The sequence below is a fragment of the Phalangium opilio genome, unplaced genomic scaffold, assembly GCF_054372755.1.
Source record: "Phalangium opilio isolate 3A_F unplaced genomic scaffold, DU_Popi_V2 ptg000013l_1, whole genome shotgun sequence".
Classification (NCBI taxonomy): domain Eukaryota; kingdom Metazoa; phylum Arthropoda; class Arachnida; order Opiliones; family Phalangiidae; genus Phalangium; species Phalangium opilio.
Genome location: NW_028324148.1, coordinates 7693132 through 7765220, shown reverse-complemented (window position 1 = coordinate 7765220; position 72089 = coordinate 7693132). Strand labels below are relative to the sequence as shown.

The following is a 72089-nucleotide window of genomic DNA, read 5'->3' as shown; positions in this document are numbered from 1 at the left end:
AACCAGTAATCAGGTGTGCCAAATTTCGGCGAAAGACTAGCCCCATGGGTTAAACTCCGGAGAAATTTTGATGTCATTTCAGATTGTGTAGAAATAGAAAATTCTTTTATCTAAATACACGTTATTTTTACTTACCGGTATTTGAAGAAACTGGACTCCCTATATTCAAACTTTTTCACACTCATTTCTAATTTCATCAGTATGTGACCGTTAGCGGACAGTTAGCTCCAATGTTTTGCTAAAGATATTGAGTGGTCTGTTTGGTTTAAGTAATTGTAGTAGCGCGTCGTTTAATATTTTATTTCACGCTGTGTTAAAGTCGATAGGCAATTGGTTAAGTATAGATCGGAATGGTATGTTACTTTCAATGCGTGCAGTGAACTTGCCAGGGTTTTTGTAAAGTTAGCGCTGAAAACGTTATTATTATCCCTAGAGAGAATAAATGAAAAATGAAAGTGACTTAATTTCGAGTTTCGAAATGGTTTGTTTGCGAAAGATATAAATTTTAATAGGAGCCTTAGTTTCTCGAATGGTCCATAAACCATGGGGCGCAAACATTTGCGGCGATACCGACACGTGCCAAAAATCTCACGGGAAAATTACGGTTAGGGAGAAATTTGTTTTGGATAATGATATAAGTAGGCCTGTGCGAGAACAGGATAAGTTTTCCGAGAATCGAGACCAAGGTTTAAGATTATTGACCTTAAAAATGTGGGCGGTGAGATTCTAGATTAGGTTAAAGGACAGGAATTACCATCTAACTGAATGTTGAAGCGCTTCAGTAAATTATTAAGGATTTTTATTTATAAGATTCGTATCCTTTTTGTAAGCACACATTTGATTGGCTCTTAAAGATGTTTTAAATTTTACTTCCACATTTGGGTAAAAGAATAAAACGAAAAATCATTCTTGATGTTTTTTTTTAACTTTTACTTTTGGTTTGGTTTTATCAATGCGATTGCCAGTGTACTACCGCTCCCTTAGATTAGAAATTTCATTTTTTTGAAATTTTACAAATTTAATATTTTTGTAGAAGTATTACAATATATACACTGCACATAAATAAAATTATCAGGTACTGTACATTGGTCACAAATAGTATTAAATACAAACTCAACTTATATATTTGGTCCAATAATTTGGGAAATGGGCAGCAACTAATGATTAGGGAAAATATTTTGGAGAAGGTGAAAACTAATTATTAAGGATACTAGTTTTTGGAAAAGATGAAAACTAGTTCCCTTACAAAAATCTTCTTAAGAGTTCTAAAGGAATTTCTTTGGAACCCTACGGAGCCCTTGGGATCATTTTCTAAAGAAACTATTTCCAAAGACTTTCTTGGAATTTCCTAAAGAATTCTTGTGATAAATTTCCAAAGAATGTCTTGGGATTATTCTCTAAAGAAATTCTCTAGGAATTCTAGAGATAAATTTCCAAAGAATGTCTTGGGATTATTTTCTGAAGAAATTCTTTAGGAATTCTAGAGATAAATTTCCAAAGAATGTTTTGGGATTATTTTCTAAAGAAATTCTTTAGGAATTCTAGAGATAAATTTCCTAAGAATGTCTTGGGATTATTTTCCAAAGAAATTCTTTAGGAATTCTAGTCATAAATTTCTTAAGAATGTCTTGGGATTATTTTCTAAAGAAATTATTTAGGAACTCTAGAGATAAATTTCCAAAGAATGTCTTGGGGTTGTTTTCCTAAGAGATTCGTTTGGAATTCAAGATATATATTTCCAAAGAAGGTCTAGGGTTTATTTTCCAAAAAAATTAGTTAAGAATTTTAGAGATGAATTTCAAAGGGCCAGATATATTGCAATTATGCTTTACATATAATTATCTCAAAATATTTTTATCCAAATTGTTTAAGTAAAGTTTTCCTAGATAGACATTAACTTGATGGTTAAAAAAAATTAAAAACGTTTCACGAAGGCTTGTCCCGTAGCTAAGGCTCAGCAAGCGCTGAAATGGAATGTTATATTAACCTATTTGTTTATTTTTTTTTAATTTTTTTTTGCCTTTAATAATCCGTGAGGATAAAATAAATTAAAAGTAAAATAAGAGTAATTAAAATCGTTATGTTTAGATTTACAGGGAATCTAAGCTGGCAGTCGGAATTGTTGCTTTATTCTCTTATGGCATGTTTTATCTTTATTTCGAGCGTAAATAGAGTCCAAAATAAATATTTTTTCAAAAATATTGTAGAGAAAATTAGGTTAAACGCGTTTCTGATACTCGAACAACTCTCAATGAATATACATTATTAAATTTAACAACAACGTCTGTATCTACTGCTTGGCCATTAAAGCCTCCATAACCCACTTGGTACCCCCGTAAAATTGCACAAGGTTAAAACTTTCTGCCGTTTACGGATGTTTAAAGTCGATTTAATGTCTGACTTTATAAGCAATTTCACACTGCACGCGAGAACTTCCCTCGCTATTAGGGGTGTAGTTCAGAATATAAGAACTGCACTCCCAGTATTGGGATATGGTTCTGCATGTGAGAACTTTCCTCGTTTCTAGTGGCTAAATTAATTAACCCCATAACCTTCTCAAGAAAATTCCATAGATATTTCCCAAGTAAATTGCAAAGATATTTCCCAAGTAAATTGCAAAGATATTTCCCAAGTAAATTCTAAAGACATTTTCCAAGTAAATTCTAAAGACATTTTCCAAGTAAATTCTAAAGACATTTCCCAAGAAAATTTCGAAGATGTTATCCAAGAAAATTCCAAAGATATTTCCCAAGAAAATTCCAAAGATATTTCCCAAGAAAATTCCAAAGATATTTCCAAAGAAAAAGAGGCCAATATTCCCCAATTTCCTAAAGAACGCCTTAAGGATTTCCAAAGAAATTTCCCAAGGAATTTTCTTAAGAGTTCTTAAGAAGATTTTTGTAAGGGTTATTTGGGCATTTTTTCTTAGAAATGTGGCCACATATTATTAGTAAATAAGTTAAGCGAAGGCGTTTTGGCATATTTATTTTTCGTTCACTTTCCTATTCGATCATCTCCTGTCCTAATGCTAATTGAATCTTTAAAGTTATACATACTAAGTTAACCGATAAATATACAAACCTAAAAAACTAATAAAATTATAATATTCTAACTAAATGACTTTTGGAAATGAACATTCAATGACTCATCTTTGACATTTTTATTTGTCGTTTACAAACCAAACCTCACCTGTCTTAGTTAATTGAATCTTAATTATTGTTATATATGCTATATTAACTAACTTTTTACGACTCTTTGGGTTTCAACCAGTCTCTCAAATGGAATCCTTAACACTTACTCTAGCGATTTGAAATCCCAACACAAAAATTATTAACTAACATACCATTCCGATCTATACTTAACCAATTGCCTATCGACTTTAACACAGCGTGAAATAAAATATTAAACGACGCGCTACTACAATTACTTAAACCAATCAGACCACTCAATATCTTTAGCAAAACATTGGAGCTAACTGTCCGCTAACGGTCACATACTGATGAAATTAGAAATGAGTGTGAAAAAGTTTGAATATAGGGAGTCCAGTTTCTTCAAATACCGGTAAGTAAAAATAACGTGTATTTAGATAAAAGAATTTTCTATTTCTACACAATCTGAAATGACATCAAATTTTCTCCGGAGTTTAACCCATGGGGCTAGTCTTTCGCCGAAATTTGGCACACCTGATTACTGGTTTCGGAATTTTTATGTGAATTCGGATGATTACTGAACGAATTTCTATATTTAAGTGATTAGGATTATTTTCGGTGATTTCCATAATCATTACAATGATTTCCCGTTATTGCCGCAGATTATTTGTGATTCCTTTTTGAATTTCCAATGAATTCCGGTGATTTTTTGGTGAATGGCGCGATTACCCTTGGATTCTTCGTTAATTTCGATGAATGCAGTGATTATTCCTATTTCAACTGATTATGATATTTATTTTGAATTTTCGAAATCCTCAATTATGTGTGATTATTTTACGAAAGGTGTGATCACCGAGGTGATTACAAAAAATTACTAGTAAATCATTTGAGATTTCTGATTACCTTATATTACCCACAAGAATTATTTTGATTACTGATGATTTTTTAAGAATTTTAGAAATCAAGTAATCGATTTCTGCGGTTTTGTACACCTGATTATTCAAGTGACTAACCCCTCGGTTTAACCAAAACGGATTTATGTAAGAAGAACGTTGAACCTCTCAAATTCCCTACCCATCCTCGACTACTTTGTATGTTTTGATGGGAGTGGCTTATAATTTCAAAACACGCGCTCGCCATCTATCGGCCTTATTCTCGTATATTTTGGGCTTTAAATATAGATACTGCATAAGGCAAATAAATATTAATAATAACTTATAATTATATTATAATAGTAATTTTAGTACAAAGAAAGAAAAACCAGATACTTAAAGAAACTATTTAAATAAACATCAGTTAAACATATTGTTAACTTTTAATCCAAATTCCATCAAATCAGGAGTTATATCTTACATCGCATTGTTGTCCACTTTGCTATTTTACCACTGGCGCAATTTGGGAAAAAAATATTTAACCACGAAAATAGCGATAAGAATGACATTTTTGACCACTAGAAGCCGCTATATTAAAAATTTGTGGGTGGAGTCAAAAACATAAGCAGACGAAGTTACTCAATGAAGTATGCGAGGATGGTACCAAAGGTTAATCCGACGTTCGTAGTAAATAAATCTGTTTTTGGTTTAACACTAAGAGTTCATTATTTTTGCGCGAGTCAGCGCCTTAAGTGCGCATCAACCGCATTGGACAGTTTACTCTGATGATTAGTTCACCTGTTTTTTCTTAACTTTAGCATTATGGAGCGAAACTTAAACTGACTTCATCTCCTAGATTATTGACAAAGTCGTTTATTACAAACATAGATACTAACACACAGGGCAAAAGCTCCGCCAGAGACAGTGCAAGTTGGCTAGCCTCCCGCGCGTAATGAACTAGAACTCCGTTCGGCATTGCTTTGTAGCGTTCTGAAGAATACTCCAATGGTGATCTCGCCTCTATTTCCGAAAAACAATTTTGTATAACGAGATCTTCCAGCTATTTTTGCAACAAAACGATGCCGAAACCAGCCACGTACACTGCAGCCACATCTTATGACGCATATCTACGATGGGGTTTTTAGTTTTACACGCGATGGATCTGGTTTTGGTGGGGTGGGAGTGGCGGTGTCGGTGTCGGTGTTGGTGGTGGTGGTTTTTCCCAAATTTGTAATGTGGTCAGACTAAACCCTAGAAATGGTTATTATCACCAGAAGTAATATAAGAAACCTCCCTACGGGAGGGGTAGAGCTCGGCATTTTCGATCAATTATCCACTTTATTTTATCTTTATCCATACCCGAAAATTATCCATAGAACTTACATGTTAAATCGTATTATAATCCACAAATTTGTTTATAAATAATCGGTTATCCACCAATTTGTGGATAATTGATCGAAAATGCCGAGCTCTAGGGAGGGGAGGTTTCTCATATTACTTTTGTTATCACTTAAGGTAATTTAAGAATTTACCCTTACAAAAATGTGCTTAAGAATTCCAAAGGCCATTCTTTGGAACCCTATGGAGCCCTTGGGAACATTTTCTAAAGGAACAATTCCCAAAGTCTTTCTTTGGAATTTCCTAAAGAATTCTGGTAACAAATGTCCAAAGAATGTCTTGAGATTATTTTCTAAAGAATGTCTTTGGAAAACAGCCCCTAGACCTACTTTGGAAATTTATCTCTAGAATTCCTAAAGAATTTCTTTAGAAAACAATCCCAAGACATTCTTTGGAAATTTATCTCTAGAATTCCTAAAGAATTTCTTTAGAAAATAATCCCAAGACATTCTTTGGAAATTTATCTCTAGAATTCCAAAAGAATTTCTTTAGAAAATAATCCCAAGACATTATTTGGAAATTTATCTCAAGAATTCTTTAGGAAATTCCAAGGAAGTCTTTGGAAATAGTTTCTTTAGAAAATGATCCCAAGGGCTCCGTAGGGTTCCAAAGAAATTCCTTTAGAACTCTTAAGAAGATTTTTGTAAGGGATAACCAAGCCTAACCTTACCTAATACAATTACGGTTCTATAAAGCTAATTTAACTTGGCCTAATTAACCTTACCGGATCTAGTAATATTTTAGTTCCAATAACCCAAACTTCACCATCATAAACGACTATCGTAATTTTGTGTCAACGTGAAATTATTCGTATTTTAAAGATATACAACCTTTTATTGATAGAGACTACGGAACCGATTACGATTATGAAGGATTTTCACTCGTCTTAAGTTTATTTTTAGTTTTGTTTAGCTTTTAGTCCACACTATTGGGACTACTTTCAAAAGAACATGAAACGAATCTATCATTATAATTTTTTATATATTGCTACAGAATTTTAGGATGCTAACAGCAATTTTTTGGTAAGGTTTACGGATATTTTTGAAGAGGCTAAGTTTGGGGGGATATAGCCCCCCCCCCCCCAAAATAGGCCTAGCGACGCCACTGCCGTCGTGTACCTTACTTTTCAGTTTGTCCGTCATTATACCATGTATCATATTAAACAAATAATTGAAACCCAACAGTTAGTTAAAAATTTGATAAGAGATTTCAAATCATAATGCTTAATTTATTTCATACAATTATTAAATACTAAATTAATTCCAAGTTTTATTTAACAATCATTTAAATTTATCCCAGAAGTGTCGTATTTTTAATATCATATCAATTGTTATATAAAGTCGCAAATATAATATGCTTCGTTACAGTCTATTTAAAATCGTGAAAAATTGCCATATCCTTGGTGCAATGTGGAGCCCTTTTACTTGAATACTGACTACTCGTAACCTGTTTAAGAAACAAAATTAAATGCCCAATAGGCTAAATATTAATTCAAATTTTAAAATACAACCTTAACTTTTTCTTTGAAAAAAAAACCATTTTATATGCATTTTTCAATGTTAAAAAGTAAAAAAAAGAAAAAAAAACAAAAACAAAACACTTTCACAAACTATTCCATGAATTAGAGATCTTAACGTCGAGGTTTTAAAATATATATACAACCTAAACAATAATTTAATTAACAAATAATATAAAAAAGCAATAAATCTTACCGCCTCTGCATAACAAAATGTTTTGAAAAAATACAGAAAAATAAAAATTCGAATTAATCAATGAATTAATGATTTGAATAAATAAGCAGAGGACGCTTAATTTAATGCGCAACGAAATTTTCTATAAAAAATTTAATACATGCAATTTGTGAACTAATTTATTCAATGAATTATTAAATTCTCGAAAACATGAAAACAAAAAGCTTACCAGCTATGCATCTAACAAAATTTGAGTATTATTATATTGAAATATTAATTATTCGATAATTTCAGAGAAATCTTACTTCCTACATATAAAGCAATGTTTTAGAAAAAAAATAAAAACACGGGCATTACACTCAAATTATATTATTCACTGAATTATATAATAATAATCTAAATAAGTATAGGATTTCTTACCGTCCAAAGCTATTGAAGGTTTATGGATACAAAAAAAAACATTAATTGTAAAATCTTTCATAGAATTGACCGGGAAGTCATAACCCATCTTGAAAGGGATATTTCCAGGTTGGGTAATTTAATTGAGTAATTAAATCATGGACCAGGCAATACAAGTACAAGAACCAGTAAATATATTTCCAGTTTGGGGTAATTTAATTTAGTAGTTTAATCATCAACCAGGCAATACAAGTACAAGAGTAAGCACTTGAAATTATTTTTCCAAATTTCTGGAAATTTAATTGCGCAGTCAAATCATGAACCAGGCAATACAAGTGAGAGTACAAGTACAAGCACTTGTAAATATTTTTCCAATTTGTGGCAATTTAAAGGAGTAGTTGAACCAGGATATAAAAGTACAATTACAAACACTTGAAAATGTTTTTTCCCAATTTGTGGTAATTGAATCGAGAAATAAATTTATGAATAAACTATTTTCCATCAACGAGGCATACCCTGTTTGATTGCATATAATACCAGAAGTAAGAAGAGTCTAGAAGTACTGAGCTAACCAAATTCTTCAGTCTTCACTTGGCGAAAGTGAATATTCTTGATAACAGACCAACGGTTGGCCCTCTGGTAGCGGTTTCTGAATTTTACCTCCAAAACGTGAGACGCTCGTGGCGGTAGACGGCCGAACTAGATTCAAGCACCCGCGTCCGTCTTCCGCGGCTTTAGGTTGGAAATTTTTTTGGAACTCTAGTGTAGGCGCGATGGAAGCGGCATAAAATCCTCAATTTTGTTCACTAGTGCCAGGATCTACTACCAATGCTAGAGCTCTTTACTTCTAGTCTCATCTTACTTCTGGAGATAATTACAAGTTTCTCAAGCTATGAGAAAGGGTAAAAGGAGTTCAAGCGAAAAAACGTATTTATAACGTCAGTTATCGCGTCATGAGTTAATTATGGTCTAATCGTAAGAAAATATGCCATATCATAAAGCTCAAAAATAAAATTGAGAAAAAAAAAATATTCAAAAACAAACCTGCTATATGTAATGCAACGTTTTCGAATTAAATAACATCAAAAGCGCTAGTTTAGTCTGATAGTATTTATGATATAAATAAATTTAAGGAACTAGTAAAGAAATCTTACAGACTTCATGTAAAGAAATGTTTCCGAATAAAGTGAAATAGAACAATTTTTCTCAGACTGAATGATTGAATTAAGCGTAAAATGCTTACCTTCTATACATTACACAGTTTTCAAGAGTAGTTGAAAATAAAAGCGTTATTCTCATAATATTTAGAGAAACTATAGTTAATCAAAATAAGCAGGAAACTTACTACCTATGCATAACGAAATATTTAAGAGTAAAGAAAAATGGAAGCTATACTGTCAAAATATTTGCTTATCAGGTAAATAGTCAAATGAAGCCAAAGAAACTTACTGGCCTGGTCTAACACAATGTTTAAAGAGTAAAGTAAAAATTAAAACGTATTTAGGAATGAGAAATCAGCAAAGGATGCTTACTTTCTATGCATAAAAAAATATTTTAAAATATTAAAATAGAAAAAAGAAGCATTACTTTTAATTCAATGAATAAAAACAAGACTAAGAACCTTACCCACTATGCGTTACACAAATGTTAAAAAGTAGAAAATTAAACGTTCTCAAATAAAGTCAATAAATTAATAAAATGAAAAAGCAAACAAAGCTTACGACCTATGAATAGCCAAATTGTTAAGAATAAAATAAAATTGAACCGTCACTCTAAAGTTATTAATTGAAATAACTTTAGAAAAAAGCAGAGAAAGCTTACGGTCTTTGAATATAAAAAGGTAGTTTTCAATAAAGAAAAATATTTTTTGAACTATTTGCTCAGTGTAGAATAAATACAAAGGGTAGAAACTCACCTTCTACACCTACCACAATGTTTAAAAATGAAAAATAAAAGTCTATATTCTCAAACTATTCCCTTAATAAATAAATAGTCAAATTAAGCCGAATAAGCTTACTTTGAAGGTCTAACACAACGTTCAAAAAGTCGTATAAAAATTAAAACTTTATATTTAGGAATATAAAGAAGCAGCAAAAGATTACCCTCTATATAATACGGAAATTTTAAGAAAAAAATATTAAGGGATTATTCTCAAACTATTCATTAAATTAATGAACAATCAAACAAAAAAGATACTTCCGGACTATGTAACAAGCGATGTTTGAAAAATATAGTTAAAATAGAGATAATTTTAATAGTACGCGAGTTATATAAAAAGTGATTGAAATATTCATATTTTATAGAATACAGAAAATTCTACAATGGTTCAACCATTTAATAATAATAATAAACTAAGCTTTGTCTAAGAAGGGATTTCCACACTAAGCCTATGGCTTGTTTACAGTTGGGTCCCTTTACAATGCATAGAGGGGTGGTGGCTATCCCCTATGCCACAGCTAACCTACAGCGCCTTATACTAACTATTACCGTTAACCTCTGCAAGTTTTGATGGAAAGGAGAAACCGGGTTAGACCGCGGAGGATAACTCCTTTTGACTTGCAAACTCAGGGCCGTCTTAAGTGCTATATGGGCCCCTGGGCAGTGTAGTATATTGGGCCCCCTAATCCCCTATACAAAACATTAATCGAGAAGTAAAAATATTTATTATTTCCTTCAAACAAAAGTCTCCAAATTAAACAGTCAACGCAAAGTCAGAAACATTTGCGCACTTTCTTCCTTGAAAATTCCTTTACAATTGGATCAAAGTCTATCATTTCTTGGATCGCCATTACGTAATTCACGTTTTAACACATTTTTTGACAAATATCTTTGTCTTGGAATTCTAACGCTTTCTCCATCTCTACGGCGTGTCTTGGAAATGTCGTTTTCATGGTTCTGACAAGATGTCGGCCCTTTTCGAATCCAGCAATCAACTGAGTTAGGATTGCCGATTACCCATAGCCCTGCATCTGTTTCCTGGAATAAAGATGTTTTTGTTCACAATTTAGGCACTTGCACTGGTGGAATATCCTCATCTGGATCAGTTGTAAGAAGAATTGATGACTCCACTGCAATGTCGGTTGGAACTGTGGTAGTCGTTGAGGGCTTCGGTGATATTGTTGAAAGAGTAATTTTACCAGGCTCAGCACTTCTAATAGCATTTTGATGGAACCATGCTGCTACCTTGGGAAGTTTGTTAGCTTTCTCTTTCTCCTGCGCAGTTCGTTTTATCTTCTGGGCACCGCTCAAAGTATTACGATTCATTTTTGATTTGATCACTAATAATCTCTATTTATAGTTTGTCTAACATCTCAACCATAATTTTATTCATAACAGGCATTATATTTTAAACAGAGTTGTCTACTTTCAGCAGGGAGAGAAATAGACTTGTACCCCACGTGCCACCTAACAGCGAGAATGATCGAGAAAATTCCAGGTTTTCTCTCTGATCATGGGCAAAATGACAGTATAGACTGAGACTGTTTTAGAGTGAAGGTTTCAAACTAAATAAATAAGCCGATGTGCGGTTGTGAAGTCAGGCCATGGGGAGGGGGATAATGTAAAAGCTAAGGCAATGGGTGTTCGAAGGCGAGATTTTTATTGAAAAGACTGAATGACCGATGGAAAGTAGTTTATATTTTCTTGTGGTTTTCTTATGACAAGAAAGGTAAAATGAGTATTATTTGACAATTATGGGGCCCCTGTTCTTAAGGGGCCCCTGGGCCAGTGCCCAACGGGCCCAATGGATAAGACGGCACTGTGCAAACTCTACGGAGAAGGATTTGTTCCCAGATTTTCACCCGGTGCCACAGTCCGGGATCGAACCCGGGATACTCTTGCTGCGAGGCGAAAGCGCTACCCGCTACGCCACCCCACTATATAGGGAAATATAATCGTGGAAATTAGATGGATTATTTCAAGGGAAGTATTACTAGGTACTAAAATTTTAATATGTCTCTATTGGAAATTCTGTAGCTATCCTGAATAAATACGATACCTCATTTTTGAAATCTTTAAAATGAAATAAAATAGTACGTACGCACTCCCGATTTTGCTTTTTGCACAAAGTTTAGAATCAAAAGCATCACAATCATAAAGATGAGGGATAAACGAACGAAAATCTTTAAACTGGACATATTTTGATATCTGTAAAAATTACATATTTAAGTTAAGATGAACGCTACTTGCTAATTTTTAAACTACATCATCATCCTATTGTGGGGCATGTTCTTGCTCACTCATAGATGGTAAAATTGGCGCCATTTTGAGTATTACCAAAGAATACTCCTTTATCAAAAAGGAATAGTTATGACTTGAAATAATAAATATAGACTGTATATATATACAGTTTTTATCATAAGGTTTTTAGAATTGTCTGTCTCAAAAAAAAAAAAAGAAAAACCGTTGCAAGCAGGACGTGTTCTCTTTTAGGTTAGCTTAGCAAAATTGGTGGGCAAGCGTTAAAATGGTCTAAATAGGCTAAGGGACTATTAATTTATTTTTTTAAAACGTACGAAAACCATTTTGGAATTTCCTTTGAATTCCCCTAGAATGCTGGCTCACCAACTTAAATCGAAGGAACCGATCAGACCTAGTGGACTAGGGGGGAGCTTAAAGTAGTCTTTGCTAAACTTATTGGCCAAATCAACTCCAACCATCGACAATGGAAGAATATGTCTATTTGTTTAAACTAAACCACTGCCAAGACTTACTTTTAAGTCGAAAAAATTTATCTTCAACGTATTTGAAGCCAATTCAAAACGCCGCCACGAATGATTTTCGAAACCGAAGCGTTATAGCTTTCGTTTCTTCCAAAATTTAAAATTTAAACTGCCCCAGATGTGTAGCGAAACACGGAAGTGGAAAATTATTTGGAATAACGATTTAGAGATGCATATGAAATTTAAATTAAAATTTTCAAAATTTTACTATACGCGTAGGATGAAGTAGAGCTAACGTGCTTCAAAAGCAATAAACAGTATAGGAATCACCGTAGCTAGCAGTAGCAACACTTACCAAATAAAATAATATAAGAATGGGAGTCATTGTGCTGTTTATAACTTACTTCAATTTAACATTTTAAGCTCCATTGTTATGATCATTGTACATTTTATAGTTGATCATCAGTAAAGCGTGAACTAATTGAAGCCGATAGATTATTTTTCAGAAAAGTTCTCTTTTCTAACGAGGTTACATTTGACAAACCGGCCCAATGTATATTACTGGAACTAACAAAATCCTCACTGGTAACGACACCATTACCATCAAATGCGATGGGAGGTAAATGTTTCGGTCGGAATTCTAAGAAACCGAATTATCGGATCCTTCTTCGATGAGAGCATCACTGCAGATATTTACTTGGACTTCCTGCGTCATGAATTTAGCGCTTGCAAATGTATTTCAAGACATGGACTGTTGATGAGTGCCTCCACCACGATGATAGACACATTGAACATTTACGTTGTGGTGTAAACAGATTAGAAGTTTTAATTTGAGGTCAAAAGTTCTTAGGCTAATCGTAGGAATGTGCTTCAAAATATTTTGTTGTATTCAGGCATATTCTCCATTATTCTTTTTTACCTTGTCATTTGCATACAATAAAACCTGAAGTTCAAAAAGTATTTATTTACACCGAGTATTAGAGATCTATAATTTAGTATAGTGACGTCATCTGTTGGCAGTATTGGGGGTTGTCCACAAAGGAGGGTGCTGGTCCGATCTTTTCCACATTGTAGATGTAGACAAAGACTATTTTGAAATCTTTTTGGATTTAGTAGCAAATTATTGCTGCGACAACTGTACAACCATGAACGAACAACAAACTGCCTTATACTCTGGCAATAAGGCTTGTTCTTCTGATTCTCAAACAGCTCGATTTCGCTTTCTATTGAAACGCAAGCACTCAAGGACAAAGGTTAAGGGGTCAGATATGGTTCCGGTTCTAGTTTCAGTTACAGTAATAGTGATTTATTTTTTAGGGGAGTTTGGTTAACCATTTCCAAAACCGAAAAACCAAGTCAAAATATATTTTCCATCATCTCTGTAATACTTCAGTAGCCATTTTTGTAGCTTAAAAATAAACGTATAATAAAGTTTAACATATTTGCATTTCTCGCGAAACTATAGTCAAACGCATTTTCTATTTGCTTATTGTGAAACCAAAAAGGCACAACCTATTCTAATATAGACATTGTTGCACGAATGTAACGGGAAAATCGTTGAAAAAATAAAATCGTGATATAATTTAACCGAGAGTTAGTAAATAAGAGTATATTCTTCAATGATCAATATTAGAAATGAAACCGTACTATTGATTAATAACTGTAAGATATACTCTCTGTATTAATTCTTAACACTTATAAAATATTCATTCGGTGATACTGCGCGTGATATTTGCCATTGTCACATTGCTCGGGAAAATATTGGTCGAGACATAAACGACCCACATTGTACCAAAGAATTACGGACTACTGGAGTTTTTTAAACTAATAATGGATAGTGTCTTAAATGAGTTTTACTGAAATAACCACCGCATGACTCTGTACACATCGATTTTCAGTGTTCTCGTTAGGAACACGCTAACACCTCTGAGATTTACGGTAATAGTTAGTATAGGGCGCTGTCGGTTAGCTGTGGCATAGGGGCTAGCCACCACCCCTCTATGCATTGTAAAGGCGTTAGGTAAGTGGCAATAAGTCGCAAGATGACTTGGTCCAATTAGCTAGCTGAACTTTAAATTTCTTTGGCTAGTTTAAAATCTATATTTGTGGTTAGGATTGAATTATTTGTCAGAATAGGTTAAATTATTAATTTTGGAGCTCCGTTCTCGCAGTATGAAATCAATGTAGGAGTATTTTTTTCCATTCAAATTGAATTAAATATTTTTCATATTGCGGTTTCTGGCAAGTCTGCCATTAATTAAGAGCTCTTCCTCCTGTCAAACCGAGTGAAAAGAGTCAACGGGCATTTGGTCTGCAAATTTAGTTACGGAGATATGAGTTCTTAAAGAATGGCCCCTAAATCTATGATATATTCACGCATGTTGAGTAATGAGCTTCACTTTATCAAATATTCAGCGCACGCTAAACATTGCGTGAGTTTTTGGAACGTTTTTCTGTTATTTTTAGCCATATCGTAGTCAGCCATATCGTAGTATACGATAGGCTCTTAGTTTGACCCGATCCGTAATAGTAGTAGTAGTAGTAGTTGTGGCCGGAGTTTTCGCTTCGTTATCGTCAGATTTTAGCTTAAAAGGAACTTTATATTACCACAACCCACCCATAGGGGTTACTGGGCTCGGTTAGAGATTTAATTTTAATTAAATTTTTTTCAGGTCAGACCCGGGAATCGAACCCGGGACGCTGGCGTACTAGACAAACATTCTACCATTGAACCATAGAGACTTGATAGAAACCCCGAGTTTTTTATTAATTATTTTTATCTCTAAAATGTCGGGGTGATGTGGGGTGGGGTACCTCTTAATCTGTGGGGTCGGATACTTTTGAATTTTTATCTGTGGGGTCGGATACTTATGAATTTGTATGTTTGGGGTTTTTATATTTATTTTCTTTTTATTTATGTGTTAATTAAATAGATAACGATTCTCCCCGTTTCCTACCGCGCTCCTCATGTGTTTCGTTCTCGTTCGGTAGCTATCGTCATCTATGTTATGTTTGACTGGAACGTTTTGGCGGTTAATTCAAATGTGGGTTTAGATAGAGCTAACATAGTGTTAAATGAGCGTTATGCGTTTGATCATTTTAGCATTGCTAAAGGTAATTCGAGGGGATAATCACTAAAATGTGTAATCACTATAACTAAACTTTCTCTTTCAAAAGTTTCTGGGCATAAGTCCTTGTTAGAAATTTATAATATGCGATAAGTGTGAATCGGCATAAGTCTATGTTGTAAACTCATCGAGGGTATTATCACTAAAACTATCTGTTCTTCGTTTCGCCGGAATATTAGAATTACAGCATAAGTAAATTTATACGGTTACAATTTTATCACTGTTTAGAGTAGGGAATCGAGGGGCTATTAACTCTGATTTTATGCAGGGTACATCATTTAAGCATTGAAAAAGATAGCGCTATTCACTCATTAGGGTAAAGTATAGAGGGGTTATCCACTCATTAGGGTAGGGTATAGAGGGGCTATTCACTCGTACGATATGGCTACTATTACGAGCCCTTGGGCCGTCTTGTTTTTTCCTGTTTTTTTTTGTAACACCTGTTGCACGGTGACAACGTTAAGCCAAGTTTGAATATTATTTCAAGATAATTATTGCCTTCCTTGTAGAAGTCGTAGCGCTCTAAATTCCTTCAGCATTTATTTTCGTTCAGATTCACCGAAAGCCTTATCTATTATATTGTGCGATTCAAATTTTATACTTACCATGGTATATTTGGAAGGTAAACGTTAATATAGTAAAAATGTAATTTAGAGTTGAAAATGGCAATGTCTAATATATTCCCTGGTAATCACGTAATTACCACGACTCAGCATTTAACGGCTCGTTTGTGCGTAATTTGCAGCTTAACGTTGAACCGGTGACATTAGAAGAACTCAGTCAAATCACGTGTTTCAATGTGCGATCCTCCATAAGTCGCCGTGCCTGCCGAGTTTTTCATTTTGTACTGTGTGTAAGAACTCTTCCCTTTACGCCTAGAAATTTATCGGCGTAAAATATTGCAAAGAAGATAGATCAACTCAAAAAAGCATCATTTTTCTTACCGGTGAGTTCATTTCATCAGCCTTTGTTTTGATCTGCTCGTCTTGTTGATTACAAATGTCCAAATGGACTGACGTAGCACTCCTTGGTAGCATTTATTTTTCCCGCATAAATAATAATTCTAAAATCTTATCCTGAAACTAAATTAAACAATATATTTACATAGTTTTGATTTGGAAAACTTTCGTTCTAGTTTCAAAATAGAATAAACAATTCGTTAAAGCCCTTGAGGATTGAATAATATTAAGAAAAGGATAATTCATTTTTATTGAATAGTTCACAATTTTCTAGAGACACGTTTTTGGTATAAGTTTGTGTAAACGTTTAGTATCCCGTTACAAACTTTAAAAATCGAGTGCTAGTTTTACGAATAAAACCATATCTCAATACCAAGACGGAAATTTGAGATCTAAATGGATGATTACCGCAATTGGTCTTTGGCAATTGTAGCCGTGAACGTGAGTACCTTTGTATTTGTTATCGATGTAAGTGCTATTTTGCTAATTCTATATATATACGGCCTTTTCATGCGTGTTTTTGTAGCATTCTTCATTTCGTTTCATGAAAGATGAGAATAATGATTTTCAATACAAAGGCAGTGATTTCGAAATGTTGAAGGTTTTAGCAACAAAGATGAAATTCGAGTAAAGATCTATTGGTTTTGCGAAAGAAACGGATTTTAAATACGGCTATATTTTTGTTCGTAGTTACACCATTTTCACACCTTCAGATGGAAATTGGGGTGGTTGTGACGATCGTGGGAAATGCAATGGACTCATTGGGATGGTCGCCCGAAATGTAAACCTTACATAATAATATCTTGGCCAGTGCGATTTATGAGCAAGGGAAAATATATTAAGAATTAGGCGCGTTTTTTTTTATTTTGACGTTAGCGAGACCAAATTTAAAGTGATTTAGTATAAAAATTCCTCTGTGGGTGAGACATGTGTGACATCAATTTCTGCTCCAGGTTTCACATGGGCTTTTTAGTATTCATAGTGTGAGAAATTATCTTACCCTTAAAACAGCAACACTAGATTTTAACTTCTTTCTATAGAAAGCATGTAAAATAATGGGAATACCCTACCCTTTAGGCCTCTCGAGTTTAACTAGAATGATCTATAATATTCTTATGAATAAGCGGTACCAACGGACGGATTAGTTCAATAGACCCTCATAGCCATCTTTCATCGTCTTCGAAGAGATGGCTAAAACGCAGCACCCAGTAGGAGAACGTAATTGCTGGTCTTTCCCCGTTTGAATTTGAAACACCCATTATTTTATATGATATTTCAAATAAAAAGAAATTTTTAGCTCGGCACTTTCGTTAGAATGGCTCATAGTTGAAGATATCGAAACTCTAAAAACTATTCGCCACATTATGACTTTATATAGAAGTACATTACACCCGGAAACCCTCTTCAGCCTTTAAGAAAAACACACGGGTTCTCGCCTCGTGCCATAGTGGCGGTGCTAAGGAAAAAGTCTCTAAAGGGTCGTTTCTTTTTGCTTTTTAATTTTGCCTATAAGAACAAGGGTTGTGTCTGAGAGGTTGTAAAACAGTGATAACGGAAATTTCCGAAAGCGTGGCGCCAAGGTTAGCATCATAGCGTCGTGTATAATAGGCTGCGTTCAGTAACACTCATCAGGAAAAACATCGATGTTTGGGAAAATGAAATCGGTGTTCTTTTGACGTCATGATGACGTTGCAGTTGTTGAACGGCACAATTGTGTGTAATCGATGCTTTTCCTAATGGCGACGATGTTATGATAACGTTATGGCAGAGGCTTAAATAATAAATCCGAACTATTTACAAAGATATTGTACTTCAATTTATCAATTAAATCAAAATTCTGTCAGAATCCATTTTTTTACCGAAATAATATATTTCTTTTAGTATTATTATCCATAAGGATAATATTTGTCAATTCTTCATTATTTAAAATTGGTGGAGAATGGGATGTAGTTCACCCCATTTTTTTATCGCGGCGCAAAATGACGAAATTTACGTCATGAATCCGATGCTCATCAAAAAAAACCTCCTCTCACAGCTGATTTTTCTGATGGGCATCCGATGAGCATCATGACGTCAGGCCCAAAGACGCGAAAACCCGTTCAGTAAGACATCGATGTCACCTTTTAGTCATCGATGTTTTCGATGCCGGTTACTGAACGCAGCCATAGTGTTAGAGACCGGTAGTTTAGTGAAAAACGACAAGAACCAATTTTTCGCCGTTTTTGTTAAAGGACTACGGACTAAAAAAATTGAGCAGCCGTTTTTGCTTGAGAAAAAAAATACCTTGGTGTTCTTTAAAATTTATTAGCTTTTTTTTGTAATAGAATGATCCATTCAAACTTGAACATCATGTATTTCAAATTTTGTGAGATGGTATGGTTTTTATGACGTAGTGCAACATCAGTTTAGTTTAGGGGTGTGCGAATATCACTTTTTGGGTATCGAACCGGTTATCGAATATAAAAAAAAAATTCTTATCAAATACCGAATCGAATAGTTTATTCTAAATCGAATACCAAATAGTTAGGCCTTGGTAAATTTTTTCTAACCGATTAATCGCGAATAGTTAAGCCTATTATTCGCGAATATTTAACCCTAATACTCGCGAATACTAGGCTTAACTATTCGCGATTAACCGGGTGGTAACCCTAATATTCGCGAATAGTTAGTACAAAGCAAGGAGAAAAATATTTAGAAGCTCCGAAATTTCAAAATACCTCTAGTCATTGGTGGCCAAGTATTTCTTAAAATTTTCCTAGGCACTTGATGGTAGTTTTTGAATTGAGACAATTAAAATCGGGATGGTATTTTTAAAAGGACCTAAATTCATGGTAGTTGAACTTTAACCGAATAGTTAGTTCAGTATTCGATATTCGTATCGAATAGTGAAAATGAGCTTATCGAATACCGGATCGAACAATTCGGTTCGGTATTCGATCGAATTATTCGATTGAAACGGTTAACCGCACACCTCTAGAGTTCGAGAAATGAGAGCCTCGGTAGAAACGTAAAGCTTAGAGCGACAACAGCGTTGTTCATCTAGTAGCTGTTTTTGAGTATCAGAAAGTAAATTTTCAAATTCTACGTATCTAAATTCGTAAAACATACTACTTTCAAACTGAAAATAATCAAATTAATTTAGTCTTTCAGTAACCTTTTAAGATCATAGAATGTCATGAAGGATAATTTTTAACTCTGCTAATTGAATCATCGTAAAATGAGCAACATGTTAACCGAAAACTGAAATATGTATTTTTTAACGTACAAGGGCTGTTAGGTACAAAAACATAGAAATAAATTAGGAAAATTTAGGCGCTACGTGAACAAGTCGTTTTTGCCTTTTTTCCTTTACTAACTTTCTTGCGTTACATGTGTGTTGGTTTTTTTACAGGAATGTGATCTTGGTATTTCAACAGTGTCTCCTACGCCTTCGCGTGCTCGATATGTGGACTTTTCCTATCCTTACATTCAGGATGATGGAACTTTCATTACCAAAGCACCGGATTTTCATAAATTATCAAACGCATTTTTTGTTCTCGACCCTTTAAGTGTCTATGTGAGAAGAAAAAGACGAAAAATCTTATCTTCTACTTAGATTATCATCGGGTATCTTTTAATAATAATTAATTACGTCGTTAATACGTAATTGCATCTATTTATGTCGAAAGCTAACCGATACTGTTTAGCGAAACTAAGTAGAGGATAAGACAACGATCCATGTCAATAATATGAACATATTCTTGACAGGTTTGGATAGCTTTCATTGTATTTCTTGCATTACCCTTTTTTGTTGGTAAGTTATTGAAGAGTTACGAATTGTTGGACCCGAAGATTCCTAAGTTAATGACGATCCTGGCAATAACTCTTCGACAAGGTAACTTTAAATTGCGTTTCGTTCAATGTATATGAGTGAATTCCTTTAAAGTATGTTATAATTTACAGTAATTCAGATTCAAAATTCAAAAATTATCTTCCGCAGATATTTCTTTGAATAAGATTAACAAAACGTATCTAACCACATTGATGCTTATTCTCATTATTATCGTATCTGGCATAATTGCCAAACTCTACGAATGCATGATTACTTCGAAGGCCAGCATCGCTCCAGTCACGAAGCCAATAGACACCGTCCAAGATATTTTAAACGCTGTTTCACAAGAAAATTATGTAGTGACGTCACAGCAAGGGACATTTACTCTAAATTTGTTGAAGGCAAGCTTTATAAAAATTAAAAGATATCGAAATGGATGCTGTCTCTATCCTTTTGTCTTTTGCAATAATTCCAACACAAAAGCGATTCATACTCAAAAGCATAGTTGCCAAAGCGAAAAAGAACCTTTCTTTTTTGGTTCCTATGCATTGTCAGAGATACCTAACCAAATTCATCTGAAATTAAAAGATTGATAAGATTTGATATTTTTTCTTATTAAAAATGTGAAGCTTTAGGAATTATTTTATATTTGATAGAGCTCGCTTATGGTAAAAAGTGCAATTGTGTACACGCTTAAGGGATGCACATTTCTACAAAGAGATAGAAATTATTTATAGGATTTTTTTCTTTTTAGTCAGCGACCACTGGAATCATCAAGCAACTTGCTGATACTATGTATCCCGGCTTTCAACCACCTGAAACAATTGAAATATTTCTTGAAAGATGCCAAAAGGAAAAGTTAGTCCTGGTCTACCTCAGAACTGGAGTTAAAAAATATTTAAATAATATCCAAGTACCTTCCGAAGAATTTCACTTTGGAATCGAAAATTTGTTCGTTACTCTGTCATCGATTGCTGTTCGCAAAGGTTTTCATGGAAAAAATGCTTTGAATAAATGGTACGATTACACAATAGCATAAGCCTCTTGCTAAGGGGCCCATATGTATAAAGAAGGAAACCACTTACATATCCCGCACAAGTGTCCTTTCTGCTGGGGCCGCTTGTTCAAAGTTTGACCGAAAAGTTTTTATGAGACTGGTAACAACAAATATCTAGCTACATAAAAGAAAATATTAAAAACATTATCGGCCGGTTTAAGCCAACTGCTGTCTCTCTCTAGTCACGTGGTAGATCTGGAAAAATACGATGTGATTGCTTATGACGCACACATTACCTATATTGGCCTTGTTAATAACTTTAGATATAGTTTTGTTTAAATGCTAAAATTGTCGACCAGTTCATTGAATTAGGTTAATTTTTTTAATATCTTTGCAGGATAGGATTGCTAATCTCGTCCGGTCACATGGTTAAATGGGAACTAGACGACATGAACGTTCACGATAAAACAAATAAAGGTCAAATAATGATCGGTTACTTAGGATTCGACGATCTTAAGTTTGTCTTGTGTATTCTTTTAAGTGGCTGGCTTCTTGGCATCATTATTGTTTTGCTTGAAACCGTGTTTCATATATTTGAGGATCGTTACAGAAAATTTAGAAAAATTTCAACTATAAACGCAAATAATAAAATGTGCTGGAAGCGATGAGTTTTAGATGTGAGGTTTTTCTTAAGCAATTGTCAATAAATTTACTGGCCATGACTCACATAGTATCTTAAATGAAATAGTAATCAAAATTATCGTAAAAGATTTAATTAATGTATTTTTGTTCATTCTATATGCTTTTAAATTCTCGCTTCATAATTAAAAGAGATAACTCGTAATGCTTCGATACGAACCCTTTCGAAAATAGTTCAAAATTTCATAATAAAATAATTTGGGTAAATGGCATTTTCCTGAAAAAAAAAGATGAGCATTTTGTTTTCAATTTATTGATATTTTATAATCATGTCTCTGTATTGAAAATTTAAATATCTGGACTTCAGTCATTTGCTCACTTATCTTTTACTTTTCTGTCTTTGTCCACAAAGATAATTTTTATTAATATTTAAAAAAATCATCATGAATATTTAAAAGAATTCATCATGAATATTCAAAAGAATTCATGAATATTTTATTAGAATGCATCATTAATATTTTAAATAATTAATCATGAATATTCAAAAGAATTCATGAATATTTAATAGAATGCATCATTAATACTTTAAATAATTAATCATGAATATATAAGATAATTCATCATTATATTGTAACCCTCGGTAGTAATCAATTAAAATAAGGAGGGAATTTCCCGAGGGCCATAAAAAAAAGAATAAAGACAACTTACTTTAATTATCCAAATTCAACAACAAGTTTATTCAGTTAACTGATATAGGGATAAACCCGTAACCGACTAGTACAAAACACGCTCCGTCTAAGGAGAAATCATAACAAGGACTGATAACACTGATCTAAATGATTCTATATTACAACTGTGGAAGGGGGAGTGGCTTGTGACATGGAGGCTAGATATGCCCTGCCAGAACCAAGGAGTGGAAGCTCCAAGGATTCATCATTATATGTAAAATAATTCATCATTATATGTAAAATAATTCATCGTTATATGTAAAATAATTCATCATTATATGTAAAATAATTCATCATTATATGTAAAATAATTCATCATGAATATATAAAATTATTCATTATTATATGGCAACAGATATTTTTATATGACAACAACAGGTTCCTTAGAAAATGGCTGCACCCAACGAGTCCAGTTCTGGTTTCTAAAACTGTACTTTCTTTAACAATCTCTCAAATTCGACACTTTCTTTTTATTTTTGAAGTATTGTTTAATAATTTTATACCAAATCATTTAACGCTACATTTTATTTTCAAAAGTTATATACTTAAGCAAATTATTGGCCTCAAAAATGGCAGTTTTTATCACTGTTCTATTACGTTTTACTGTAATTAGCTTAAACATTTTATTTTGTTCTTTAAGCAGCATTATCTTATTACCCAATTCAGAGAGCAGTCACAACCATTTAAAAATACAGTCAAGTCAAAACACTCCCGACTGAGAAAAACCAGTGATGGGCATTTTTGATAATTTTCTTCCCTCTCCCACTCACACCTTTTTTCAAATATTGACCAAAGCGCCGCTCTCCTCTCCCATCTCATAAGATGGTGAAATATTTTTAAACCTCTCCTCTCCTTATTTTATCAAATTCAAATACAGTGCCATCTCATCTCGCGTGATCAAAATGGCGCTTTTCTATAGAAACCTCTCCTCTATGGCTCACCTCTTTTATTTTATAAAATGGAACCAAATATCAAGCGCACTACTGTTCGTCAGTGTTATTGAAAACTCATTTTTGAGTCCTCTCCTTTCAGTAATATACATTTTCTCTCATTTCATGGCAGCCCTCAAATCAGAGCCTTAGTTTGGCTCTCCTCTCCTCCTCTCCTTTCAGTTTTTTTTTCTAGTAGATATATCTCTCGGTGAGTTTATCCCGGGTTTTGTATATCATCTCATTTTAAGCACCTGCAATGTCATCTGGTATTTTTCACTCATCTCATTTAAACACTCATGAAGTCTTAGTTTTGAATTCAAAACTATTTCTTCAATCTCACATCATTTTAAATTAGCACTTATCTCATTGTAAAAGGGTGTTTTATTATATTACATGGCTCGAGCAAGCTTCAATGAAGTGTACTTTTTGTTTTTATATATGAGCATTTGGTGTTCGTTTATGCACCAATGCTATAAAATAAGGCGCAAAGTACTTGTTCTCAGTGAGCATCTAATAGTTTAATCAAAGCTAATCAGATAAAAAATTATTATTAATAAAAAATGTCATTTTTGACAAAGACGGGAAAGTGTAAAAGATAAGTGTAGAAAATTAATTGCCTGAAGTAACAGATATTCAAATTTTCCATTTTGAAAACATGATTATAAAACATCAATTATTTGATAAAATTCTTATCTTAATTTTTTTCACCAAATTTACTTCAGTAAATATAATTTAACATGAAAGATATGCATAATTTTAAAAAAGAACACGTTTGCATTTTATTTTCTCTCAAAAATTTACAATTAGGTTGAGAATTTGGCCCTATAAGGAGAATAAAATGGACAGAAAAACGTTTTCGTTAATTGTAAAGTTTTCGAAGTTTTAAAAATGTACGTGTTGTGTAGCTCTCAAGATATCACGATCAATCTACAGATTTTTTCGACACTAATAGAGAAATCACAATGAAAATGCCTATGTTATTTTCCGCTTAGTAATATTTCCAATTTTAAAATATAAAAATTTAAACTGATATATATACCATACCAATATTTCCAATTTTATAATATAAAACTTTAAACTGATCAAGCTACATTTTTTTCAGATGTCTGAGTATTTGAATCTTTTATAAGCAAAGTATAAAGTAGAACATTGTATCCCTTAAAAAATTCTTGAAGGTGATTTATTTCCTAGAACTACTAGAAAAAGACTGTGTTTAAATTTTTTGGGCAATGAAATTTAGGTGAAAATACTAGGCTAAGCATTTTTTTCAGATAAGCGATGATTTATAATCATTTCCTCAAAAAGGAAAATTTGAATATCTGTACTTCAGGCAATTAATTTTCTATACTTATCTTTTACACTTTCCCTTTTTTGTCTACAAAGGCAGTTTTTATTAATATCTTCTAATTCAATCTTAATATTATTTAAAATTGTTTAGAATCATTGCAAAGAAAACGTATTAGGGCGTTGCGCGTCCATCGGTAATCTAGCTTCATTACCAGTAGTCGGTAATCTACCGCTCTCTTAGAATACTAAAGCTTATCTTATTAACGCGTGTTTTAAATTCTTTGAACCCCTATAAATAACATTCAAAGATAATCTCAAAACTTATCAAAACTACAAACTCAAAACACGTTATCCCGTAATTTCCGTTTAGCTGAAAAAAAAAATGACAGCCACAACATAATTAAATGGTTGAGATAGTAGGCTTTCGCCTTTGAAAGTAACTCATTTAAATTTCAGGCGGTGCAAAGTTTCTCTTTTCTATTTTTCAGTTGTAGTATTTTTTACCTACTGCCCAAAATATGTCTCCCTTCAACCACTACTTTCATCCAGTATCTCACCAAGCACTTCTATCATCAAGTATAACGACATCTCGTCAACCACTCCTTTCATCGAGTATAAGAACTTCTCATCAACCACTCATTCATAGCACATTAAAAAACCTATTTCATATCAACCACTCATTCCATGGAAAACCAAAAACGTATATCATACACTCACTTCAAGAAAAAAAAATGCCCAAAAACAGCCTCTCACCTATCACTCCACTCATGGACTACCGAAAAATCATATCTCACATCCAACTACTCTCCTCATGATCCAAAACAATTGCTCTCAACACTAGGTTATCTCTCCGAGTTTTGAAAATAAAATATCTCACCACAAAAGTTACTCGTGGAGGTTGAAAAACCACCTCTCATCTCAAACTCACCTCCAATTTCAAATTTTAGTACCTCTCCTCTCCTGCTCATATCACAGGCTCAAAAAAGCCCTCTCCTTTACTCAGAAATTACTCAAAATTATGAGTAGGAGATGAGAGCGCCCATCACTGAGAAAAACTGCCTGCAGTAGTACAGTAGGAAGGAAAATAAACTATGGCACATAAGTTAACGTCCTGACTGATTTACGAACTGAATCATAATCCACTTCTAGCCCAAATGGCTGTACCTACATGGCTCAAATTTTTCAGGGACAAGTAATGCACACTCCCAAAGATAGGTTTTTCAAATCTGCCGCCATATTTTAAAATGGTGGTCAGAAATGTAAAAACCCCTCCTTATGTAATAACGTCCGCGCATTTTCACTAAAATTTAGTATACTACTACCTATATCAAGAAGTTATATCTAGTATCTTAGAATGAAGGTATAAATTCGCCAGATTTCCAGCTTTATCTCCAGCCCAAACGTAGGTCCGGAATCAATCCCCGTTACAACCAGCATATCATTGGTTCTTGAAAACTCACGTCAGCGCGACGACGCGAGTGACGAAAATTACAGTCATATTTTCCGACTGAGGAGAGGCGAAATAGCCCGGCGCCTCCTTTTACGTCCCCCCTTGTATTTTGAAAGGGGGACTGGGACTATGGCGCGCGAATACAAAGGCATCTAATACCTTCTCTCTGAGATACTGATATAACTTCTTGCCTATATCTTATAGACTGGCCTTATGGCTTCGATTTTTCCGTCATCTTTAAAAATGTCGGCCCGAAAACTAAATTTACCGACGGGCAACGCTGGGTGCCTTGGTTACTAGTGTTTCTAATATAATTCAAACCAAACACTCTAAATTCAGGCCGATAATTTAAAATGTGGACGGTGTTTCGCGCGATGTTAATCAAGAAAATGCGTTGCTAATGTTCAAAGAAATGGTTACTATAGAAACGAAAATAATGAAACATTTAGATTACTCTAAGTAAACTCTTTTAATGATATGGAATGACGGTTTCACTTCAAGCATAATAAATAATTCAGGGCGAAAGACCAAACCTTTTACCAGAAGTCAGATGAGACTAGAAGTACTGAGCTAACCAAATTCTTCACTTGGCGAAAGTGAATATTCTTGATAACACACTAACGGTTGGCCCTCCGGTAGCGGTTTCTGAATTGACCCTCCAAAACATGAGATGCTCGTGGCGGTAGACGGCAAAACTAGATTCAAGCACCCGCGTCCGGATTCCGCGGCTTTAGGTTGAGAAGAACGGGTTTGGTAATGTTTTTGGAACTCGACCAATTTTATTCTCTCTAGTGTAGGCGCGATGGAAGCGACATAAAATCCTCAAATTTGTTCACTAGTGCCAGGATCTACTACCAATGCTAGAGCTCTTTACTTCTAGTCTCATCTTACTTCTGCTTTTACGTATATACTCCTGCATCAAAGCTTCAGCTTCTCACACTCGATAGATCTTTTCGCGAAAACTCAATCTAGTCCCCAGCTTTATGGAAAATTCCAGTACCGATTTATACGAATTCAAATTCAATGTTACAGGAGTAAGTCTAATTTAATCAAAAGTAAGGAAACCATAATATTTGTTTTTAATTAATATAGGAATGTAAACGAGACGTTTGCAAACATTTTGACAATTACCATGAAATGTTTAAGTATGGCCACTTTGTATACTGTAACATTATCAACACAAGGTCTGTTTGTGAAAGTTTATGATAAATTTAAAATGCATTGCTCATACAGAAGTAATTCATTTTCAGGGTGGTTTATGTGACTCCAGATGGAATTGTCAAACGCTTCAATGAAACAGGGCAAACATACACTGACAATCAAATCTGGAGATCCATTCAGGCTGTCAAACTTGGGGTAAAAATCACTAAACCTGCAATTCACACTTCAGTAATGGTCGTTTACTTTAGATTATAGACGCATTGTTGTATCCAATGGGATTGAATGATGATGATTTTCATACAGTGCACGTATCTTCAGGTGTTCAATTTTCAAGAGTTTTCATACACACTGTTGTGTCTCGTTACAATTCCGAGATGGATCGTTACAATATTTTACGATTAAGTCCTGGTGTTTGGATCGTAACTGCCTTCGAAATTCTAATCCTTGCGTTCTGCGCTTTAATTGTCAACCGTCAATTTGGAAGAAAAGGAACTAAAAAAAAAGGATTCTGTGTTCAGTTTCATCTTTGCTTTGTTAGCTGATTTGTTACAGAACGGTAAGATAGTTGAGAAATCAACTTCAATCGTTTAATTTCGATTTGACGAGAGTCAGTTCAACAGGTTCAGGTTAAACGTTTCCAATACATATTTCTAGCTCAGCATGATTTTGGACGAAGAACCCCCTCTCTATTTGTTTATGGTGGTTGGGTTTTGGCAAGTAGCGTCTTAATGAAAGCATATTCTGGCAATTTAAAAAGTGAACTGATGGTTTCGAGGGCGGACTACATTAACTCCATCGAGGACATACTTAAGAAACAGAATATAATGCCTGCGATTTGCACCGAGTCAGGTTTCTTTAAAATTTCTATGGTAGGTTTTTCATGCAAACTTAATCGACAACGAAATTTAATTTTAATCAAATAATGCTATATTTAACATAGGAAAATGAATCGCCTTCGTTCTTGAAATTAAACGAGAGAATGGATCGGAACGGAATTTATTTTGATCACATTTCTCACATTAAGGAAGACTTTAAATCCGGAAAAATAGCGTTGTTTAATGTATTGAAAATTTCATCTTCGTTACTCCGCAGCTTGAGTCCAGATAAATTCGTCTACACTGGAACGGAAGAATACTCTTTCGGAAGCACTCACTATTTCTTCAATAAAGGACTGCCTCGTCACATCTTGGAGCGCATTGATTATCTGTTAGTCAGTTATCGTACCTTTATAGTCGTTCAAAGATATTTTGAAAAATTGCACTAATACGCCAAATTACAAATTTATCGTATTTCACACTACTGATAAACTAATGCAGTCTTTAAATTACTCTTATTTATTCGAATCTCTCATGAAAGGCCTAACATTCCGTGACATATTTAAGCTAGCTATTGTAACTTTATATTTCTGAAATTTCAAAGTCTCTTTATTTGTTTTAAGTTCAACACGATTCTTCGAGACAGCTCAGCAAGATCCCACTGATAGATTGTATGCACTTGAAACAAGGACGAAGACGAACTACGAACAATCTCAAACAAACGAACTTATCGTGCTAACGCTTGGATTTCTATTACCTGTCTTTGAAATTTGGCTCTTTGGAATCCTTACATCTATAATTGCCAAGGCAGTCGAAGTTGCATTATTTTTGGAAACGAAATCTTGGTAATTCTACTTTTATATGTATTAGAAGTAAGTGGAGAAAAATTACATTGCTAGTTGATCGTTCTCAAAATGTACGCTAGTTATGCTGGGAACATGGAAAAAAAGCACAGCCCATGTTTTAACGCAATATTCAGTAAAATGTATAAGGGAAGGAAAAAAAGCACAGCCCATGTTTTAACGCAATATTCAGTAAAATGTATAAGGGAAGGAAAAAAAGCACAGCCCATGTTTTAACGCAATATTCAGTAAAATGTATAAGGGAAGAAAAAACACAACATTGGGAATGACCTCTACAATAAGTTATCAAAGTTTTTATTCCATCATCTCTTAAATAGTACGAAATTTAAGCAATGATCTCCAACTTACTCGTACGTGTAAGAATGACGTTACACTTACCCCACTTTGTGGTAAACTTCTCTCGAAGAGAAATATTATATACTTCTGATAAAACGTAAAATTTTATTAAATATTATTAACCAAAACAAAGTATTATTGAATATCGATACCCTCGAATAATAGTTACTATTTCGAAAATCACTTTTCAATTCGATGAAATGGCAAAACTTGCTGAGAAGTACGTTTTGAGCTTCTTTACTTTAATTAAAGAAGTTGTATTGTCGGGAATAGATTGAGAAGCCAGTGCGAACGTGTCCTCTAGTTTCCTAAATTGCCCTCGGCATACGAGGAGGGTATAAAAGGCCGCTTCGCCCTGGCTTGAGGGAAGCATTAGCTGATAGCTAGCAGAGGGATAAGACCTAAGGTCCAGCCCCTGCTATACTCTCTAGCTTCTCCGCTCTTAGTAGAGGGATAAGGCCCAAGGCTCAGCCCCTACTAAGAGAACATCTCCCCGCGTCAAGTACGACTTACAGCCAGTACTTACATACCTACGTTTAAAGATTGAATAAAGTTATTTTTACTTATAAATATTTGCTTCGTACTTTCACTGACGTGACAAGTGGTGGAGGCGCGGTCCGTATCCGCCCGTCCTTATATCGGCATTTTTGGCTTATGAGCTCTAGCTCCGTCACCGATTCTTCGAACACTGAAATTTATTGGTATCCGGACAACACTTCGCTTTTAAGCTTACCGTTAACCGCCGATTTCGAAGCTAAATTCGCGGACAATATTTCAACGGTAACTCTCGGGAATCTCCGGCCGACTGATCCAGTTCCCCGCAGCTCACGGAGGTGCCGAAAATTGGTACCCGAATTCTACGGTTACACAAAACCGCCACGCGCTCGTCGTTCAACCTCAGCACCGGCGCAAAAGATACATTTGCCGTTGCAATCAACCCCTGCTGCAGAAACGATACTTTCCAGCATGGCGACTTCCGCCGATATCGCTCAAGCCGTAGCCGCTGCCGTTGCTGCCATCAATCTCGCTCGGGATGCCCCGAAATTCGATCCCGCTATTCACGATGTTCACGATTGGTTGACCATTTTTAAACAAGTACTGGCGGGCAAAAATGATGGTGAAAAAATAGCCATTTTGCCAACTGTTCTTCAGGGAAAAGCGATTTCCTGGTATTCTGCGAGAATACGCCTTCAGAGTGCCGCTTCCTCACAAGGCGCTCTCACCTGGCCCGACTGGGAAGCCGCCTTAAAGGCTGAATTTGGCCAAAATTCACTAGCCACGTTCAACGAACTCCTGTCTCGCAAACAAATGCCCGGTGAATCTCCGGTCACGTATTATCGAAATGTCATCGATCTCTGTTCGAGGGTGAACCCCTCTATGTCCGAGACGGAGAAACTCCACCACCTTTTGCGAGGTATTTTACCTCATTTACGTGAGAAAATTGTTCTCATGCAACCCGCATCGACTGCTGACTTTCTCGGCAATATACAACTCCTATCATCGTCCATGGACAGCCTGTCTCATGGTGACCACAAAATAATCGACGTCCTTGCTACGGCCCTAGCTGGCAACGTCCCTAGTTCATCGGCCGCGACGACTGCATTTCCCTATAATTCCGCTGACCAGCAGGAGCTGGCCCAATTACGTAGGGAAGTACGTCAACTAACAAACGAGAATGAACAGCTACGTGACGAAATTCTCGAAATTAGCCAAGAAAAACGTAGATTGCGAGATGAAAATCGGCATCTTAATACAGATATAGAAAAGATGCAGAAAAGCCTCAATTGTTCACAGTGTGGACGTAATGACCACAGGGCTTCTTATTGCCAAGACCAACGCCAAACCACGCACCGCTCGTGGCGAGATCCATCCCCTGCACGCGATATTCGGGGTAGCGGACCTTCGTTCCAACAAAGAAAGGACTTTAATAGAACAAGTAGTCAAGTGTTTAATAGAGGTCGTAGCCCCTCGCCCTATAATAACAGAAATAACAACCGACAATTTAATAGGGGCCGTAGCCCCTCGCCGTACAACGCGAGCCAGCGATCAGCTTCCCCAAACCCCGGAAACAGAAATCGCTCGGACTCACCCTATCGCAGTGAACCGGGACATCACACCCAAAACGCGAATAACGGTTCGGGAAACGACCGCCGGCGGAGGATGTAGGGAAGTACCCTTTGTCGACCCCAGAAGAATTCCCACTTTTTATTCAATCATCACATCAGTTAGTTCAACTTTCAGCATCATTAGACATTTCTCATCACCCGGTCAACATTATTTTCGATACGGGAAGCGTTAAAAACATAATAAGTCGAGAAAAAGCCGCGTCCCTGGGGCTGACCGTCAGCCCTGCAACCGATATCGTGTTCCGAGTCGCCAATGGTCAGAACATTAAACCTCTCGGGAAAACTCAAACATCTGTCCAGCTCGGGCAGTCCACACAAATGATTGACGTTTACGTGATTGAAGACTTCGCGTATGACCTACTACTCGGGCTAGAATTTTGCATAAACAATAAAATCGTAATAGACTTTGGAGAATCTACGGTTCAAATTCAGGACGAACTCCTCTCCTTTGCAACTACACCCACTATTGAAGGTCCAGTACAAATAAGGCTGGCACAGGATACTGTGATAACACCTGAATCAGAAATAGTATTGGACGTTACGTGCAAGCACGACGACTTAACACTACTCGTAGAACAAGCCCGCGACACCGCTGACCGATATAAACTTTTAGTTTGTAAAACCTTAACCGCTTTCAACGAGGGTAAAGGCGTTCTGCGAGTCGCAAATCTCGGTAAACAACCGATAATTCTCCCTGAAAAAACACTTGTGGGTGAAGGCTACCCGGTTCTTGACATAAACTACCTTGACGAGACCTTTAGCCCGGATGAAACCCTGCCTGATAACTTGGATTTCGGAGACCAACGTAACGAGTCGCAATTATCATCCTTAAAAAGTATGCTTCAAAAATATCACACGGTTTTCTCCCGTCACAACGGAGATCTCGGATGTACGTCGTTGGTCCGGCACCGAATCAACACGGGGGACGCATCACCAGTCAGATCCCAACCTTATCGTAAGTCTATCACGGAACGAGATACTATCAAAAAGGAAGTAGACAAAATGCTCCACAACAACATCATCAGGGAATCTTGTTCGCCCTGGGCCGCTCCAGTAATAATGGTCAAAAAGAAGGACGGGGGTATAAGATTCTGCGTAGACTGGCGGAAATTAAACTCCGTAACCAAGAAAGATGTCCATCCCTTACCACGCATTGACGATACGCTGGATCGCCTTTCCGGATCAAACCTGTTCACAACGCTTGATTTGGCTCAAGGCTATTTTCAAGTCGAGTTACACGAGGATGACAAAGAAAAAACCGCTTTCGTCACCCCCGATGGCCAATATGAGTTTAACGTACTGGGAATGGGCCTATGCAACGCTCCCAGTACTTTCCAACGTCTCATGCACAAAGTACTTGGTGCTCTCATGTGGAAAGTAGCCCTCGCCTATTTAGACGACATCATTATCTTTTCCCGTACTTTTGAGGAACACTTACACCATTTGGAAAACGTCTTTAAATGCCTCCAAACGGCAGGACTAAAAATAAAACCAGAGAAATGCTCCTTCGCTAAAACCAGAATTCGCTACCTGGGACACGTGATCGACGGAGAGGGAGTGTATCCCGACCCACGATTAATTGAAGCTGTTGAGAAGTTTCCCAGACCAAACAACGTCAAGGAAATACAACGCTTTTTGGGACTCGCTGGATATTACCGTCGATTTATCCATAACTTTTCATCCATCGCAAAACCTCTCTCAGACCTTACAACAAAAGACTCACTTTTTGAATGGACCCCCGAATCAGAAGAAGCGTTTCAAACGCTAAGAGAACGTCTAACTTCATCACCGATTCTCTCTCATCCCGTATTTGAAGAACCATTTGAATTACATAGCGATGCTTCCGCATACGGAATCGGTGCCATCTTGAAACAAAGACGAGATGGGCGTCGATCACCAACCGCGCCTTCTCCTTCTCCGCTAAAGACATGCTGACCATTCGCCAACGTATTCGCGACGAACTTACAGTGCGGAGTCTTCGCTCAACAACCATGTAAATAAATACCATAAACTGCAAAACTATAATCAATACTGAGTAACTATTTTAATCATTCTCATTTTAACTTAATAATATCGCGTAATTAAATACATTTAATCATTCCCATTTTATATTTTGTGTTCGCATGCTCATATTGTATATTTGTATTTTCCATGTATATTTGTATTTTTACTGTTTTTATGTTGATCGCCGGGCCGGCGCTCTTTTATATGGGGAGCTGTCGGGAATAGATTGAGAAGCCAGTGCGAACGTGTCCTCTAGTTTCCTAAATTGCCCTCGGCATACGAGGAGGGTATAAAAGGCCGCTTCGCCCTGGCTTGAGGGAAGCATTAGCTGATAGCTAGCAGAGGGATAAGACCTAAGGTCCAGCCCCTGCTATACTCTCTAGCTTCTCCGCTCTTAGTAGAGGGATAAGGCCCAAGGCTCAGCCCCTACTAAGAGAACATCTCCCCGCGTCAAGTACGACTTACAGCCAGTACTTACATACCTACGTTTAAAGATTGAATAAAGTTATTTTTACTTATAAATATTTGCTTCGTACTTTCACTGACGTGACAGTATATAATCAGATTCGAGCGTTTCACAGTAATGTTTCCATGATATAATATAAAGTGTGCTAATGAAGTAAATCTAACGGAAATCAGAGCGTTTTATTTAATATTAAAAGAAAACGTTGCCACGGTAACAAGACAATGCGTTTGACGTTGATATTTCGAGTTCATTAGTAATCCTTTATCCTATTGTGAAACCCAAGTAAGCTATCTAGAATTAACTTTAAGACCATAGTTTCTGACGAATGCAATTGACTTTAGTTATTACCAGTTAGAAATGCTTCTGCGACTGATAGCAGGTCTTCTTCAATGTAGTTTTAATAAATCCATAATTGCAAAGACAGTCTTTGTATTAGTAATTTTGGAACAATAATCAAGAAAACATCTGGCAAAAGATGTAAACGAATCAGAATTAAAAATTGGAGAAATTATCATATTACACATTCTTTATGATATTAATTTATTTCGAATTTGAACAATATAGAACAAATCAAATATCATTTTGTAAATGTAAATAAATGTTCGGTATTCACATGATACCATTGTAGATTTCACTGGGGTTTTTTTTCTCTACTTTGAGAACTCAAATTTGTGCATGGCATTCCTTGCTTTTAAGTGCATGTAACGTTAAAAAGTACATTGTAACACCTTGAACCAAAATTATAATATCACAATAAATAATCCATATAGAAATTGTCTACCAATATTTTTCTCACATTTTTTCCACAATCAAATGGAAATTGTCATCTTGTAAAAATTGTCAATTTCCATTACGTGAAATCAATGGACCATTTCGATGTAATAATTTTAATAAAGGGGCAAGTCAACCTTCAGCATCTGGTCTCAAACCTACAGCGCAGCCACTAAAAAGCGCGGGACAGAAGGCAAAGTTTTACCCCTTTTAGATACATCGAAGTGGTCTATACTGCGATATTGAACCCAAAATGACACATTTTCAAGGTTTAGGGGCACGAAATTAAAGTGCTCCATTGATAAAAGAGGGGAGAATTTATGCACAACGATGTGGGGGATGTTTTGACTCCAATGAAATCGGACTACGGGGAAAACGCGGCTTTCTTCATTAGGGCTACGCTGACAAAGAATTAAAAGAAACAATGAGATGTCACTCCGGTTCTTGGAACTTGGGCGTTGGGAGACATTTGATTCACGGACGGTTCAAAGACGAACTCTCGAGTTGGTGCCGGGAGTCAATTGTTTGACCAAGAAGTACGTTTTTTTATGAGAGCCTTAGCAAGTTTTCCAGGGGGAAATCATGGCCTGTGCGTATTTCTGCACCAAGAAAAATATCGCGTTCGAACGATTCAGATTTTTTCTGACAGTCAGGCTAAACTAGTGCTTTATCAACTCTTGACGGGTCATCAGTTGTCTTGATTTGCTGGGTTCACTTGGCTCTGGGTGCCTGGGCACTGCGGTTATCTGGGCAAAGAGAGGGCTGATATGCCAAAAAGGGTTCTGAGGCAGTTCACATCCCCACAGCAACACTCGTCATCAGATTCACTGCCGGATGTCTGCACTTCAACTGCAGCTCTGTCTGCAGTTTATCTTATGTCCATCCAATACTAGGGCAAAAGAACTACTTGCCCTCACCAAAAGCCAAACCAGTCTCGTTACCAGTTTCCTTACTGGACACTGTCGGCTTATTAGACACCTGAATTTAATGGGCTCGAGAATCTCGCGCTTGTGCAAACGAGCCTTAAGTGAACTTTTAAATGTTTAGTTTTACCGTAAAAATAATACTAAATTATTCAAAGCAAGGAAACTCTTACTCAGGGTCGATATTGAAATTTAAATTACGGCCTATGTTTCGTGCTATAATCCAGAAAATGTGTCGCTATTGATCCCAGAAAGTGTCTATGTTAAAGTAGAAACTAAACAAGTTGAGGAACCAAAACAAACCTCTCCGAGTCGAGACGAGGGTAATCTACCCACTTAATTTTCTGTATTTAAAACATAGAGAACGTACACAATTTTGATTATAACACTCAGAAGAGACAAAGTTAAATACAATTTAAGTAGCACTATTTGAATATTTTTCTTTCTAATTTATTCTGTGTTCTTAAAACTCTTTTACTTTTTTAATTAATTCTGTGTTTTCAAAATTATTTTTCTTCTTAATTAATTCTGTGTTCTTAAAATTATTTTTTCCATGTTCCTAAACTTTTTAATCTTTTTTAATTCTGTGTTCTTAAAATTCTTTTACTTTTTTTAATTATTTCTGTGCTCTTAAAATTATTTTCTTTTTAATTTAATCCTGTATTCTTAAAATTATTTTTTTAATTTATTCCTTGTTCTTATATTTATTTTTTTCTGTGTTCTTAAAATTCTTTTTCACACCCGCCACCTTTTCATGAGAACCTTTTATGCATGCATACACATATAACCACTTCCCGACAAGCTTCTGCCATTGTTAACCATATTGGTTGCCATTCTTCGGTACTATCAGGGTGAGGAATAAGGCGGCCGCACCGGGTAAATGGCCAGTTAAAGAATTACCAGGATTGCTAATCCCGGGATGTAAGTAGTCCCCTTGGCCACTAATTAAACTCAAATTCCGTTTTAAGAGAACAATTTCCCTTAGTAAATGCATGGGCGAAGAATTGTAAGAGGACTATAGTCTGTCAAACGAAAGAAGAGCCCTGAGAAATTTGTCCAAATTGGTGTCGCCACCATCGACCCCATAGTACTTTATCAACTTGTTTTGTTTTGTCAATAGTCGTCTGTAATATAGTCTGCTATAAACAGATAGGCTTAATCGCAATAGAAACAATAAATTTTGCTATATATATTTAATATGTTTATGTTTCATGGTTTTTTACGATCATCGAGTATTAAAGAATAAAAAACAAAATTAACGACAAGACACCAGTTTTATCTTTGTTGAACTAGCATTGCAATATATTTTAATGACATAAGTTAAAGTACTTGTCCATAAGTCTAAGTAGTTCAGCATCAAAGCGTCTTCAGTCCACGTCTTCATCAGAGTCTTCGCTGTCTTCTTGCATATTAATTTTAAGAGGTTCAATTGTGGTTTCGAAGATGGAATCTTTTTCCCAATACTCATGCATTATATTCTCGACTTGAACTTTATGAAATAATAAAGCGCCACAAGTCCCGAACCCTGAAGTACGAAATGGACGAGGTTGCTAAAAGTAGAGGTCACACGGTAGTGAGGATTCCACCGTACCATTGCCAGTTTAACCCGATTGAACTAATACGAAGTGAAGAACGACGTTGCGAAGCAGAATTCTGGTTTCAAACTCTCGACGGTCAAAGATGCAACATTGAGGGCCATTGAACGTGTGACACCAGAGAATTGGCGTAAGGCAATAGAGCACGTCGAGAATATAATGCATGAGTATTTGGAAAAAGATCCCATCATCGAAACCACAATTGAACCTCTTAAAATTAATATGCAAGAAGACAGCGAAGACTCTGATGAAGACGTGGACTGAAGACGCTTTGATGCTGAACTACTTAGACTTATGGACAAGTACTTTAACTTATGTCATTAAAATATATTGCAATGCTAGTTCAATAAAGATAAAACCAGGGTGTCTTGTCGTTAATTTTGTTTTTTATTCTTTAATACTCATGATCGTAAAAAACCATGAAACATAAACATATTAAATATATACAGCAAAATTTATTGTTTCTATTGCGATTAAGCCTATCTGTTTATAGCAGACTATATTACAGACGACTATTGACAAAACAAAACAAGTTGATAAAGTACTATGGGGTCGATGGTGGCGACACCAATTTGGACAAATTTCTCAGGGCTCTTCTTTCGTTTGACAGACTATAGGCAGTCCCAAGCTTCTACGCGCAAACGATTTCGTCTTTCTAAAAAAACAGCCTTCCCGTATCAGCGGGGTTAAAATAGGGGAGAAACCGGAATTGGGGTCAAGCATTTCCGGCTACGGCCAACTTTGCGCGATCTCGGTTGGCCGTATTTCGGAGTATTGCCCTTTAAAAATGGCGGTTTTCCGAATTTATCTTGTTGAAACCCAAACCTTAGGCCAAGAATAGTTAAACGGTACGGCAAAAAGGATTAAGTTAAGTATTTTAATTTTTCAAGATGGTTAAAAATAAGCTCTGCGCTTTACCTAACTGTAATAGTTTTAGTCGCTACTTTCATAAACCGTACATAAAAACCAAGCCTTTGCTATGCAAACAATGGGCGGATTGTCTGGCTAAATTTAGGCTCAGCTGCTATTAGGCCTTGTCACACTCACGCATGCGCTGAATTTGGAATTATATTTTCCGGATTTTTGAGCCACGTGATTTGACCCCAAAGAGTGACGAAGTTCCGGTTTCCGATAAATTGAGCCGATAGATCGCGCTACTAGTGGCCGTTTTTACCGTTGGACGCCTTTTCGCGACCCTGCCTAGTCCTCTTACAATTCTTCGCCCATGGTAAATGAAAGCGGTATTTCTGTTGCACGGAACTTCAGTCGACTTACTTAGGCAGAACCCGTTATAGGATTAATAATTGCAGTTTCCTAAAAAACGCATTGTATCTCTCTTCAAATATTGCTACGTGGTGACAGATTTCTAGGAATCAATGAAAACCGTAATATGAAGAAATTAAACCGTCGCAACAAAGTATTTAGTTTAATAGAAATTAGTAAAATTTAAACACCAGGCTTCTACACCACACATTCACTACGTAAGATAGTAAGAGGACATCGATCATTTTTGTTAATAAAAATACTTGAACTGAAATGGTCACAGGACCAGATTAAAAACTCTCCTCTTTCTCACCGTGATCCCGACCAACGTTATTGCAGCGGTTTATTCTTGTTTCTTTTGTCAAGAACCAAATAGTAGCACACAACAATCCGCTGAAGTAAAAAATAAACACTCCTAGCAATTTACTAAAACTTATTTGGATAATTTTCTCTTCGTTCCATTTTTGGAGACAACGGTCGAAGTTTTGCGAGTTCCTATCAACATCATGTGCTATAAGACCATTTTCCACAAGATTAATTGATCTGCATATAAAAGAGAGTTGTGTGTTGCATTTTAATATGTAGATTAACTCTCATAAACAAAAAGATTACACTCTATTTAAAGTCTTTAATGAAATAACTCTTATACTCACAAATATGTGAAATCTTCTTTAAGATCTAAAGGCAAATATTTATTGATAACGAAAGCGTAAAACACCCCAAAATAGCTTTGAGGCGTAGTCTGAAATCCACAAGGTAGTTGATAATTATACCGGTCATGTAAAATCTTAGTTCCACTAGAATATTCGGTAATCACAAACAAATCGCTTCGTTTTAAGACCTTCGAAATAGTGCCATTCGATATTAAAACATCATACGGCAATTCTGATTCCACTGGATTGCTTTTTACTTTGTTGAAAATTCCACTAATCCCTCGTATTTTGCTCATCTGCATAGACAAGAATTTTATGTAAACATGATTCAAACAAAGGGTAAAAGTAGCCAAAGTATCCTCGTTTTGTAGTTTCTTTGCATATTTGTTTTAAGGTGGAATTCATAAACGTCGGACGCAACGCAATTTAGTACAGGCAAAGGCAGGACGTCGTGCGCAAAAGGCGGAAGTTTGCGCACGACGCCCTGCCTTTGCCTGTACTAAATTGCGTTGCGTCCGACGTTTATGAATTCCACCTTTAGTCGATATGAATAAATTCAAATTCTCTACCTCCAGAAAGTCAGTTATTCCCGAGCCTTTTTCTACTAGAGGAATAGATTCTGGAAATCTTTCAAACACTTGAAATGATTTAATGTAGTCTCCTGGTTTAGTGACGATTAGAACGGAAAGCAAGACAGCCGAGAGTGCCAAACACAAGAATCGTGAACCCAGTTTCCAAAATGTTATTAAAACTCCTTGACTTCGTCTTTTGCCTTCCCTCTCAAACTCGGGAAAGCCTGAATATTTTTGTCATTATTTATATTAAAAAAAATAATAAAAAAATTACTTAAATGAAACACTCACTTGTATTAAACAGAGGCGCCATGAACACCATAAATGTCGTACTCAATAAATTTTCCACCTTTAATCTCGGAGTTGCATTATGCATAATAAACGAGTAGAATAAGATGCAAGTTAGCAATAGCAATAAAAGAACAACCCAGACCTGAAAATAGTAATAAATCTGACTTTCGCATTAAAAGGATGTACAACGCGTTATGTAAGGGCGTATCAAGAACAATATTTTAAAGTAATGGTGTTACTATTAACTGGAGTTGTCACTGGGAAATGTTACGTGACTGTGTACGAATTTCAATCATGCCCAGTAGACCTGAATTTGATGGAACATAACTCAATGTACATGATTTTAATATCGGTGACGTATCTAACTAAACGGTTTGTATATATCTGCTTGTTTCATTGGATGAACAAAATGTGAATAAGACTTATCATGTAGTCTTATAGGCTTAAGATCCCAGACCCTTTCATGTTGTTAAAAAAATTCAGTTTTTTGCAACTTTTCCCATAGAATTAACATGGGGTTTTTTGGTGCTCCAGTACATCGAATCATCTAAAATCAACAGTGTTACGTTTCTTAATACTTTCAAATAGACAAGTAACTAATTATTCAAGGTGAGCATTTTCAAGTTTCAAGATAAAGAGTCAAATCTAAGTATGTTATTTTAATTAGTTTTAAAAATATGGGCAAAAAAGCTTTTCCCTGCTCAAGTCAGTTTTAAACTTAAGCAAGTTCAAAGGTATTTTCTACAATATTCGTGTTGGTTGAAAAACATGGTACCAAGCCGTGAGCGTTCTAGCAAGTTAGGTTGATAATGGACCCTGCACACTAATATATTAAGTTACCACCCGCCTACCAATGGTGAATTCAGTTACCAACTGCCTTCCAAATTATATAAACTTTCCCATAAAATAATGACAGGCACTCGGTGCTAGGTAATATGCTGACGAACATCTTACTGGAACCTCGAATGAATGACCTTTGACAATCATAAAATTATTTTTATAATAAATTAACACAAATTAAGACTTAGGGTCAGATATTATATAAAAATGACTTGGTTTGCCCAAGCCAAATAAACAAAACGATATGTGTTTTTCAAGTTGACTGATATTTTTTTCTATTGAATTTTAAAGACAATCCATATTTTACTACTCTTTAGAATTTAATTCAATCATCTTATTTTACTGGTAACGTATTTATTTCCTACAAATTAATTGAAATAAATAATTACTTATTTCAGATTTTTCAACAACAATTCCGTTTCCCTAAAACATTTTATCATGAAATTTATTTATTTATTTTTTGCATGGATATAGTCTAATTTAAATCTAATTGCCACTTTCTTGTCTAATTTCTTTGTGGATTTCCTTTTCTGAAGGTTTTAAACACATGAAGTCTTCATAATGTTGTAAACTAAAGACAAACGTTTCTGTTCGTCCGTATAGTAAAGTGGCAAAAATAGAATATAACTCGCACCAAACATTAGGCTCGATTAAAACAAATTATTTTCTAGTCATCTTCGCCACCCCTCCCCCAAACTTAGGAACTAATCATGCAACTAAAATGTTGCAGATCTAAATAACAATGTTCTTCACATGCTTAATGGCTAGGGGTTCATAGAACAGTTAAATCTTCCCTAAAAATACTGTTATATACCATTCAATAATTGTGACTGTGCATGAAGAAGAAACAAACACCCTTGTCGATTATATAAAAGTTGATTAAAGTCCCCACTTTTGTATTCAAATAGACCGCTCATAAATGGGTTTTAATGAGAGTATTATTTGAAAATTAAATCACGTTCTCCCTTTAAAATAAACTTCATGATAAAATGTTTTAGGAAAATGGAATTGTTGTTGAAAAATCTGAGATAAGTAATTTTTATTTCAATTAATTTATAGGAAATAAATACACTATAAGTAAAATTAGGTGATTGAATTTAATTCTTAAGAATAAAAAACATGAAGTGTTTTTAAAATTCAATAGAAAAAAATATCCGCGCTTCAGTCAACTGGAAAAACACTTATACTTTTAATTATGTGGCTTGGGCAATCAAAGTCATTTTCATATAAATGATGCTAAGAACCCGAATAAAGGTTCGAAGAAAACAAATTTGGACCATATATTTTTGAATGGTTTGAAAAATATGCTTGAAGCTTTTTCTCAGGAATTCGCTAATTGTCGAAACCATACTTAAAATTCGTTCGAACTTAAACAAATGAATAAAAAACAAAAGTGAAAATGCGTCTTATTCGATTCGCTTACTACGAAATAGGCGAACAATGGAGACAAACATTTCTCAAACCATCAGTTGGCCGATTTTATAAATGCAGCTTACCGTTCCATGAAATACTTCTAAAATTGGAAAAAGTGGGTTCTGCGGATTTTGTTTCCCTACGAGAATTGATAACGAATCCATATAAATAGAACTAGAAAAATCTACGACCATTTTATTCGAATAATGGACACCGAATGGACCGACAGCAACATGAACTTCCTGCATATATTATTTACCTCAGTTTTATCACGTTTATATTATTTTTATAGTAGACCAAAAGGGTTTCACAACTCGTTTGCGCATGGTCTGCTACAACCTTCTCACTGTCAAATTAGGGTTTTAGCTCTTGAAAAATCGTTCAGCGATTTAGCGGTAAAAATGCTTTATCCTCGGCACACAACTTGTGGAACCCTCTAAGTTGCACTTGCCAGACATTATCATAAAATCTGCCAATTTAAACTTCTGTTGTTTTTCAATGTGAAAAACCCTTATTATTTCTTCCTTTGTCACTCATCGTTTAAAAACCATTCCGAAAATTTAAATTATACTATTGTTAAACAAGAAATTCTCTTTCCATTGCCATTTTTCTATAAATGTTTCGATATATGCATGCATATTTAAAATAGTTCTGTAATTTCTTCAGGCTAGTTTACAAAGGTAAAATATCGCTTTACAAAATCGAGCGGGTGCAAGAAATTAGTTTTTATTAATCTTTAATTTTTTTTAACTTTCTCCCGTTCGAGTTTTATCATCAATACGCGACTTTGAAAACCCACCTTTACTCCGTTTATAATTGGTTTTGGTTTTAATGAGTACAGTCTGGTTCGCACACATGAAAACTGAAATCTTACATTTCTATGTACCATTCCAATCATACCATTATATGAACCATTTGGAAGCCGTTCACCCCACAGCTCGTCTGGAGCCTCTACATACAGAAATCTGTAATGTTTAAAAAATAATTCTTCTCGATTAAAACGAAAGATTGTAAAGTGTCATTTTATGTACATTTCGAAAATACAATTTAAAAATTATTGTTTTAAAACTAAGGATTGTAAGAACAAAATAGTAATAAATTAGCAAAATACGACATAATAAAACCAATTGCTAATATTCATTTATTATTTTATGTTATATTCATCATGAAAATACTTTAAATCAGTCGTTTTACTGTACTTAAAGTGTACAACCGCTCCAAGGAGGAAGAGACGTCCATCTAACCAAAACAAACCAAACCTAACCGAACAGTAATTTTTTGGAAAAGGCATATTATTTGAGAAGTCAATGTAAATAAAGTAATAAACATCAGTATTTTGGAAAAGGCGTAACATTGTTAAATGATTTATAAAATATTACTAACAAACTTAACCAAACCTAACCTGGTTTTGAATAGCCTAGTAAAATTTTCACTTTTTTCCTATACTATTATATTATATATTTTGAACACACGGTGTTGAAAACTTCCCGATGTCGTTTTTTATTATCATCTTGTTGCATAGTAGTCGAATAGTTGCACTAAGAATGCATTGAAAACGCTAGCATTTTTGGGATTGCTTAATTCGACAAATAGCGATGTTTGAATTGTAAATAAAGTGTAATAGGTTCTTTTTTGGGAGAGCCGTGCAGTTTGTTTTTGATAAAACGCAAAACCGACTGAAAAAATCTCGCGTTTTTGAAGGTTTCAAAAGAGTTGTTTTTCAGTTTCAATTTCTATTTTTAGTTTTTAGTCCTTAGGTTACGTTTTGATTTTTGAAAGTCCTTAGCTATTTCTAAGGTGACGTTTTAATTTCTAAGTTTTTAAATGAAGACTAAAATTTTTACTAAGATTTTTAAAAAAGTTTTAAATTTTATTTTTTATCGACGAGTTTTGGGTGTTCTCACCTCAGAGATCCACAAGTTGGGAAAACCAAAATATTACCTCTACGTGTCGAGAAAATTATATAAACTTAAGTATCCAATGAAAACATCGACCTTTTTGCCCTCATCCTTTCCCGCGCTTTGCGCTTCCGCATTTCATCCTTACTTATCTTCCTCCATTTTACATACAAAAATCAAATACTCACAAAAAGAAGCGGCAAAAACCTGCTGGCTCTTTACAACCACTTAATTTGACTTAATATCCAATTTCCAACAACAATAATATACCGGTAGTTTAATTGACAACCTACTAGCATCGAAATTCTCAATAAGAATGGCTCCCGCGGATAAAAAAGGGCAATTTTCAACTAATTGGGCGTTATCTCATTAGATTTGAAAAATATCATTTGTCTTTTTTACCAATGCCTAACCGTTTGGATTTTTTTAAAGCAATCTTAGCACCAAAAAATAATTTTTGATACAAAATAAATGTTTTATATTCTTATTAAGAATAAAACAAGAGGATAAAAAAGGTCTGTCCTCCCGTAATTTTTTAAGCTTTTATCATGATTACTCTATACAACAGTAACAAGGAGTATAAACCCATTAGTGGAAGCAGTATTTTTTTTCCGAAACAATCTCGTTTATGTTTATCCTCTCTAGACTTCGCTAAAAACGTATTACTCCTACGTAAAATATTAATAGACAGGCAAGGATTCATACCATTAAAGAAGGAGCGCAATATTATCCATATTTTCATTTCATATACAGAGAAAAGAAATTATTATGTTTCTGAGAGGAGCTTCCCATTTTTGTTGTTGTTTTGAAAAATATATCGCAATGCACGGGCCTTGATAGATATAGGAGGCAATGAATGAAATATATCACAATGCACGCGCCTTGATAGATATAGGAGGCAATGAGTGAAATATATCACAATGCACGGGCCTTGATAGATATAGGAGGCAATGAAGGAAATATATCGCATGCACGGGCCTTGGTATATAGGAGGCAATGATAATCTCTCTCTTTGCACGAGAGGTTTATCTTTAATATTTAAATAAATATAATTATTTTTAATTATTTTAATCTTCAATAATACACATTAATAATAGTTAAATCGTTTAAAATAAAGTTAAACCTATTATCATCTGAAACTTTACTAATATTGACGTTTAAAGTGAAGGGTACCCCTCTTGCCCGCTTTCTTCAAATTTTGGGGTATATATACGATTCGTTTCCATTATAATAGTAAGGAAGAAGCGCAATTGCGAAAACCTTTGGTGGCGATCCCACCTTAGGGAGGCTAGACGTTTCTCGTAACCCTAGCTGATCGCCGCGTATATCCTAAAACCAAACGATGATAATGGAGTAGAAGCCAATGATACAGATTGGTGTCTATCTGGAATAGACGGAAGACCAGTGGATGGTGGTGTTAGAAGCCAATGATACAGATTGGTGTCTATGTGGAATAGACGGAAGACCAGTGGATGGTGGTGTTAGTAGCCAGTGTAAGTGCAGACTGGTGTAAATGTGGGATTGACAAAGAACAGAAGATGGTGGTGATTAAAAGCCAGTATGTACAGACTGGTGTCCAAGTCGAATGGACGAAGACCAAGAAGATGGTGGTGATTAGAAGCCAGTAAGAACAGACTGGTGTCCAAGTGGAATGGACAAAGACCAGAAGATGGTGGTGATTAGAAGCCAGTAAGAACAGACTGGTGTCCAAGTGGAATGGACAAAGACCAGAAAATGGTGGTGTGAGAACTCAAGTAGAGGAGCCATTTCCGTGACTGTGAAAGCAGTTCGGAAATGGCGAACACGTTTGCTCCAATACGCAAACTGCGAACGCGGTCACGTGGGAGTAACAACAGACAGACACACAGACACACAGACAGACACACAGACACGGCCGTTACAGAACCTCTCCTGGACTACGTCACACGGAGAGGTAAAAAGCAAGTGCGTAGTTAAAGGCGATTTCATTTACAAGAAACCTCGTGTGAGGTTTTTTATCTTTTGTATGACCAATGAAAAGGGGTGAATTTTAAATTTTGGGTTCTTTTTCAAATGCCAATCGTTACTGGAGTTCTTAAATTTTACCTCGCGGGTTTTAGGGTGACGCATGGGTAGATTTTTATTAATTTTTTCCTAGGGTTTTTTGGGAAGGTCGAGCCAGGTAGAAAAGCGTGATTTTTCATTAAGATTAGATTTTTTTTGCTCGGCCTTTGACCCGTTTATTTTAAAATTATTTTTACTTTTAGGTTTATTTTTTAAAGGGTTGGTAAATTTTTAAATTGTTTGGTTCGAATTTTTCTACAGTAAATAACAAACCCGCGGTTGGGCTATATTCCTTAAAAATATTGGCGGGATTCGGTCTATCGGAATTCTGCGCAATGGGAATATACCGATATGCTTCTACCATCCTACTCGATTGGTTCGTCTAATATCATTCTGAGGGTCTCGTTCATAAAAAACATTGCCGTACGTGAGGTAATTACTTGATTTTTAGTTTTTTCATAAAATGTTCCAAAAGCTTGACCATTGCGCCTTCTAGCTCAAAAATTTGCCCCTTTTCATTCTTCTTATATGAAATCCAAAGAGGCCACTGTTTATGTAAAAGTACTTCTTATTAATGATAAATAGGCCTATCTGTGAAAGATTCAAGTAAGAGCTTACATGTAATATTGCTGCAAGAAGAGTTCGATTGACGACTGATAAGTTGGATGAATACATTTAGTCCGACAGTACAAAACTTGTTATTATTTTCAAAACGAGTATTACGACTTCCTTCGTGTATTTTTACATTAGTCAAATATTGAATATATTACTGTAGCATGGATCGATATGTTTTTAACGATAAAACTTTGTCAGAAAATATTAGGGGTTAGTTCTTTCCCAACATCTACAGGAATTTGCTTTAACGTTGGTAGAACCAGAAGTGAGATGAGACCAGAAGTACTGAGCTAACCAAATTCTTCACTCGGCGAAAGTGAATATTCTTGATAACACACCAACGGTTGGCCCTCTGGTGACGGTTTCAGAATTTCCCCTCCAAAACGTGAGACGCTCGCGGTGGTAGACGGCCGAACTAGATTCAAGGAGCCGGGTCCGTGTTCCGCGGCTTTAGGTTGAGGGGAAGGGGGTAGGAAATGTTTTTGGAACTCGACCAATTTTTTTCTCTCTAGTTTTAGCACGTGGGAAGCCTCATAAAATCCTCAAATTTGTTCACTAGTGCCAGGTTCTACTATCAATGCTAGAACCCTTCACTTCTAGTCTCATCTCACTTCTGGTAGAACTGAGCAATCGTGGTTTTAATGAGAAAAGTTATTTCGTAACAGAAGAAGACAACAAAAAATCTAACTACAGTAGAAATGCACAAATACTTAAACCTACGAAATTTCATTTCATAAACGTAGCTATGCGGGTCCCATATCAAGCAGACGCGTACTATGACACGGAGAATTTGGTTGACGGGTTCTTTCTTTGCATAATTGCAGTATGCAGGTGAAAAATATTGGCGTTAGAGTTTTATTTTTTCGCGTGACCAAATAAACATTGCTGTGTCTGGATCGATTCATACTTAAATAAAGTTATACTAGAGGAAAATGTTTCTACCATTATGTTCCTGAATTTTGCTGAAAGCTTTGAAAGAAACACTAATGACTTTTTACTAAAGCACTTATCCAAATGCATTATAGACCAAGAGCCAGTGGCCTGGATCTTACCTCATAAAGTACAAAAGGTCTGACTATTGGAATGAGTTTAGTTTTGATGCTCATTAATAGATCTGGCCGTCTTACGCGTCGCAGCTGGGGCGTTTGAGGGGGGCGGAGTCATGTTTGACCCTAATGAGGTATGATTTCTTACCTCATGAGGTACATGAATAAAATAGGTGGCAAATGATAGAACTGGAAATGGCGATTCCAAATATATGAAATCTGACGTTATCAAAGGGGGCCATCAATAAATCAGACGGGGGTTAAAATGGTCGAATGAGGTACGAATTCTTACCTCATGAGGTACATGTATGAATCCGGTATTGTTTGATAGATCTGGTCGTGTTAAATAACAGAATATAAAATCTGACTGGAAAATAGGCGGCCAAGGTTTAATCTGACGGTCTGATTCTTGCGTCAGACTATGACAACTTCGTGCCTCATAAGGCAAAATAAATGTAACAGGAATACCTTCTCGACTTTTCCCAGCTTCGCTTCTCATGATTCTACCATCAAAGTGATCCATAATCTTTTTACTCAAGTGATGCACTAAATATTCCGTCGATTTACTGTCATTAGCGTCCTCTAATTTTTCCTTTAATAAAGCCATGTAATGCTTATGAACATCTTTTACGCTATGAACTTCCTCCTGGTTTATTATGGAATCCTCGAGATAAGCGCAGATTTCATCAAATGCCATTTTATGGGATTCTATTTTGTCGTGCCATACGTTTTCAGTTTTGTTAGCAGCTTTCTCATAGGACTCGGCCTTTTTTTGATATTCTGTTCGACACAAAGCGTGGTAATGCACTTCTTTAGCGATAAAATCTACTTCGCCTATTCTAAATAGCATATTCTGATCATTCAAAATTCGTGCAAAGTTCTTGACATTGTTCTCAAAATTCGTTGTTTCGCATTGGACGAGCTTTAGTTTAACACCGTGTTGTTTCCTTGTTTCCTTAAGGCAAAATATGCACTTCTTTTCTAACACCCCAGTGTTTGTTGTTGTTCCAGGAACATTTGATTTTGATCGAAGTAATCTGGCTTCAGTAATTGAATTACGTTTGCCGACGAACTTGATGGGTCAGGTGCAGTTTCAGAACTAATTGCTGAAACGCGCGATAACGACAATGCCGTAAACTTTCTGTAACAAGTGGTATGATAACCTGACAGTTCATTAGGCACTTCTGGAAGTATGACATCTGAATATTTGCTTTTCATTTTCTTTCGTGCTTCCCAGAATTTTTTACATGTCGCTACTGAATCTTCGGTAAATGCATGAATATTCGAATAATTAGATTCGTCCTCGTTTGAATGTAGACCCAAAACACATTTTCTTTCTGGCTACATTGTTATTCATCTATAGCTGAACAGCACTGTTTTTGGAATTTCGAGACTGTTATGAACCACTATTCGCCGTCATAAAAACGTTTTCTTAAAACTCACCTAGTTGAAAATGGCTTTAAGCTTATGAAAAACTACAGTTATATTAAAACTTAACGACAAAGGTTTAACAAGCAAACCGCACCCAAAACTGTCTTATAATGAAACTAAAACTTGATAAAATGCGCTAACGTGAGTAGCCACTCTTTATACGACACCTCGTGTGTAGTTTTTGAAATGTATAAAAACGTCAAAACAAATTCAAACAATAAAATGATATGGATGCTAGTTTTCGATGTAGGCTCCCACTTTGCAAGCAGGACCGCGTTGCGCCAATAAAGTAATAGATCACAAACTACTGATACTTTGATACTTAGTCAAAATTTCGCCCCACATTACCCCATTAGAATCAGAGACAACTCGCTCAAACAAGTTTAGTTTAATATATTTGGAATCAATGAGGCTTGTTTTACAATATAACACCTGTTACATTTGTAAGTTGTCATAGTCTGACGCAAGAATCAGACCGTCAGATTAAACCTTCGCCGCCTATTTTCCAGTCAGATTTTATATTCTGTTATTTAACACGACCAGATCTATCAAACAATACCGGATTCATACATGTACCTCATGAGGTAAGAATTCGTACCTCATTCGACCATTTTAACCCCCGTCTGATTTATTGATGGCCCCCTTTGATAACGTCAGATTTCATATATTTGGAATCGCCATTTCCAGTTCTATCATTTGCCACCTATTTTATTCATGTACCTCATGAGGTAAGAAATCATACCTCATTAGGGTCAAACATGACTCCGCCCCCCTCAAACGCCCCAGCTGCGACGCGTAAGACGGCCAGATCTATTAATGAGCATCAAAACTAAACTCATTCCAATAGTCAGACCTTTTGTACTTTATGAGGTAAGATCCAGGCCACTGGCTCTTGGTCTATTATATTTCTATCTCTGAAACAAAATAACCTAAGATATTTTTGTTTTCATAAAAATAAATACATCTACAACGCAATGTGCACTTGTGTCTTGTGGTTATTACAAAGATCGAAAAATAAATAGTTACCTAAAGAATTTTCATCGTTTACAGGAATATTTTGAAAAATAAAAATATTATAACAGTTCATTGAATGAAATTTTTCAGACTATATCCAAACTCATGGCTCTAGGATGACAAAACGAATAATATGTGAGCTTAAGAAAACATTGTTTCTATACTATTATGTATCGGTTCATTTCATTTTAACGAAAAACGAGCCAAATCCTAAATTTACTTGATTTACGAAGTAGATATGAGGAAAACTGAGAGTAGTTCGAATATGAAGTGTTAAATATCAAGGAAAAGAATACTGTTACCCAAGATGAACGCTGCTTCGACAAAGGAAATCGAATATGTTAGAAAAAAACCTTTCCAAACCTTTTCGGTATACTTGGGTGTTGTATGCCGAACCTTTTCGGTACTCTTTTTGTTGGCCTTCTTTTAAATTACAAATATATGGATTATACAAGTTCGTTTGTGATGCTTTAAGGAAAGAGACACCACTTTGCATTTTAATTTTAAATCAAAGGATAGGATATCAAAGGTGATTTGAACAAGGATTATTTAAAATATCTATACGAGGGTATGAAATTCGCAAATAGTTTGTGTTTCTGAATTAATTTTAGATAATTAAAAATAAAAAGCGTCAATGGGTTATTTTATAGTCACATTTAGTGTGAGTTCCAGATTTAGCTTTTGTTCCAGGGGGAGGGGAGCAAGATAAGCCTGTACTTGAGAAACCATTTACAAAACCGAAAAACAAAGTCAAGAGATATTTTTTTTTTCATCTCTAGCCTTTGTTCGAGGATCTGTGATACTTCAATAGTCATTTTTGTAGCTTAGAAAGAAACGTATGGAAAAGTTAAAAATATTTACATTTCTCCTGATACCATTCAAGAAACTAGTCAAACACATTTAGTTTCTGTTTGCTTATTGTGAAACCCAGAACGCACAACCTATTCAAATATAGACTTCTTTTGCACGAATGTGACGGGAAACTTGTTGAGAAAGAAAACCGTGACATAATTAAACCGAGAGTTAGTAAATAAGAGTATATTTTTAATCTACTTGCCTATGAAATTTAAAAGTAATTTTACTAGTGAAAATTTGGCAAATTTTCGCAAGAGTCTTACATACAGACTAGAAATGTGTCATTACGTGGACGGATTTCATAATGAACAATTACTTTAGTAATTAATAAACAGCACAATAAATACTTGTTTCACTATAAGGAAGAAATTATTGAACGTTAGGGAGTATGTTACAAATTATGTCGATTAAAGCAATCTATTGTATTGCATACTTATTTTTCACTTCATCACTAAATAACACTAAAATCAGTGGAATAATACTGTACCATTGTTTATAGTGGACATTAATTTTCTAGGAGAAAATTTCGAGTTTTTCGTCAAAAGGTGTGATAGTTTTTATAAAAATTAAAACCACTGATCAATATTAGAAATAAGACCGTGTGATTGATTAATAACTGTAAGTTATACTCTCTGTATTAATTCTTGACACTGATAAAATATTCTTTCGGTGAAACTGCGTGTGATATTTGCCATTGTCACATTGCTCAGGAAAATATTGATCGATACATAAACGACCCATATTGCATCAAACAAGTCCGGACTACTAGAGTTTATTGATACTAAAATATGTAATGGAATAGAGTTCATGGAAAGACTCTTAATTGCGTTTTACTAAATAACCATCGCATTACTCTGTACAGATCGATTTTCAGTGTAATCATTAGGAACACGCTAACCGCTGTGAGAGTTCTTTGGCTAGTTTTGAAAATCTATATTTCTGGTTAGGATTGAATTATTTGTCGGAATACGTTAAACTGCAAATTTTGGAGCTCACAGTATAAAATCAATGTTTGAGTATTTTTTTTTCATCCAACTTGAATTAAATATTTTTTCATATTGCGGTTTCTGGTAAGTCTGCCATTTATTGAGGGCTCTTCCTCCTGTCAAACTGAGTGAACAGTGTCAAAGGACATTTCGTCTACAAATTTAGTTACGGAGATATGGGCTCTTAAAGAGTGGCCCCAAAAACTAAGATATAGTCACGCATGTTGAGTTATCAGCTGCTCAGCGCACGTTAACATTGAGTGAGTTTTTGGAACGTTTTTCGGTTTTTTTCTGTTTTATTGTAAAACCTTTTGCCCGGTGGCATCGTTAAGCCAAGTTTTAATATTATTTTAAGATAATTATTGTCTTCCTTGTAGAAGTCGTAGCGCTCTAAATTCCTTCAGTATTTATTTTCGGTCATAGATTCACCGATAGGCTAATCTATTATATTGTGTGATTAAAATTTAATACTTATAGGTACGTTGACTATGTTATGGTATATTTGGAAGGTAAACATTAATATAGTAAAAATGTGATTTAGAGTTGAAAATGGCAAAATCTAATATATCCCCTTGTAATCAACCATAACCTTATTACCATGACACGGTTCGTTGGCACGTAGTTTGCAGCACAACGGTAAATCGGTGACACGAGCAGAACTCAGTCAAATCAGGTGTACATCCTTCTCGGGTACATCTGTGTTGGACTGTGCGCGCTTTCATAATAAAGTTCCCGTGCTTGCCGAGTTTTTCTTTGTACTATGTGGAAGGACTCTGTTTTTTCTAATTTGATTAGAAAATTATCAGCGTGAAATTGTGTCAAACAGATAGATCATCTCGTTAAAGCAGACTTTTTTTCGTCCCGGTGGCCTCCTTCCATCAGTTTTTGCTGTCGATCTGCTCGCCTTGCTCGTTACGTTTTTATTTTTTGGTCAAGTTTCTTTTCGTGACATTTTCCATTCCTGTACCTGTCCTAATGGTCTGACGTAGCACTCCTTGGTAGCATTTATTTTTACTGCACTTAATACTATTATTATAAAATCTTATCCTGAAACTAGAGTTATCAATATAGTTACATAGATTTGATTTGGATAACTACCATTCTAGTTTCGAAATGTAATAAACAATTCATGCAAGCCATCGGTAAGAGATTTAATGAGTTTGGATCTTTGTTAAGATTATAGTTCTTAGATTAATTAATTCACAATTTTCCAGAGATAATTTAGTAAATATCAAGTTTTTGCTATAAATTTGCATAAACCTTTAGTATCCCGTTACAAACTTTACAAAGCGAGTGCCAATTTAGGAATAAAACATACCTCGCAAATATTGTCAAGGACGGAAATTTTTAGATCTAAATGGATGATTACCGTAATTGGTCTTTGGCAATTGCTGCCGTGAACGTGAGTACCTTTGTATTTGCTATTGTTATAAGTGCTAATTCTTTATATATGACCATTTTCAAGCGTGTTTTTGAAGCATTCTTCATTTCGTTTCATGAAAGATGGGAATAATGATTTGCAATACAAGGGCAGCGATTTCGAAATGTTGAAGGTTTTAGCAGCAAAGATGAAATTTGAGTAAAGATCTATTGGTTTTGCGAAAGAAACGAATTTTAAATCTGGCTATATTTTTGCTTATAGTTACACGATTTTCACACCGGCAGATGGAAATTGGGGCGGTTGCGACGATCGTGGGAAATGCACTGGACTTGTTGGGATGATGGCCCGAAATGTAAAACTTACATAATAATATTTTGGCCAGTATGATTTATGAGCAGGGGAAAACACAGACTGAGAATCTCGCTCGTTTTCTCCACTTTACCCGTCTTTAGCGAGACCATAATGAAAGTGTTTCAGTGTAAAAATTCCTCTGTGAGTGAGAAATGTGTGGCCTCAATTTCAAACATTTCCAGGTTTCACAATGCCCTTTTAATATTTATTTTGCGAGCAATTATATTACCCTTTAAGCAGCAAGACTAGATTTCAACTTCATTCGAAAAACCTTTCGCGTTATGACTTTCGAATATGACTAAAATGGTCTATAAATTTCTCATGAACAACTAGTACCAATGGACGGATTAGTTCAATAAACTTTTATAGCCATCTCTCATCGTCTTCGAAGAGAACCCTCGCGGAGAATGTAATTTCTGGTATCTCTTTTTGAGATACTTGATACTTTATATGCTATTTGATAAAAGAATGAAACAGTTTTACATAAAATGACTCATACTTGAAGATATCGAAACTCTAATAACATTATCATTATGAATTAATCCAGGAGTCCATTACATCAAGAGCACTAAAGTTAAAGTTTCCCCATTCCCTTTCCAGCCTTTAACGCAGCCAGACGTCTCAGACGACGCAAGTTACGCAAAGCCTGCGCCAAAATCTCGCCTCGTGGCGGTGCCAAGAAAAAAAGTTCGCTAAAGGGCGTTTTCTTTTGCTTTTTAATTTTGCCTATAAGAACAGGGGTTTTGTCTTAGAGATTGTAAAAACTTGAAGGAGAGAGGAATGGATTGGAAACCCCCATACCTATAGCATTGCTTCTCTACCCTCACCTACGGCACCGTTGCCCGCCCAGCATCCTCAGCGGATAAAACTGAACATTCAACGTCTATAGATTTTAAATATTGTAAGAGGGTGGGTTTTTTTTATGACGTAGTGGGATATCAGATTAATTTGAGAAATCAGAGCGGCGGACTCGGCTGCAACGTAAACCTTGGCGTAACAAACGGGGTTGTTCATTGGTTGCTCCTGGGATGTGCCTATCCATTTGATAAATGACGGTATGGTGCTTCTAGAGAAATACTGTTTCGTGACGTGTTCGGGCATTTACACAAGCAGGCCGAGTCAGTGTATATAATACTAAATTCAAATAAAGTGGAGCCACGGGCGAACTAATAGCTGTTTTTGAGTAACAATGTGTAATTTTTTCAAATTCTACGTATAAAAATACGTGACATAAACTACTATCAAACGTAAAAAAGGAAATTTGTTTAGTCTTACAGTAACCTTTTAGATCCTAGAATGTTACGAAGGATAATTTTTAACTCTGTTAGTTGAGTCATCGCCAAAAAAATCAAGAGCTAACATTAAATGAAAACTGATAAATATCCAAAATGTATTTTTTAACGTACGAAAATAGTTTTAATAGGTTCAAAAACATACCAAAGAATTAAGAAGTTTAGGTGCTACGTGAAATAGTCGTTTTTACCTTTTTAGGCTTTTAGCGTAACTGATTTTCTGGCGTTATACTGTATGTAAGTAAGTTGGTTTTTTCCAGGAATGTGATCTTGGCATTTCAACAGTGTCTCCTACGCCGTCTCGTGCACGACATATGGACTTTTCCTATCCTTACAATCAGGATGATGGAACTTCCATTACCAAAGCACCGGATTTTCATGAATTATCCAAGGCATATTTTGTTCTCGACCCTTTAAGTGTCTATGTGAGAAGAAAAAGACGAAAAAATCTTATCTTCTACTCAGTTTATTATCGGTTATCTTTTATGAATCATTAGTGACGTCGTAAATACGTCGTAGTATAACTGTGTCGAAAGCTAACCGATTCTGTTTAGCGAAACCAAGTAAAGGATAAGACAACAACCCTTGTCAATAATAGAATCATTTTCTTGGCAGGTTTGGATAGCTTTTATTGCATTTCTTGCATTACCCGTTTTTGTTGGTAAGTTATTCAAGAGATTCATATTGTTGGACCCGAAGGTTTCTCAGTTAATGACGATTTTGGCAATAACTCTTCGACAAGGTAACTTCAATGGATATGAGTGAATTCCTTTATAATATGTTATAGTTTATAGTAATTCGAAATCAAAATTCAAAAATTATCTTCCACAGATTTTTCTTTGAATAAGATTGACAAAACGTATCTAACCACATTTATGCTTATTCTCATTATTATCGTAACTGGCGTAATTGGCAAACTCTACGAATGCATGATTACTTCGAAAACCAGCATCGCTCCAGACAGGAAGCCAATAGACACCGTCGAAGATGTATTAAACGCTGTTTTACATGAAAATTATGTAGTGACGTCAGAGCAAGGGACATTTACTCTAAATTGGTTAAAGGCAAGCTTTATTATAAAAAAACGTCTTGGTTTGGACCAAGGCCGAAAAAACAAACGATATGCGTGAGGTTTATCAATTGGCTGAAGTTCAGATATTGCAATTTTTTTAGTTATTTTTATCCATTTAATCCTTAATCAATATTAAATTCAATCAACTGATTTTACTATTAATCGATCTATTCCCTCTAAATTAATTGAAAAAATTACATATCTACGCTTTTTCAAGAACAATTACATTTTCCGAAAACATTTTATCATGAAATTAATTATTTTGAAGGGAGTACGTGTTGAGAACTTAGTATTGAATATTTGAAATACTCTGTCTAAAAAGACCAAGCGAACTTTGACATAATTCGAAAGGAAAATGTAAATATTTAAATGTGGATGCCAAACCAGGGTGTTGCACGAATTAATCGAAATGCTACATTTCTAATGTCGCGACTGTGAAAGAAAGGTTGCACTGCAATTTCCCTCTTCGTACTTTAAACTTTCTTGGGGGGGGGGGGGGGTTAAGTTAAGTCTGACCTTCTTCGTTTAACTGGTATTGAATGGAAATGAATACAAAAGCCATTCGTACTGAAACGTATTTCTTTTTATGTAATCTTTACCTAAACCTTTGTCTATATTTATACCGATATCACATTTTTCCAGTGCTACAGATAGCTACCTACTAACAAAAACCACACAGGATAAACGATGTTGCTTTGTCTTAAGTATACGGCATTCGTTTATTAACTAGTCTGAACAAAATAAATTTAAATTATCATATTTTTTTTAACATCAGTCTTCTTAGCAACTTACCGATTTAAGTTTTTTTTTGTTGCAAACTTGAAAATTTGTCAAGCCAGCTGCTGCCAGCAACAATTAAAACTATGTCCGTCAAGGTGCTTATACGAAATCCCTTCAAAATAATTAAATTCATGATAAAATGTTTTCGGAAAATGTAATTGTTCTTGAAAAAAGCGTAGACACGTAATTTTTACCTCTCCGAGTGACGTATGTCACGGAGAGGTTCTAATTTCGACGTGTCTGTGTGTGTGTGTGTGTGTGGGTGTGTGTGTGTGTCTGTCTGTTGTTACACCCACGTGACCGCGTTCGCAGTTTGCAAATCGGAGCAAACGTGTTCTCAATTCCCGGAAATTTCGAAAATTGTATTACACTTACAGGCTATTACTCCATTGCCTGTCTAACATCACCAGCCTCTGGTCTTTGTCCATCCCACATGGACACCAGTCTGTACACACTGGCTTCTAATCACAATCATCTGCTGCTCTTTGTCCATCCCACATGGACACCAGTCTGTACACACTGGCTTCTAATCCCCACCCTCTTGTGGTCTTTGTCCATCCCACATGGACACCAGTCTGTCCACACTGGCTTCTAATCACCACCGTCATCTGCTCTTTGTCCATCCCACATGGACACCAGTCTGTACACCTGGCTTCTAACACCACCATCTTCTGGTCTTTGTTTTTGTCCATCCCACATGGACACCAGTCTGTACACACTGGTTTCTACACACCACCATCTTCTGGTCATTGTTTTTGTCCATCCCACATGGACACCAGTCTGCACACCTGGCTTCTACTCCATCATCATCGTTAAGGTTAAGACATACGCGGCGATCGGCCAGGGTTACGAGAAACGTCCGGCCTCCCTAAGGTGGGGCTTCCACCAAAGGTTCACGCAATTGCGCTGTTCTTATCCATGGCTGCGATTCGAAACCCTTATATACTACCTATTTTAGTAAGGCGAAGCAACCGGCGTATGCTTCATTTCAAACGCCAATATTAGTCAAGTCTCTCAAGAGTGTTTAATTGTTCTTTTTTAAAACGATGTAACGTTCAATAAGGCGAATAACTAACGAAGAAAATATTAAATATTAATTATATTTATTTTAATATTTAAGATAATCTTGTTTCTCAATTCAAAATTAATACGGAAAGAGTTAAAAGCAGTCTATGTTTTTGTCTGTGTGTCCGTCCGTTGTTACAGTAGCTGCGTTAGAAGTTCGTTTTGTTTTGATGTGTAAAGAAATCCAACACAACCATAATATTCCCTTTATCCTTAATATAAACTGAATATGTGGAAATATTTTTCGTAATTATGATGCATTTAGTACTTTTGTAGCTTTAAAGCTCTATTTCATTTTGATATTCCAAAGATTTTTTTTAATATTATTATTTAAAATGGATGTTTATATATTACTTAAGCTATACTACATCTGTTTATAGCATAATCCTTTCTAAAATCATAGTGAATACAAGTACAATGCTGCTATGTTGGTCAAATGAACTCTTATTTGTCAATAGGCCTAGTGAACCAAAAAGTAAAAGTTTGGGTTTGGTTTTCGTTTCTGTATGCAGAGACATTAACGGTTCAGAGTGAGCCGAAAGTTAAATACACTTTTAAATAATTAGGCTTAGATTTTATAATCATGGTGGAAATCTGGGTCGCGTTCAGCAGAGCCTCGCGTTGCTGAACGGGCCCAGGGATTTTGTTTTTGAATTTTGACGTCACGGTGCTTAGCGCTGAGCTAGCGCGGTCTTCAAAGAAAATAGTCTGCTTTTATGATAACGTGACGTAAAACGCGTAGTTCTCAGCTTGGCGAAAAAACCATGGAGGAATTAATACAAATAGCTCTATGGGACTATAGCTATTTAATTGGCGTGAAACCAGTTGATCACGCGAGAATTTTAAGAGATATGTTATAGTCTGTCAAACGAAAGAAGAGCCCTGAGAAATTTGTCCAAATTGGTGTCGCCACCATCGACCCCATAGTACTTCATCAACTTGTTTTGTTTTGTCAATAGTCGTATGTAATATAGTCTGCTATAAACTGACAGGCTTAATCGCAATAGAACCAATACATTTTGCAATATATATATTTAATATAATATATATATATTAATATACATTTTGCAATATATATTTAATATAATATGTATATTAATATATATTTATTGTAAAATGTATTGTTTCTATTGCGATTAAGCCTATCTGCTTATAGCAGACTATATTACAGACGACTATTGACAAAACAAAACAAGTTGATAAAGTACTATGGGGTCGATGGTGGCGACACCAATTTGGACAAATTTCTCAGGGCTCTTCTTTCGTTTGACAGACTATAGTTTCTAATTTTAATTATAAAAGTTGTTATCTATCTCTATAAATATGTTATCCTACAATTTTTGTTAAGCCTTGGTACCTTGCACGCTTTATTGCGCTAGCGTCATTTATAAAACGCCGATGACCCGTTTTTCCCCCATCGGATGATTTTAATGTGTACAAGTATATCATTATTGGATGTAAAATGTCGTCTGATTTACAGTAAATTTGCTATGCTTTGTATACTGCTTTAATATTTCATAAATTTTAACTTAAGAAACATTTCCATATCTGGGTAAATAAGTTTGTAAGTAGTCGTCTTGACTCGGAGAGGTAATATTTTGGTTTTCCCAACTTGTTTCAATTAATTTAGAGGGAATAGATCGATTAACAGTAAAATCAGTTGATTGAATTTAATATTGATTAAGGATTAAATGGATAAAAATAACTAAAAAAATTGCAATATCTGAACTTCAGCCAATTGATAAACCTCACACATATCGTTTGTTTTTTCGGCCTTGGTCCAAACCAAGACGTTTTTTTATAATATCTGTTACTTCAGTCTTAATGTAATTAAATTTTGAATAATTATGTTTGCTTTAGCGTCATACATTTGGGGTTGATCTATTTCTAATTGCTTAAAGAAGTACTTCAGTATCGTTAATTACATTTAACTTATATCCAATAACATTGATTTCGATAAGCATATAATGTTGCACTTCATTTATGAAAGAAGCTTAAAAACGACGTTATTTCAAATATGGAAGAAAAATATTTGTTTCGTACACTGTATACATATACAGTGGTGTCGAGATCAGACCAACAGCTTCCTTTATGTACAACCCCCAATACTGCCAACGGGTGATGTCATACTAAATTATACAGGGTGTTAATAAATGTTTAGAATTCATGTTTTATTGTATGCAAGTGACAACGAGTGACAAGGTACAAAAAGAATACTGGAGAATGCAACAAAATATTTTAAAGCACTGTCCTACGATTAGTCTTAGAACGTGGGCCTCAAATTACAACCTCTTAACTGTTTGGTAAACACCTCAACGTAAATATTCGACGTTTCTACCATTGTGGTTTAGGCACTCTTCCAGACGACTGTCCATGTCTTGCAATACATTTGCAAGCAGTAAACTCATGACGCATGGTGAGACTAATGGTATTGCCGTCTTACGAAATTCTCGTCCGTTAAGGCTTGATGTATGGGGGGGGGGGTATGATAATGCCGGTAGTGATGCCCTTGTAAACTGGCACAAACAGTAGAATGGCTTAGTGCAAATTCTTGTTCCACCGCTCTACTATTAGCATGAATTGGCTTCAAAACGTGCTACGATGTCAAAATCTATATCCTCATTACAGAGTATACAGTCTCTTCTACGTTCACGATCTTGCAATACCGAAATCACGAAGGTGCTCGCCAATGTCGGAAAAGGTGCTTCGCACCGGATGTTGTCGGTGTGGAAACCGTTCGGCATAAAGCACTGCCTTTAGTTGAACGTTACTGCGACCTTCACCCAAAATAAACATCCTGTCCAATTTGTCCTGGTTGGAATAGGTTGGCATTATGCTAGGGAACGAGACTAACTACTGTAATTCTACTACTTAGCCCCTACACTGAAGACCCTGTATATGACATGGGACCGGAAGTACCTCAAAGTTGAGTTTTCAAAGATTGCCAGATTGAGCAGGTCATGGGATCATTTAAAGTGATGAAGGTCGCTTTAACGTTCAACAAGTGACACTGCGGTATGTTTTTGGTGCTCCAATGTCCTCACCCGATAGGTCCAAACAATTACCATCCTGGTTTTTCGGCTCAGCGTTACGGTATTGCCGGTTCCATTAGCAATACAAGGTCTGTAGTGTTACAATTGTAACAATACTCCTGTTAAAAAGGCACACAAACTGTACCCCCGCCCCCTCCCCCCAAAAAACATTTAAATTTCGCGCCTTTTCAATGGCTCTCTTTTCAATACGGGAAAAATGATTTTATATGACAATTAAGTGTAAGAATTAAACAGGAAAATGGAGGCTGAGTGAAAGATAAGTGTAGTTTTAATTATAATTTGTTAGTTTAATTATAAAGTATCCATGAATTTACCAAAAACATTCGTGTTTTGGGTTAATTTCACATTAATTATACTTGATTAAGTTTAATTTAACGGTTTATCTAGTGTTGATTTAGTTCATAATACAAGTTTCAATGAAATATTAACTTTAATTGCAATTACTCTAAAATATGTATGCGCTTTTGATGTATTTCTATGATGAATTAAATTAATTCGAAAGTGAAATAGGAAACATCTGTGGCTGTGCGAAAAACTTGCGTTGTTTTAATCTTAATTTGAGCGCAGTTCGGGAGAGTCGATTAAGCTTAAAAGTATAATTTATTGGAATTTTTTACCCTAATTGGAACGTTTTGTGCAGTTTAACATTTTTGCCACAGTCATTATTTTACCCTAAACTTTTGAATTTCGCGGCAATTAATGTACTTTAAAGATAGTTGAAATTAACTTAAGTGTGAAATAGAAAACATTGGGATTTATACCAACGGCTTGGGTAGTTTTAATCTTAATTAAACAGTTTATTTAAAAGTTATTTGAGCTTTTAATCCAAAAAATGAATACTTTTGGTTTAATTTCACGTTAATTATATTTAATTGATTTAAAATTAACGTAGGATTGTGTTTCGGCAGTGTACATTTAGGTTATAAATGACTTTCAATATATACTTAACCTTAATTGCAATTTTCAGTGGGTTTTGACTCTTAATTTACCTTAAACTTTCAAATTTCGCGCCTATTAATGTACTTCAAAGATAATTTAAATTAACTAAGTATGAGATAGAAAACATGGGGCTATACTAACAGCTTGTGCAGTTTTAATCTTAATTAAGTATTTTATTTCAAAGTTACTCGAGTTCTCATCCAAATATGTATATTTCATGTTTAAATTAACGTTAATTATACATAATTAAGATGAAATTAATGAAGGATTGAGGTTTGGCAGTGTTGATTTAGCTTATAAAATGAGTTTCAAATCACCTTAATTGTAAAGTTTAGAAGAGATTTTCATTCTTGCCAACACAATGTGTTAAACTTTTATCATACCACGTGCTAAATTTGCGGTAACATAAAGATCATCTATAACATATGTTAATGAATGATGTGATTCTATAGTTTAGCAACTTTGGCTTCAATAACAGTAATTAAATTAAATACCTAAACAAACGGCAATGTGAACTGTGGAGATAGCGAACAATGTAACCCTCCGTTGCTGACGTGGTTACGTTGGAAAAATCTGCGCTGATGTAAACATGGAAATTATTTCACTAATTAAATTACATAACGACACTGTCCTCCTGGATTAATCAGCACCACTGTTACTTATATTTATGAATTAACAAAATCCAAATAGTTAAACTGCGCTAACGTAAACACCACGACTCTTTTAACTGCCGTAGGGAAAACATATTAAACTTTTTGTCATCTTACCAGTAGTATTTTGAAGTTTTCGATCTTTTCACAAGGTGAAAAGCACTATCTTTATTTCAACACGTTAATAATTTGAATAGGTATGCCATTTTTTACATCAAATTGGAAGCACACACGGTAAATACAGCATAAAAAAGTAGGGTTAACCCGGTTATTCTATGTTTCTAGCATAAAACGGAGCAGACTATACAGTAACACAGGATTCCAAAACAAATGAGAGCTGGAAATCAGCCTTTTTAATAATCTTTAAAGAGGAAAGACACTAGGGCTGTGCGAATAGTACTTTTTAAGGTATTCGTCGAATACCAAATAGCAATGTTTTTGGGAGCCATCTCTCGGCTCGGAATAGGAAAATGACCAAATAATTTGACCAAATAGTGTGAAGTCCAAAAATTCGACCAAATTTAAATTTCTATAAAACTATTCTACCAAATTTCAAATTTATAAATGATGGGACACTCAAAGGTACTATTTAAAACCTGAAAACTTATTTTTGAACGAACCAATGTTTCATTTTAATCAAAATTAGGTTAGCTGTCAATATATCCCTGCTCGCTTTGCAGTGCATGAGCTCTTCCACGATGATACCATACTTTTTTATAGGTATATTGTAGTGATATGTTACTTACAAGGAATTTCGACAAGTTCATTTACCCATTACCTCTTTAAACCTCTCATGGATTATTCTTGTCTATGAACTTCTAGACTGAAAGGCAGATTCCAGCTATAGCCTCATAGATCACGCGACTCGGCGAAAGCAGGCAATATTTAACAATAGCCACGTCAGAATTTTCAGGCTGTGTCTGCCGAGTCGCGCCATCTCTGAGGCCATGGTCCTGCGGAAACGCTATCACAGAGCCCTCAAGTTCACAAAATCAACCGAAAAATTTAAAAACTTGTTGCGAATACCAAATAATTTGGTCAATGGACTGATAAAATCATGCATTTTCTCGTGGTTTTATCCGCTATAGAATAGTCGGTTTTTCGAAGCTCATTATTTGGTATTCTAGAATTTTGAAAACCATTATTCGATTCGTCGGTGCGAATAGTAAACCTCAATTTTGACCAAATTATTTGGTCCGACCAAATAGTAACGAATAGTCTGCACGGCCCTAAAAGACACTATATGAGACTATAATTACATAGAGTAACTAAAATAGGGTAATGGCAGCTCTCTGCCTTCGACTGTATTAAGCTCTATGGGGAAATAACATGGGGTGGCATTAGTCTATACAACTTAAGCCTTGGCCGTAAAGAACGTCGAAAAGCTTACTTTAAATGATATAAAAACTTCTATTAACTGTAATTATTTATCTGAATTACTTTTCTAGACGAAAATTCGACCTGATAACGACGTATTTCTTATAAAGGGTGCTACAGTTAATTAGAAAATACATATGAAGGTGCTCAAGCTCGGATGAAATACCAAAGTAATTTGTTAGCGTCCACTGCTAAGAAATTAGGTAAATATGCAAGAAAGCCAACATTTGCAATATGTCAACGTAACTTGTTAGCACCCACAAACCTAGGCCCTTCTAGTTGTCAACGAGAACGAAATGTAGAATTAGGTTTAAGCGTGCTATAAGGTTAGGCTGACTTCTGACCCAAAATTAATTTTTTGACGTACTATCTTAATTAGTTAAATTAGAAAAATTAGAAGTCATTAATTAAAAATCGAAACAGGTAAGTTTCCCATTTAATAAATGCTTGTTAATTTAGAAGTATTCCGAAAAATAACTTCGCTATACTTTTTCCGTATGGCCTATGACAATTTCCTCAAAAAAACGAAAATTTTTTAATGCTTTTTCTATGGGACGCTAACCCTAAAAGGTGTGACTTTTTGTTTAACATTACGGAAGGGTGTCATGTCATATCTACAAGGGCCTACCGGCCCTGTAGAATAAAATTCAAAAGATATCGAAACGGAAGCTGTCTCTATCCTTATGTCTTTTGCAATAGTTCCTACATTCATACCCGTGAGCGCATTTGCCAAAGCGAAAGAGACCCTTTCTGTTTAGCTTCCTTTGCATTGTTAGAGACATCTAACCAAATTCATCTGAAGGGAATTCCTCAATTAAAAGATCGATACCATTTAATTTAACATTTTACATTCTTATAAATTAAAAATATGAAGCTTTGACAGCAATTACATTTTTTATTCGATAGATCTCGCTTATGCTAAAAGGGGCAATTAAGCACACGCTTAAGAGATGCACATTTCTACAAAGGGATAGAAATTATTTATAGGATTTTTTTTCTTTTTAGTCAGCGACCACTGGAATCATTAAGCAACTTGCTGATAGTATGTATCCCGGTTTTCAACCACCTAAAACAATTGAAATATTTGTTGAAAGATGCCAAAAGGAAAAGTTAGTCCTGGTCTACCTCAGAACTGGAGTTAAAAAATATTTAAATAATATCCAAGTACCTTCCGAAGAATTTCACTTTGGAATCGAAAATTTGTTCGTTACTCTATCATCGATTGCTGTTCGCAAAGGTTTCCATGGAAAAGATGCTTTGAATAAATGGTAAGAAAACCTGTTAGGTGCCGATTAGTAAAAAAGGAAACCACAATACAAACTTCATAAAGGTTAAAATTTACTACATGGTATTTTGCTTGATTTCCTTTCTGTTTTTAAAAGACGCCGGCGTATTGAAACCAAAATCTATAAAGAATATCGCTAAGGAATAATCTTTATATCAGTCTAATCGGTTCAAGCATACGTTAGTTACTCTTGAAGTTAGATTTGCTTTCATTTCTCATCCCCACTTTACAATATGGCCCCGTAATGGAAAATTCATTCTTAGTGCGTACTTACTTTTTAAGAATGGCGTTACTATATAAAGAGTTGTTTCATTTGAAATGAAACAGCACCTTATCGAAATGAATCATTTCGATATTCCGAGAAAACCCATCGATATTTTTATTTGACATGTTGAGAGTTGAGAAAGTGTTTTAGCAAATTACATTTAAATATAGGCTAAACACTGATTTAAACATTGCTAATGTTAATAATGGATTTTATTCTTTCCATTGATATTTTGTCTGTTCGTCGTGGACCGAAAATTTAAGACACCCAAAGTCCAAGATAAGATAAATTAAAACAGGCGTTATCTTTCTAGTCCTAATCTTTAAAGAAGTCCATTGTGCTTCGTAGACCAAATATGTAAGACACCCAAAGTCTGAGTAAAATTAAACTTAACTTTGCGTTATCTTTCTAGTCCAATCTGTAAATAAGTCAACTATTCAGTTTTCATAGTGAGCCGAAAGTTAAATTCACATTAACCGCAACAATATAGCCGTAGTTATAGTTCTGATCGAGTTTAAGCTTCCATTCTAGTGTTAAAATTCTCTTTTAGCGCTGCTAAAGATAATTCAGCTTTACTTTGGACAGAATTAACAGTAATGCTGCCCAACTAAGAATATTGTTCATGTATACGCAAACTTAGTTGTCACTTTAACTTTAAACGAAGCTTAAACAATTCATTATTTTAATTTTAACGCCTGCAAGTGCTTCTAAATATAGAGTCATAATTACATATCTAGACAAAAACCTTTGTAGATAGTCATCCTCGTTAATGACTTAATTTATTCAGTTAAACCAGGGATAGATAGACTTTTTTAAGACGGAATGGGTAACAGGGCTATTCGGGTGCGCGTCCAAGTCCACGACCCCCTCACCCGTGACGGAGGGATATGAAAGAAGAGGCGGGTCTTATTTTTGTTATGGCGTTGTATGTATATCGGGGTCAAATAAACGTCGTCTGCCAAGTTGGAATGGGCTCGATTGTAATTTTTGAAAGAACATTGTTTAAAAATAGAACTGAAAAAAAAACGGGGAAGACCCAAGAAAATTAAAAGTGAGTTAGAATTGAGTAATGAAATCGAAAACTCTTCAAAGATATTACAACACGAACAGGTTTTAACCAAACACTAAGCTCACAAAACTCCTGGCCATTCACTAAGCCCTGGTTAACTTCATCAAATTCGCTTATTAATCATGAGGATAGTAGACATGATTGGCTTTAGAAACAATTAGTGAACACTTTTCACGGTACTCCAAATCCAAAACACCGGCACCAAATTCACTAACTGCCTTCTTAATTGCTATTAAAAACAATTCCCGAATAATTACCGGACCCTCGGATTTAGACGGCTCCATTTTGAACCCCTGTGAAGACGCTTATATGTACAACCACAGCCCACTCGATCCGCGCTCTATAGCTATAGCGCGAGCAGCTTGCGTCGTGACGCGCTTGATCGAGTGGGCTATGATACAACGCAAGAGGGGTCGTAGTCATGGCGACAGAGGTAAACAGGAATTACGTGTTTTTGGCCCTCCTTGTCAGCAACGTCACCAATACGTAGTTTTTGTGAGCCAATAAGATAATTTAATTTTTTTGGTTACGTGTTGAAGGAAGGGACTATATACTCGTCTATGAGTCGGACTGAAGTAAAGGCCAAACATTGTTTATTCCGTCTTAAAAAAGTCTATCTATCCCTGGTTAAACTTATTAATTATGTTTAAATATAAATGTAAAGTTTCACATTAATCAGACACATCTTCTTAGTATGGAGTCTCTCCTCCAACCCCTTTTATTCTTACTAGCGCCATCTGTAGTCATCTCTTACAACTACAGAAGTATACACAAAATCATGAGTTAATAATATGTTAGCTCCCTATAAGTTACTCAGGCAATTCATTTTTATACTCCAGCGTTTTCTCCCGCGCCGCCGGCTTCCCAATTATATGCGACGCTCTGCGGCCGCCACGTGAACGAAAATCTTATTTACTCTTCTTTCCGGTTTTTCCCCGGAAGCGCGTGTAGTGGAAGCTAGCCCATGATATCGGAGCTATTGAAGCAGCCGAATATTTCGCTCAGTAGCCTCGGTTAAGAAAACAGTTAAGAGGGATTGGATTTAGCTCAGTTGTATAATTTTCTGGTTTCAAGTCACAATAACACCTCTTATCTTTAGCATTCTTTATCAATATCGGCAAATTGAGTGTGTTCCTGCATTTTTTTTTGGTCTCAGTACTGACACAATCGCCTTGATTTAATATTAAATTGTTAAAACATAAACATTCACGACTAAAACACTCCCTTGGTGAAAAAGCAGCCGAAGACTCGAGGTCGAGGAGCCGTACGAGCGGGATTTTTTTTTCGACAAGAGAGAGCGCAACATTGGGATTTTTTTCCAGCGCGGGCGAAATGAGAAGAAATCGCTGGATACATTACGCCTATGGAGCCTGAGTAACTTATAGGGAGCTAACATATTATTAACTCATGACAAAATATATCACTTTCTTGACTCGGAGATGAAATATTTTGGTTTCTGAACATTTTTAAAGTTTAACCGAAATATCTTTCAGACAAGGAACGTTGTAAGCCAACTGTTGTCTCTCTCTCTTGTCACATGGTATATTTCGAAAACTATTGTGCGATCGCTTATGATCTAATATACGACGCAGACTAGCCCGAACCTTACTTGATTTTCCATGTTAATATATGTAGTTTGTCTCAAAGAGCAAAATTTTTGAACCGTTCATTGAATTGGGTTAATTTTATTAATATCTTTGTAGGATTGGGTTGCTAATCTCGTGTGGTCTCATGGTTAAATGGGAACTAGACGACATGAACGTTCATGATGAAACACAAAAAGGTCAAATAATGATCGGATACATTGGATTCGACGATCTTAAGGTTATCTTGTGAATTCTTTTAAGTGGCTGGCTTCTTGGAATAATTATGATCTTGCTTGAAAATGTTGTTCATAAAATTGAGGACCGTTACAGAAAATTTAGAGTTATTTCAAACTATAAACTTTAAAGCAAATAATAAAATATGCTGGAAGCGGTGAGTTTTAGATTGTTAGGTTTTTCCTAATAATTGTCAGTAAATTAGTGGCCATAATTCTCATAGTGTTGTAAATAAAAGGCAAATCGCAATTATTGGAAACATTTATTTAGGCAAAGCTTAGATTATTATTATTATTATATCTATTGCCTCTAAAGAACGCGCTTCCTTCTTCTTCGCTTGGCACACTCCTCGATGATGCCTCTTTTCGTATCGCGGTTGGCCTCCGGTTAGGCGCCGAGATATGCGTCTCGCACACATGTAAGTGTGGCTCCAAGGTTGAGTCGCGCGGTACCCATGGTTTAAGCTGCAAGAGAAGCACGGGGCGTTTGTCACGACACGGCGCTGTGAATGATCTCCTGAGACGTGCCTTGCGTTCGGCTGAGGTGCCCTCCATACTGGAACCACCGGGGTTGTCCAGGGAAGACGGAAAGCGCCCGGACGGGTTGTCGTTAGTCCCCTGGTCGGGCGGGAAATCTCTCGTTTGGGATTTCACAAGCACTGACCCTCTCGCGCCTTCATACCTAGCCTCCTCAGCATCAGCCTTTCTCTGGGCCGCGTCCCAGGCTGAGAGTAAGAAGAGAGCGAAATATTCGTCGCTGGAGAACCGTTTTATGTTTACGGCGGTGGCCATCGAAACTATGGGGTCATTTGGAAGGGAGGGACTCATGTTTGTCCATGACATCGGGCGCCGCATTCGCAACGTCTCTGGAGATAAACGCGCTGTCGAGTTTTTAATCCAACAAATCGCGGTCGCCGTTCAACGCGGCAACGCCGCGTCTATTTTAGACACATTTCCTCCTGGTTCGTCTTTGGAGGATTATTTAGTGTTTTTACCCTCACATTGACGTGTCTTCATTGACTTTGTTTTTAGACCTTTTTTCTCTTTTTGTACAAAAAAAAATAATAAGTAAAATAAATTATAAAGTGCGATTATTATTAATGTTTTTGTGTTCATGATATATGTTTGTAAATTCTCGCTTCGTAATGTAAAGCGATGTCTCGTAATGCTTCGATACCAAAATTTAATGATACAATATAATTAGGGTAAATGGAATTTTCGAGAAATAACCAAGATGGGATATTTTTAAAATTAATTGCTATTTTATATACATATCTCTATACTGAAAATGTCTAATATCTGGAGTTCAGTCATACAATTTGGTTCACTTACCTTTTACTTTTTCTAGTAATTATCCACAAAGACAGTTTTTATTAATATTTAAAAGAACATATAATTCATATTGGCTGTTTAATATAATTCATCTTGAATATTTAAAATAATTAATCTTGAATATTTAATATAATTCATCGTGAATACTTAAAATAATGAGTCCGGTAAACTAATGGTCGGTTACTTTGATACAACGATATCAAGTTTCTCTTCTGGAGCTACTTTGAATCATTTTTGTCATGCAAGAAAACTTTTTCAAGGTTTTAAGAAGCGTTATAAGACATTTAGGCGCCTTTCAAACGAATAGTTATCAACAGAATAATAATAGGTGGATTGGGGTGAAACCTCGGGGTTCCCTAAACTGATACGAACCAGTCTAGCCCCTACATTATTTGGAATTGATAACCTAAGATTATAATAACAATAAAGCATAATAACACAAAGTTTTGAAACAATTCTTGCAAATTAAACATTTCATGACCATTCCAAATTTACTAATAGACGGTAGCAAATACTACAAAACTTTCATCTTTTAAATCAATGTAAAAAGTGATTTACGTCTATTGTTATTATCTCCATTGACTTAACATAAATGATCATTAGCTTAATCAAGAATCTATAATATGGCTTGGTCCTGGCATGTTCTAATAATGTTAACTATTTAATTATGGATGGGTCTAGTAGTGACTAAGAAAAAGTAATTTGTAACTCTTCGCTTCAACAACGACAGTTGTATGTGTTAAGCATGGTTTTCACTTGGCGTAAAACGCGACAACCAGAAAAAAAACCTAGTTAGCCTGGACAGAAATTACGTTGAGTGTGGCGATATTAGCTTTCTATTTTTTCGGCCGCGTTAAACGTTAACGCTCTGCGCGAGCCAATCAGCAGTAAGCTAGAGTCGTGACATCATTTTCGACCACGCGTGTTTGGAAAATGGACGTCCGTGGTCCGCCATGTTTTTACTAATTTCGTTCCTAATCGAGTCAGTAACTAGTACAAATCCCGGAGAATGCCGAAGCTCAATGCTAAAAGGTTTATTGGAGAGGTTAGGAACAATACAAATCTGTATGATATTAGAAACAAAGATTGCAAAAAACCAAGACAATTGATGGGCCGCAATTAGTGCAGTGTTCAGTTTATCCGTTAAGCCTTGGTTCCATTATTTGCATGAACTACGCTAAGTGAAAACGCTGTAACGCTGGGTGACAACGTAAAAAACAAAACTGACGTTTGACGTCCAGCTGCAAAGTAGTTTTTTTTCAGTCAAGTGAAAACCATGCTTTAGATATGTAATGGCCACGCTCTGAAAACCCAGACTAAGCGAATCACGAAAATAACGCGAACGAATTAATAAAGTATACAAGTTTCTTGATGTTAAAACGATATATTCAAGAAACAGTTTGCATATTTTATAACGTACTTGAGACTGTAAGCGTAGCTCCATTTCAATATTTTATATACCGAAGTCGTTCAATATGACTTATGGGTGGCATTTAAATCTTCGAAATACTTAAATATTGAAAGTTTTTACTGTGTGATTTGTGTTTTATTTTCTTATTTAATATAGGTTAAGGCTTTACCTTAGACAGCGAACTTGCTTTGCAAAGTGACTATCAGCGGTGTTACAAAAGCGCCTTGGAATTTTAAGAGACGATGTTAGTTTCTAGAGTTTTGGTGAATTAGGTAGTCATGAGCTTTTTGAACGCCAATATTAGCAAATAGGTGTCATTAAAACCTCGCATAAAAACGCTCGCTTATTTCTTTTCAGAGAAGTTCTCTTGAACTTGAATAAAGTTTTTGCGTTTAATAATAATAAATAGCGGAGAAATATTATTGTAGAAGTTAAATTTCCCCAAGAATAATATTGGGACTGGCAATTATAGAACTCAAGCGTGAAAAGCAGGTCAGCTCAAGTTTCCATCGTGTAGCTCAAGAAAGAAATAATGGAATATTTTATTCGTCGTAGCTCCGCTTGTGCTGAATGTCATAGAAGGTTCGTGCTTTAAAATTGACTACTTATTGCATGGCAATGCTTCATTAAAATTACATGTGTATCAAATATTGTAACGAAAGCGGGAAATTAAAAACATTTGGACGTTGAACTAGATGTAACTAGCAAGTAAGCGATTCTTTAAGCATTTGTTAAATTAGTATAAATTATAATAAGGTTAAATAATTCAGACTAAATTTGGTTACATGATCTCCAATAGTATTAGGTCAGGTTAGTTTAGGTTAGGTTCTTTGAGCCCCAATTGTATTATCTAATAATCTAAATCAT

General features: G+C 35.4%; 3 protein-coding genes across 15 annotated transcripts; 2 read left to right on the top strand and 1 right to left on the bottom strand.

Annotated features, from left to right (window-relative positions):
- Window positions 1-26097: 26097 nt before the first annotated feature.
- Window positions 26098-28926, top strand: LOC149708778 (uncharacterized). The gene is made up of 7 exons (XM_089863861.1): window positions 26098-26854; window positions 26941-27285; window positions 27352-27457; window positions 27511-27818; window positions 27917-28131; window positions 28203-28468; window positions 28701-28926. Exons 5-7 carry the CDS (start codon window positions 27991-27993, stop codon window positions 28924-28926), a joined length of 633 nt encoding a protein of 210 aa, XP_089719987.1. The 5' UTR covers window positions 26098-26854; window positions 26941-27285; window positions 27352-27457; window positions 27511-27818; window positions 27917-27990.
- A 9469-nt stretch (window positions 28927-38395) lies between these two features.
- LOC149708777 (glutamate receptor ionotropic, delta-2-like) lies at window positions 38396-62917 on the bottom strand. Of its 12 annotated transcripts, none has more exons than XM_089864293.1 (8): window positions 62782-62917; window positions 55297-55526; window positions 43068-43158; window positions 42277-42435; window positions 39941-40082; window positions 39647-39873; window positions 39078-39373; window positions 38396-38967 (listed from the first exon to the last, which is right to left on the bottom strand). In XM_089864293.1, exons 3-8 carry the CDS (start codon window positions 43089-43091, stop codon window positions 38715-38717), a joined length of 1101 nt encoding a protein of 366 aa, XP_089720419.1. In that variant the 5' UTR covers window positions 43092-43158; window positions 55297-55526; window positions 62782-62917; the 3' UTR covers window positions 38396-38714. The 12 variants fall into 12 exon arrangements, 2 of the variants coding, with proteins under 2 accessions (XP_089720419.1, XP_089720418.1); XM_089864292.1 differs by lacking the exons at window positions 55297-55526; window positions 62782-62917 and adding exons at window positions 46575-46681; window positions 46753-47767; XR_016381198.1 differs by lacking the exons at window positions 38396-38967; window positions 39078-39373; window positions 39647-39873; ... (1 more) ...; window positions 42277-42435; window positions 43068-43158 and adding exons at window positions 52358-53952; window positions 54043-54539; window positions 54615-55022; window positions 55095-55168 and having other exon boundaries at window positions 55251-55526.
- A 1221-nt stretch (window positions 62918-64138) lies between these two features.
- On the top strand, window positions 64139-68791 carry LOC149708776 (uncharacterized). Of its 2 annotated transcripts, XM_089862703.1 has the most exons (3): window positions 64139-64464; window positions 65047-65309; window positions 68364-68791. In XM_089862703.1, exons 2-3 carry the CDS (start codon window positions 65086-65088, stop codon window positions 68494-68496), a joined length of 357 nt encoding a protein of 118 aa, XP_089718829.1. In that variant the 5' UTR covers window positions 64139-64464; window positions 65047-65085; the 3' UTR covers window positions 68497-68791. The 2 variants fall into 2 exon arrangements, with proteins under 2 accessions (XP_089718829.1, XP_089718837.1); XM_089862711.1 differs by lacking the exon at window positions 64139-64464 and having other exon boundaries at window positions 64559-65309.
- The last annotated feature ends 3298 nt before the right edge of the window (window positions 68792-72089 follow it).

Excerpts from the sequence above, each read along its gene's own strand:
- LOC149708778 (XM_089863861.1), top strand. The coding sequence starts at position 27,991 with ATGAAAGCATATTCTGGCAATTTAAAAAGTGAACTGATGGTTTCGAGG. Across the intron at positions 28,132-28,202 it reads GTTTCTTTAAAATTTCTATG|GAAAATGAATCGCCTTCGTT; the intron begins GTAGGTTTTTCA and ends TATTTAACATAG. Across the intron at positions 28,469-28,700 it reads TTGGAGCGCATTGATTATCT|TTCAACACGATTCTTCGAGA; the intron begins GTTAGTCAGTTA and ends ATTTGTTTTAAG.
- LOC149708777 (XM_089864292.1), bottom strand. The coding sequence starts at position 46,809 with ATGTATTCATCCAACTTATCAGTCGTCAATCGAACTCTTCTTGCAGCA. Across the intron at positions 46,682-46,752 it reads TTCTTGCAGCAATATTACAT|TGGCCTCTTTGGATTTCATA; the intron begins GTAAGCTCTTAC and ends TTACATAAACAG. Across the intron at positions 43,159-46,574 it reads ATGAAAAAACTAAAAATCAA|ATTTCTGTATGTAGAGGCTC; the intron begins GTAATTACCTCA and ends TAAACATTACAG.
- LOC149708776 (XM_089862703.1), top strand. The coding sequence starts at position 65,086 with ATGTATCCCGGTTTTCAACCACCTAAAACAATTGAAATATTTGTTGAA. Across the intron at positions 65,310-68,363 it reads AAAGATGCTTTGAATAAATG|GATTGGGTTGCTAATCTCGT; the intron begins GTAAGAAAACCT and ends ATATCTTTGTAG.